Genomic DNA, 51,776 nt, shown 5'->3' with positions numbered 1-51,776 from the left:
GAAAATCCTTAAAGTCCTTTTTCTTCTTCCATTATCATTCCCAAATCAATAGTTTCTTAAAAAATCTCCACTAAGCTCTTTAGATGATTTGCATCAATTATCTAATAATATAATATAATAATTTATTGACATATTATTACAATTTAAAATATTTATATGCTATTATATTGAATTTTAATATAATCTTTGATTACAATTGTTTCCATATGGTAAAATGCTACATATTATTTAAGATTGATTTCAACAAATAAAAGACCTGAGACTCCAAAAACGATTTTCGAAGGATGGCTTCTCAACAATGGTTTTTTCTCCCTCTAAGATATTTTTTTTGTCCTCCCTGAAAAATTACATCTCATTTCTTTATTTTCTTTTCTTCAGTTTCCACCTCATCATACTTACTACCTAGAAATTCTCTTCTTTGTGACATAGGATTTTCGTTATTTGAAATTAATAATAATAAAAATAAAAATTCGTCTTAATTAATTAAAAATCCATAAAAAAAAACACTTGCTTGAAAAAAAATATAAATACTCTTACCAAGAGAAATAAAAGTTTCAAAATAAATAAAAGTTACACATAAATGTTAATGTAGTGTAGAAGTGTAGATTCCATAGCGGTGAGCTTGAAATTGTTGAGCTGAGTCTAGATCGAGAATGGAAAAGAAGTGAGTGACAAGGGTGAGTTTATAAGGAAAGGGGTACTATTAGAAAATTTTCTGTCCATCTCTTTCTTTAAGTAAAAGAAAATAGAACTTTCATCTCCTTTCTTTTTCTTTAATCTTTTCTAGAGAATTCAAGCTCCTTTCTCTGATTTTCTTATTCATTAAATAATTACGAGTATGAAGTCCTTTCATTTTCTAAAGTAAACTTATTTCTTCTCTTTAATCTGCTTCTTGTTTCACTTCACAGATGGTTATTGCTTTTGCACCTCTGTAATTACTGTTTGCACCCCAGAAAAATAATGAAAAAAGACTAAAACATTTTTCGCTACTGCACTACACGACCTAACTGTCACTTCCATCGTCAGCGTTGCTGCAAAAGAAGAAGAGAGAAAATACGAAAAAAAAAACTTATTTTGGAAAGCTTTTTCCGAAATATATTTCATGTAGAAGTGTCCGAAAAACTTAACCTACAAGAAATTATATGTTCCAAAAAGTCTGTTTAGAAAATACTATTATAAAAAACTTATTCCAAAATATATTTCTATGTATTTTGGAAATTCTGTTCAAAAATCTCATTGTGAAAATCTTGTTATGAAAATTCTGAAAAATTATTCTAAAAATTGTTGGGAACATGAAATCTGGAAGTCAATTTCATAGAAGATAAAATAGTCATTTCGTAAATTTGGATCCGTGGGGCTGCAGAAAATGAAAGCGTCCTCAGATTTGGCCGCAATGGGTTTTTTGGGTGAGTAATTCTTTCTACACCTCCATAATTTCTTCCTACATCTTAATTTGAAGAAGAAAGTAAGGAGGTGCTCGAGAAAATACCTTTTTGGGTTTGGGACAAATTGTAATATTTGAATTCTAGTTCTCGAGAGAGTTTGATGTTTAGGATTGGATTTTGACTATGGGGCTTCCATGATATTTTCCTTAAATCTTTCCTTTTAATTCAAGTGATTATCCCAACCACATAAATAAAAGATATGAATAATTTATATTAAAACATTATTTAAATAATACTATATTTCCTATACATAAGTGTACCACACTTAACGGGACAAACTAATACATTTTTATATAATTGTTTCATTGTATACAATTATATAATCATACTTATAAAAGAAATAAAAAATTAGTTAAATAAATTAGTCTATAAGTTTCTAAAAGTTTTAACGTGAAATTAAAATTTGTCTATGGATTTATTTTTAAACTTTAAAAATAAATAAATATAGTTTCTTAAATATAATTATATTAATTTTTTTAGGTTTAATATATCATTTGATCCCTACTTTTAGGGATTTGATTCAAAATAATCCTACCTTTTAAAAAAGTTCAGTAAGACCCCATATTTCGTTAAAAAATGTTCAATCTGGTCCTTTCCGCTCACGCCGTTAAAATCATAACGGTACAAATGACACCGTGGCATCTCATAATCACGTGACACATGTTAATAGGTGGACTTAAATGATTTTTTAATTTAAAAAAAGTTTAAAAAAGTTCCTGCCACGTCATCATCACCATCTCCAGACAAACCCTAATTTCTCTCCAAGAAACCCTAGCCGCCGCACCATCCAACACCGTCACCGCCATCCTCGTCGGCAGCCGTCCTCTCCAACACATCACGCGCCACAACCAAAGCGTCTTCTTCCTTTTATTGCACCTCCATCACCTTCGCATCTCACCTTCGTTCTCGCGCCACCACCCAACGCGATCCCTTGCTATGCCGCGACCACCAATCTTCATCATTTTCACCCTCGCACCAGCCAAATCGTTGTCGTGCCAGCAGCACTGCCATCCAATCTCCACCACAGAATCGTCCACCACTAACCATCAGCCAAATCGCCAACTACTGCAGATCGCAAATCGCCACTCTTCTCCACCACTAACCGCGCCATTGCTTGCCTCCACCTGCAACCACAATCAGATCTACAAGAAAATCGTAGAGACCTAGGGTTTCTCGCGTTCTCGTCGCATAGCTTTGGTGGTGGCGCGTGATGCGTTGGAGAGGACGGTTGTCGGAGAGGATGGTGGTGACAGCGCTAGATGGTGCGGCGGCTATGGTTTCTTGGAGAGAAATTAGGGTTTGTCTGATGATGGTGATGATGACGTGGCAGGGACTTTTTTAAACTTTTTTTTAAATTAAAAAATCATTTAAGTTCACCTATTAATGTGTGCCACGTGCTTATGAGATGTCACGGTGGCATTTGCACCGTTATGTTTTTAACGGCGTGAGCGGAAAGAACCAGATTGAACATTTTTTAACGAAATATGGGGTCTTACTGAAATTTTTTAAAAGGTAGGATTACTTTGAACCAAACCTCTAAAAGTAGGGAGCAAATGATGTATTAAACCTTTTTTTTAAAATGTCAAATGATATTTGAAACTAATTTTTTAGTTGTTTATATCGTTTGATACTATTGAATATATTGAAAATTATGTATAAGATTAATCTAATACATAATTTTCATTATGTAGAGCCTAAGGTTCTTTTGAGAACAAATTGTGTTGCATCTGCCACTACACCAACCGCTACTAGCGGCGGTGCCATCTATCGCTGTCGGCGGGCCATCGTTTATCGTTGTCACTATCGGAAGAAAAGATTACCTCTTTATCCACTGGTGGCATTCCTCAACGGCGATTTGCAAGAAGAGATTTACATAGAGCAATCTCCCTGTTTTGTTGCTCAGGGGAGTCTTTTGGGTTGGTATTTCGTTCTCTATGTCGTCTTGCAAATCATTAGCAATTTGGTGTCACTTGAGTGCAGAAACAAATATTTTTACTAAGACTTGATTAATTATATTAGTAAGAAGCTTGATGCATACGTATGTACTAGCTTGAGGAGGAGTGTTAGATATATTATCTTTATTTTATATTTATCTTTTATCTTTAGTTAATTTGTTATTATTTCTTATTTGTATTTTGAGCTTAGTTCATATTTCTTCTATTATAAATAGAGGACCATATGTATATATTCAACACCAAAAAGATTAATCTAATACATAATTTTCATTATATTCAACAGATACGTTCCAACTCCAATGCTAATATAAAAACTCATTTAACATGTAAAATAATATTTAGTATAATTGGGTTAAGATTATATGTATTTATTTTTAAAACTTTGAGATAAAGCTTGAGAGAGCAACAAATTATAATTTCATGTCTAAGTTTAAAGATTACAAAAATATTTATCCGAAGAAATAAATATGTACAAATATTTTAAAAAACATAATTAAGCAATTAGGAAAATTGTATAAAAAATAAGTTGTGTTTCATATTTTAAATTGTACAATTCAATTATTTAATTTTATGAATTACACTACAATACTAGATGATACAATGAATGATACAGTAAAATAAAGTAAGTCTAGCTTACTTAATACATTTCACATCTTAGTATTCAAAATTAGTAAAATAATAATATGTCAATTATTAAAAAATAATTGAATTTAACTCAAAAAAGAATAATGTGTATTTGTCTATAAAATCTCTTTTAACTTTTCTATTTTTATTTTGTTGATCATGTTATCATATGAATGATCATTGTTTTGTGTTTTTATCTTTTGTATCAAGATTCACTTTATTCATATTTATGATTATTATCATGTTTTTCATTAAAAGTTCCCTTCATTCATAATATTTTTTTCTAAACCCCTACATGAAAAATAATGTTTCTACATTTTTTTTTCTGAGTTTCTATCTTTTCTATTTTCATTTTGTTGACCTAATGTTGTCACATTGAATGATAATTGCATTGTGCTTTTATCTTTTACATCAAAATCTACTTCATTCACATGAATGATCATTAAATATGTTTTTTATTAAAACTTTCCTTCATTCATATGGATAATATATGTATCTTTTGAAAAAGTTTTACACTTGACCATCATAGTTGAAAGACAGTTGAAAAAGAAAAATGAGACCCAAACGAGTAACTCATCTATCACTACTACATTATCTATCACTACTACATTAGTAGTTGGAAGGGTAAAGAAAGAAAACATGATAAGAATCTTTTAAAGCTCCCAAGACCCATCTATTATGACCAATATGCCTAAATCTTTCCAAGACACTTCTAATTCTTCTTAAGGTTCTAGATCAAGTTCTATAAAATGTTTTAAGTGTTTAGGTTATAGACACATATAGCTTCCAATTATCCTACTTGAAGTATCTGAAAAATAGTAAAAGGAGAACGAGGTGTTGAATAGTGTTATTGGAAAAAAAATTTCGCAACCCTTTTGATATAACACGTTTTTCGAGCATGCGATTTATCAAGTAATTATTAAAATTTTGACTTTACAAATAATTATGAACAATAATTTATTTTATGTGCTATTCAGAAAAGACACTACAATGTTTGTAAAAACTTCCTTCGTTATGGAACAATCGTTTAGTATGGGAAGTTTCTTGTATGTAAAACTAAAGTGTAACTATAAGTTTTATAAGAGAAGCGTTTAGGCAGAAGAGAACAATAAATGCACAAATATTTTTATACTGGTTCACTCCAACTAAGCTACGTCCAGTCTCTTCTATCACAGACGGTTCCACTATAATCTTCAACAAGATTACAACTGAGTATTCTCACCACTCTTGGTATCCCTAGGCACTCTTGGTACGTTGTCTAGTTGAGTTTCACCCACGCCTGATTGTGCAATATTCTTCACCACTCCTAGTATCCCTTGTCAACGAATAAACTTCTATTCCCTAGACTAGTTGAGTATTCGCACTACTCCTAGTACTAGACAATCCTAGTATCCTCTAATACGCTACCTAGATTTCATTAACTCCTTAGATTTTCAACAATAAGTTTAAATTCTCCTTAGAGTTGCAATTGACGATTGCTTACAAGTCATTTAGACTATACAGTCTAGAGACTTGCTAGGTGTTTCTCTCTTCTTACAATAAGAAAATATTAAAATGAAGTTCGAGAGTATTGCTTGGCTTTTCTTTTTGTCTGCTCACATATTTTCTTTTTTTTTTTAGCTTTTTCTATGCTTCTCTTCTAAACGCTTTCCGTAGGATGAATATTTTCATTGTAAGCTTTTCTCTTGTGTTGTCCTCTTGATTCTTTCATTAAGTGATACTCTATTTAAAGGCTCTTTCAAAAGATATTAGTTAGATTGAGCTCTTGTGTTTGAATCTTGTGTCTTCTCTCTTTTTTTTGTGTCTGAGGCAGCCGTTGGTTAAAGTCAACTTATCAGAGTAGACTTGCTTTTTTAGTACTTTGTTTGAAGTATGTTGTACTTTCTTTCAAACACTTCTTCTTATGAAGAGAACACTCCGTGAATGTCTCTTTTGTCTCTATTGTCCACTTCTGATATGTTTCAAATAAAGTAGTAGATGTGTGTAGTAGGCTATTTGCATAAAATAGAGTAGAATGTGCATGCAACAAATATGTCTTATCTCTTATTATTTTTGTTATTTTTGAATGTTAAGCATTTAATGACATTTAATGCTTGTTCAGAACAACAAAGTGCTTTTTCAATTTTCTACTGTTGAGGTATTGTTTATCAATTAAGCTTTTTCTAAGATACCAAGCTCTAAGAAAAGAAAGACCTTATATCTCAAGCTAATAGGGGGGGGGGGTTGAATTGGATTAACCATTTTTTAAAGTCTTTTTAAAAGCTTTATGATTTCTTGGCTTCTTGAAATCAATAAACAAAGAATTTTTAATCAACAAAGATAAAGAGAAAGAGAAAAACATCAACACACAAACAAACTATATTGGTTCGACTATTACAAGCGTACATCCAGTCCTCCTTCAACAACCTTAGTTGAAGAGAATTCACTGTAATGATTGAGTATACAAGAGTATAGAAACAACCCTCTCAATGCATTCCTTTCACCACTCAAAATAAAAATAGTTACTCAAGAGATGAACAACCTCAATCTTTTACAAATACAAAGAGAAATCATAGCTCTTAACCCCTAGCTATCCCCGCACAGGTACATAATAAAATTGTTTGAAGAACCTGATCTTGAATAGACTCTTCAAAGTGTAGAATTAATCAGAACCTATATAGTCCAATTGTCTTGAATGAATCCTTGTTGATTGATCATAAGGAAAGCTTTGATTCCTTTAAGAATATGTCTTTGAGAGGACCTATACACAAACTAAGAAGATTTATCAGTATTTGAAAATGTTAACGTTATGGAAACATGTTTCAAGACACATATATATATAGATTTTCAAATCTTGTTGCAGTATAATCGATTATGTTATTTATGTAATATGTTATGCCTTTCTTTCTGTTTTAACAGATTATCTCAAGTGTATAATCGATTATTTAAACAGTTAAGCCTATTATTGATTCATTTAACAGTCTTAACAGATTAGGCTATTTTTGTAATGGATTAGACTAAGTTCTCCGTTTTAATCGATTATCAAACTTATGTAATCGATTATTTAAACACTTAACCATATTAGTTCCATTTGCCATTCATAACATATTACCTCACTTATGTAATAGATTATGGCTTTCTCTTTATTTTAATCAGTTATGTACCCTGTATAATTGATTATAACAAAGCAATTTGCCTTTGTTAGCTTATTAAGTGATCTAGCAAAATCTAACAGATCATATAACTGTTTAAAGCTTGATTCATTCAACATTATTGAAATTACATATTTAGCACAAACATGATAAAAAAAAACGATCTGTTATGCCATTTGTTGTGCAAGAAACCATTAACCATTCATTTAACATTCATCATAAAAAACAAAGATATAAAGAGGTTAAGCTTTGGTGCCAATTGTATGAAAAGAAAGGCCTTAATCTTAAGCCAAGAGAGGGGAGGGATCCTTTTTAAAAGTCTTTTTGAAATCTTTATGAGTTCTTGGCTTCTTGAAATCAATAAACAAAGAATTTTGAATCAACAAAGATAAAGAAAAAGAGATAAAGATCAACACACAAACAATCTATACTGGTTCGGCTATCACAAGCCTACATCTAGTCCTCCTTCAACAACCTTAGTTGAAGGGAATCCACTATAATGATTGAGTATACAAGAATATAGAGACAAACCTCTCAATGCACTCCTCTCACCACTCAAAATCAAAATAGCAACACAAGAGATGAACACACTTAATCTCTTACAAATACCAAGAGCAATCCCAAATCTTAAACCTGGTTGTACTCACACAGGTATACAATACAGATTGTTTGAAGAACCTAATCTTTAACACACTCTTCAAAGTGAAAATTTAATGAGAACCAACGTAGTCCAATTGTCTTGAATGAATCCTTGTTGTTTGATCAATTTTGGAACCATAAAGGGCTGCCACATCATTTATTATTTTCCACATCAACATTTGTTTTTAATTTCCGTTTGTAATTTAATTGGGCCCATTTAGGGGAAGCCCATATGAATGGAAAAATTGTAAAAGAGACTTTTAATACCCTAAAATTAGATTTGGAATCTCCTCCTCTCTTCATTTTTTATTTTCTTCTTCTTAGGTTTAGAGATCTTGGACGTTTTCCACCCCCTTGTGGGGGAGGGGGGTTTAGGTTCTTTCTTTCATTTTCTTTATGTATTGAATTTTTTATGTTTTTAATTGCAATTTTGTTTTTGTGTCTTGCTTCAAATTTCGCTTCCAGTTTCGTTTCTTGCTTCTAATTTTGTTTCAAGCTTTTGCATTTTCGTTCCAAGTTACCGTTGACATTTCTGAATTTACTTTGCTTTGTTGTTTCGTTTTCCCTATTTCTGAATCTGTTTGCATTGCATTTTTGTATTCTACATTTTGTTTCAGGGTTGATGATGTTAATTAGTTCGTTTTGCTATTTGAATTCTGTTTTAATGATAACTTAAATTTACTTGCTTGGTCATTAGTGAAATTGCATCGTTTCCATGAGATTATTGGTCTATCATTGGGATTTTGTTGTTCTGACCTTATGTTTTATGCTTGCAATTGGGTACACGCTTAGTTGCCTAATTGTATTTAATCTTCGCTTAGTCGATTAAACCACATTTGCTTAATCTATGGCAGTGTGAACATGATTAAATGGGAGCATTGCGTTTGCTTAATTCGCTTTTACGAAAGCATGATTAGTCTTCGCTTAGTTGGTTAATTCATGTTAGAGTAGTGTGTAATTGTTGTTAATCTGTGATTGAAAGCATTGTAATTGAGCTAGTGACCTACCATTTTTAATTAGTGTTTGAATTCATGCTTTAATTAGTTTATTTCAGTTCACAAAAATTTGTTCACAAAATCAGCCCCACCAAGTGTTTGATCTAATGACCTAGGAGTCACTTCCTAGTTTATACTTCACTTTAATTGCATATTAATTTGATCCGGATACGACCTCGATCACTAAGAAAGCCTTGATTCCTTCAAGAACGTGCCTTTGAGAACATATGTACACAAACTCAGAAGATTTGTTAGTATTTGAAAATGTTAACATTATGGAAACAGGTCTCAAGTCACATATATATAGTAGGATTTTCAAATTCTATCGCATTATAATTGATTATGTTATTTATGTAATCTGTTATGTTTTCCTTTCTGTTTTAATAGATTATTCTATGTTTGTAATCAATTATTTAAACATTTAAGTCTATTATTGCTTCATTAAATAGTCTTAACATATTAGGCTACTTATGTTGTTGATAGCTATAGTCACACAAGTCATTGGGAGGCCAGAAAATAGAGAGCATGTAGAAACAGTGAAAAGGAAATGGTTTCTTGCCTTAGGGGGCCGACGTCATACCTCATTAGACTTCAGACAAGTTGGGGAACCGCCGCCTAATGAATACTGAAAATTGACTTTCGGGCCCCTTGAGCATCCGACGTCTAATGCAATATGATGTTGGCCCTTGAAGTTTCCAACTTCATTTGTGCACTACAAAAGTTCTTTTCAGTTTAGTTTTTAATGATTTAAACAGTATTAGACGTTGACTCTTTTGACCGTCCGACATCTAATGCGATATGATCTCGGTCTGTTGACTCTCCAATGTCATATATATGAGTATAAGAAAAGTCTTTTTAGAAAGAGTTTTATAATAATTTAAAAACTATTAGACATGAGTCACTTGATTATTCAATATCAAACTCTTCGAGAACATTCCTTTTTCAGTTAATATTTTTAAATGTTTAGAAAAAATTAGATGTTAAACGTCTAAAGCTAATATGATGTTGGCTATATTACTAATATTTTAAACGTTGACTTTTTTTTAGATTTTGAACGCTAGACATTAAAATTTCATCTCACAACATTATTTAGTTTTACCGAAACTTCAATGGAGAAGTAAAATTGTTGATTGATGATTGTTGATTGATGACTATTGGAAATTTAGAAATTAAAATAATATGTTATGCTATTTTTTAGGAAAATAAAAGTCATGTTGACTGGTAGGATTTATTTGCTATTTTCTAGGCACTAAGAGCACTAATTTGTTAGTGGTTATAGATGCTAACATTTACGTGCATTTACGTTCAGTTATTTGCTTTATAAAAGCAATAACACTCCTCAATAAAATATAAATGCAGTTTTATATTCCTGTGTTCCTCTCTCTCAACTTTTCCTTCAATAAAATAACCTACAAATTGGTATCATAGCTACTTCTTACGGGACCTATGGATGCTGAAACAAGTTTCTCTCAAGTTGCTCCTCCTATCTTTGATGGAGATAACTATGATGTCTGAGCCATAAAAATGCAGAACTTCCTAGAGGCTTTGGATCTTTGGGAAGCGGTGGAGGAGGATTACGATATTGCTTTGCTGCCCGACAATCCCACTGTAGCCCAGATGAAAACCTACAAGGAGAAAAAAATCAGGAAAGCAAAGGCAAATGCATGTCTATTTTCTGGTGTTTCAAAACTAATTTTCACCAGAATCATGTCTCACAACACACCAAAAGCAATTTGGGATTACTTGAAGGAAGAATATGCAGGAGATGAGAGAATTAGAAGCATGCAAGTATTGAATTTAATGAGAGAATTTGAACTGCAAAGAATGAAAGAATCAGACACCATTAAAGAGTACTCAAATACGTTGCTTAGCATTGCCAACAAAGTAAGATTGTTGGGCACTATTTTTTCTGATTCAAGAATTGTTGAAAAATTCTTGTATCAGTACCAGAAAGATATGAAGCTTCTATAGCTACCTTGGAGAACACAAAGGATCTATCTAAGATCACTTTGGCAGAGGTGCTGCATGCTTTACAGGCCCAAGAGCAAAGAAGACTTATGAGGCAAGAAGGATCTGTGGATGATGCTTTTCAAGTCAAATTCCAGAGCAATGACAACAAATAGAGGAAGAAGCAGAACAATGATACCAGACCTGGAAGATTAAACAAGATCAACAATAAGAGTAATAATACTCAGGTTTTTCCACCTTGTCCTCACTGTAAGAAAACCAATCATCCACAAAAAAGGTGCTGGTGGAGACCGAATGTAAAGTGTCATAAGTGTGGGCAACTCGGGCACATGGAAAAGATTTGCAAATCTCATCAACAACAAGGAGAAGTTAAAGTTGCTGAGGATCAACCACAAGAGGAACAATTGTTTGCTGTTACATGCTTTGCTACCAATAGCTCCACAGAAAGTTGGCTCATAGACAGTGGTTGCACAAATCACATGAGTTATGATCGAGAACTCTTTAAAGAACTTGACAAAACTGCACTTTCTAAAGTCAGAGTAGGTAATGGAGCATATATTGCAGTAAAAGGCAAAGGAATAGTGGCAATTGAATGTCAAATAGGTTTGAAACTGATTTCAGATGTTTTATATGTTCCAGAAATTAACCAAAACCTGTTGAGTGTTCCTCAATTGCTTGAAAAAGGTTATAAGGTGTTGTTTGAAGACAAAAACTGCATGATTAAAGATTCAGAGGCAAGGAAGTATTTAAAGTTAGAATGAAAGGAAAAAGCTTTGCTTTGGACTTCATGAGTGAAGAATAGGCTGCAGTGCACAAAGAGGTCAACAGTACAATACTTTGGCATAAAAGATTGGGCCATTTTCACCACAATGCTCTAATATTCATGAAGAAGAATGACATGGTCAGAAGCTTACCTGATATAGAAGAAGTATTTCCTACATGCATTGCTTGTCAATATGGAAAGCAAACAAGACTCCCATTTCCACAAAAAAGACTTGGAGGGCTATACAAAATCTACAATTGATACATACAGATGTTGGAGGTCCTATGAGCACACCATCATTGAATGGCAGTAGGTATTATATTATTTTCATTGATGACATGACAAGAATGTGTTGGATATATTTTATGAAGTTTAAATATGAAGTTGTTGGCATTCTTTGGAAGTTTAAAACTTTGGTGGAAAATCAAAGCAAGTGCAAAATGCAGATGATCACATCCGACAATGGAACTGAATATACTTCCAAAAAATTTAACAAGTTTTGTGAAGATACAGGTGTAGAACACCAACTTACAACCCCTTATTCACCTCAGCAAAATGGCACTGCAGAAAGGAAAAATCGGACGATTATGGAGATGGCTAGGTGCTTACTTCATGAAAAAGAGTTGCCTAAAAAATTCTAGGCAGAGGCTGTAAATACAGTAGCATTTTTACTTAATAGACTGCCAACAAAAGCTTTACAACAAAGAACGCCTTTTGAAGCATGGTACGGTTGCAAACCTGAGCTCTTTAATTTAAAGATATTTGGTTGCTTGTGTTTCTCTTATATTCCTCATATTAAGAGAGACAAATTGGACAAGAAAGCAAAACCTGGAATTTTTGTAGGCTATAGCTTGATTTCAAAGGCCTACAGGATCTATCTTCCACATAACAACAAAGTCATTGTTAGTAGGGATGTGAAATTCTTGGAGGTTGATTGTTGGAGCTGGAAAGACAACAAATTCCTTGAACAATTTGATTATTTGAACTGGAAAGGCAACAATGAGCTTGGATTGCAGGAGGAGAATGAAGATGTGGATGATGAACCTGTCAGAGGAACAAGATTGCTTTCTGACATCTATCAAAGGTGTAATGTTGCGGTCATGGAACCTAGCGGATATGAAGAGGCTGCGACTGACAAGAGGTGGATAAATGCTATGGAAGAGGAGCTTAAAATGATTGAAAAAAATCATACGTGGGAGTTGGTGGATAGACCTAGTCATAAAAAGGCCATTGGAGTAAAGTGAGTTTATAGAACCAAGTTCAATCTTGATGGTTCTGTGAACAAATACAAGGCAAGACTTGTTGTCAAGGGATATGCTCAGATGTTTGGGGTGGATTTCTCTAAAACATTTGCCCCAGTTGCCAGGCTAGACACAATAAGGTTGCTGCTAGCACTAGCTGCACAAAAAGGCTGGCTTATACATCAATTGGATGTAAAATCAACATTTTTGAATAGATATTTGGAGGAAGAAATTTTTGTGGAACAGCCAAAAGGTTTTGCTCTTCAAGGACAAGAAGACAAGGTTTATCTACTGAAAAAGGCATTATATGGTTTGAAACAAGCACCAAGGTCTTGGTATAGCAGAATTGATGCACATTTAATGAGCTTAGGCTTTGTGAAAAGTCTAAGTGAGTACACCTTATATATTAAAAAGGTGAATGAAGATATACTTATGATATCTCTGTATGTTGATGACTTATTTGTTACAGGAAATTGTAAGGAGATGATTGACAAGTTTAAAGAAGAAATGGAAAATATCTTTGAAATGATAGACCTTGGAAAGATGACATTTTATCTTGGTATGCAAGTACAGCAAAAGAAAAATGAAATATTTGTGTGCCAAGAAAAGTATGCAAAGGAAGTCCTTATGAAGTTCAACATGGAAGGGTGTAAGTCAGCTGCAACTCCAACGAACCAAAAAGAAAAGTTTTGCAGAGAAGATGGTGCTGAAAAGGTTGATGAAAAGTTGTTTAGATCCTTAATAGGATGCTTAATGTATTTAACTGCCACCAGACCAGATATCATTCATTCAGTGAGTTTGTTATCAAGGTACATGCATTGTGCTAGTGAAATTCATTTTCAAGTAGCAAAAAGAATTCTTAGATATGTTAAAGGCACATTTGATTATGGTATATGATTCAACAAAGTTGAAAGCTTAAGTTTTCATGGATATTCAGATAGTGATTAGGCAGGATGTGTTGATGATATGAGAAGCACTTCTGGTTACTGTTTCTCTCTTGGTTCTGGAGTTTTTTCATGGAGTTCCAAAAAGCAAGAAATTATAGCCCAATCAACAGCAGAAGCAGAGTATGTTGCTGCTGCAGCTGCTGTCAATCAAACTGTTTGGATAAGAAAGATCATGGATGATTTACATATAGAACAAGAAGATAGCACAAAGATTTTTGTGGATAATCAAGCTGCAATTTCAATTGCAAATAATCCAGTTTTTCATGGCAAAACAAAGCATTTTAAGATAAAGCTTTTCTTTTTAAGAGAAGTTCAAAGAGAAGGACAAGTGAAACTAGTTTACTGCAAAACAGAAAATCAAGTGGCTGATATCCTAACCAAGGCACTTCCAAAATCTAGATTTGAGTTCTTGAGACAAAAGCTTGGAGTTTGCAGTTCCAAAGTCAAGGAGGAGTGTTGATTGATGACTATTGGAAATTTAGAAATTAAAATAATATGTTATACTATTTTTTAGGAAAATAAAAGTCATGTTGATTGGTAGAATTTATTTGCTATTTTCTAGGCACTAAGAGCACTAATTTGTTAGTGGTTATAGATGCCAACATTTACGTGGATTTATTTTCAGTTATTTGTTTTATAAAAGTAATAGCACTCCTCGATAAAATATAAATGCAGTTTTATATTTCTGTGTTCCTCTCTCTCAACTTTTCTTTCAATAAAATAACCCACAAAAATATTAAAATAAAACATAAAAAAGAGGATGAAGATTAACGTCATGTTTTGAAGACAAAATCATAACTTATAATTCAGAACGGAGAGATCAATGGGAAGATAAAAATAAAAAGAATAATAAATATATATGGGAGGTTTAGTGATTATGAGAAAAGGAGTCAAGAAGAAATAAATTACAAGGATTATTTTAGATATCAGACTTAGGTGCTCTTATTTCATGTCCAAATACTTGACAGCACAGAGGTCAGAAAAAAAATTATATATATCAAAGAGTAGCATTAAAAAACAGATCATGATTAGATTCTGCTTTGCAGTTACAATAACTTCTATGGCGTCTAACTTTAAAGAATTAAAATGTAATGATGTGAACTTTTTCATTCTACTGTTACCAGTCACGAAATGCTACAAATTTAAAACACCTTTCATTAGAAGCATACACATCCCCTGCAACTAAATTCAAGAAATGTCGACATTTGTACAGCAAAACATTTTTTTATAGCAGTTCCTTTGTAAAAGTTGATAGATAACCATTGTTCATGATTTGAGTTAATTTCTATGAACAAGAGAATATATCCTCTCTTATCATGACCTTTTTCTAGACAATTAAAAAAAAACAATTAAAGTTGACGAAAGAATAACATAATTTTGTAAAATTAACTTTATTAGTGCTATTATTAACTTTTTATAGTTTTATTGCTCACCCTTAATATTATTAAAGATGTAAATAAAAAAATAATTTGTTTGTTAACTCCTCTGAAATGTCTAAATATTTTCAAAAGAGAAAGAAATTTTGTCGTCAAATGTCAAAAAAGCATCATAATCCATACTAGCACTAACATATCATATAGCATAGGGTGAGATTTCACCATTTCACGCATACAAATTATTTCATTGCTTTCAATAATTTATATTTTAAAAGAATAATAAAAAAAGGCCCCCATTTGATGTGTATAATTGTTTCCTATTTAATATTTTAATTATGTTTTAAAGTCATGTAAAAATCTTGTTAATAAAAACAAAAATAAATTAAAATATAATAGAGAAAAAAAGGAAAACTAAATATTTAAAGAAAACTATTGATAAAAGGCTCTTATTTAAATTAAAGAAAAAGCATCAGTCACATGGATCTGTAAGATTTAAAATATTTTATCTGTACAATTTTTTATTACGATATAACTTTAATACAATATATGATAAACAATATATTTAATTATTTTATTTTTATATAATAATAAATCGTCAAAACAGAATAATAAATATATATTTAGAAAAAAAAGTTATGAAATAGAATAATACAAAATACAACACAGCGCGAAAACTACTCGTTTCCATTCTTATCAATAATTTATTTTTTTTCAATAAATGAATTTACTTACATTACTCATATTGTTTAGTACCTTTATATATATATATTTCTAATCCAAATACATTTCGTGAATAAATTATATTTGTAAGATGAAGTTATAAAATGTAACAAAGAAATACAAAAGTAAGAAACAAATTAATAATGAAATAAGGTTAAAATTTTAGTATTATAAGAAGTACTCTATTATATAAATAATATATAATTCTTATTAGTGGGTTTGCCTTGTGTACCGAACCATTTAATGATTCAAAGATAGATTAAAAATAAACTTTACCAATAAAAAGACCTCAAAAAACGAGAGTATTTTAGTATATCTATGCCATGCATGCCTGACGCCATTATGTTCATGTTGGGCACAAAGTTCATCGATTAGTTTGCTACTTATTAAATCACTAAGTTAATTAATTAATATTTATTTATATATAAACACTTTTTAAATGATAAATATAATCTGCATAGTTATGTATATATATATAATTTTGTCAAAAGTTACAATTTGTTTATAGCTGTATTTGATTTTTCTTTTTAATTTGAGATGAGAATTATTAAAATATACATGTTAGTGACGTTGTTTTATGATAAGAAGTAGTGTTAAGTTAAAGTAGTAAACTAAAATATTTTTAGTTTAAAAATCTTTTAAAAATAGTGCATAATCTCTAACATTCGATTTCTCTTTCTAAGATTGATTTGTTCTTTCCTTTCCAGAGCTTCCATTCGTTTTTAATTTGGTTTCTTACGTCTCCACCTCATCATATCTACCCTCTAGTACTTCTCTTCTTTGTTAATTCATTTGGAACTAGTTTTTCCACCAAATCAATAGTCACAAGTCACTGTGCCACCATTAACTTCTTTAGATCTTGCATAGATAATAGTAATAATACATACTATCTTTGTATTGTACATTTCGTTGCAATGTTCCTCATTTTAATATATCTAATTTTCTTTCATCACAGTTGTCTAGAACGTTTCTCGTGGTATGAGTAGGTGTGCCAGAAATTATATATTAGTTGATTTAGCTACTTACAGAAAAGTGTGCTTAAAAATATAAAGCATCTTTGTCTGTGTTACATCGCAGTTAGTACACAGAAAACATAAAATATTGATTTTGTTATATCAATATCCATGAAAGCCCATTTAATTAATTTAATCAAATTTCCCCACACAATTTGAGGGTGTAAAGATAAGTCCCACTAACGATAGTGCAGAAGGAATATGACCTTGTAGACTTACCAAGAATCATACACAGTACGTTTTGCGTTTCTTTTAAAACTTTGTTTTTGTGTATACATGTCTGGCGCTAGCTACTTTAAGAAATTGCATTGATATACTCTTTCATCAAACTATGAAATTAATATATTATTAAGTTTCTGTTTGCTGACTCCATTTTCCAAAGAAAAAGCACAAGGAAAAGAGTAGAACTATGTAGGTCCACTCATACTATAGCTGCTCTTTCTTTTCTTTGAAATTGTATTCTCCTACTTAAAAGTAAACCCTAATTAATGAATTAATGGTGCACCGTACATGCTTATGCTTTTTCAATTGTAAGATTCCACCAATCAACAAAATTAGTGGTCACTCAAATGTATTTGGTCAGATTCCCAAATTCACCAACATAATTCTAATTTTTATACAAATGGCCTTGCGCAATTCAGAAATTATTAAGGAATCATTTGGGTTATTTTAGATCAACAATTATATATCATGTATGTGCATTAAACTTTTAAATATGGATTTTTTTAGTCAGGTTGGGTTTGGCTAAAGCTATTCGTCAAAGGTGAGACTCATTGTCCTATTTTATTAGTCTTGCTTCTCCTTTCCATTATTCTGGGGTTTTAAACGAAGTTTCTATCTGATTTCTTGATGGTGTTCTATCTGTTTTGAAAATGTTTGCTTTTTTGTATTTTATTGCCATTATTTTTCTCATGACTCCTTTTATCAAGTGTACAAGTTGCAAATATAATCTTGTTATTGAAGAATAAGTATGATCAAATTATATAGTTGGGTATTTTCAGCAAGTTAAAAAAATGATAACTTAAGAAAATTGAATTTAAGAGAACAAGCTAGTTGAAGCATATTATTGTAATAGTGGTAGAGCTATCAATTTTTCATATTTAGATATTCGTTTGCTTTCCTCTAATTTTCAATAAATAAGTTTTAAGAAAAATAAATTAATTAATTCAATGCTAATTACTTTTTAAAATTAACAAAGTAGCTCAATGTATGTACAGCTCTAAAGTATATGTAGTCGGATTTAAATAATAATACAGTGAAGCACCTACTAGAAGAGTAATGGAGTTGTCATTGAAACGTTGAGTTGGGTATGTATGCTAAGATATTAATTTGTGACCTTACTATATGTTTCGAAGAAAATATTAAACCGATTAATAAAACTTAAGAAAATAAATAAAATATTTTTTTCTAAACGTATTTTTATTAGATTGGAAATCAAACACAGTTTACAATTTAAATATACTAAAGTATATTAACGATAAATATTTTTATGAAGCAAATTGGTTCCAATAATAAGCTAATCTAAATTTTTACACGTATAATAATATAAATTCCATTCCCTATTTAATATAAACACATTTTAAAACATTTTAATATTTTAGAATAAACATGATACTAGGGTAACTTCAATATATATATATATATATATATATATATATATATATATATATATATATATATATGGAAAAGAAAATTCGAAAAGGAAAGATTGTAAAATGTATGAAAACTTTTGTAACAAAATAATCTTCCAGTAAACTAAACAAATAAAATAAAAGAGCGTTTTGGAAGAAAAATTAATACAAAGAAAAGTAAATAGTAAAATAAAATGTAAATATAAGAACAAATAAGACTCAATCAATGCAAATGCGAGAGTAAATAAAGAAACCCAAGTGAACAATTACCAAGAGCAAAATAAAAAAATCTGCACAAGAAATATAAATGGTGATGATCTCAAATACACTAGTAGTGATTTTCTCATTGTCGGTTTTAAGTTTCAACATTACAAAGTTTAAGAAAAATAAAGTTTTTGAGGTCTTCGTTTTTTATTTACAAATAAAAAACTATTTTATACAGACAAATATTTGAGGAGTTGTTCTTCTGTTACATTTATTTTGCATAAAAAATTAAATATGTTTGAAAGCACACTTGTCATATTTTTAATATCAAGCCTTACATATATAAATACATCTTGATATAATTATGTTATTGTATAAGTATCAAAACTCCTAACTCCAAACACTTATAATTTCGTTAGGGTACACTTATAATTTCATAGGGAGTAGTCCTCTTTAAAGAGTATTTGTTAACTTTAGTATGAATGGTAGTTTAGACTTTAGAAGATATTTTGATGGTTAGCTAAGTGTGTTAAATGGTAATAAATGTAATAATTATTGAGTGCAATTAATGTTCTTTATACGATGTACTATTTATACTACTGTTCACGAGTCCTTACTTGGATGGGTTTATGCCACCTGAACTAATCACTTGTTAATCTTAGAATAATCCTTTCTTCCTTATCTTATATTGTGGATTATCATACCTTGTGCTTTAGACCTTGTTTTCTATGACATAATAAAATAATTGTTATGATATAAAATTGTGAATGATGAATTGAATGATTTTACCTACACTTACCTGCCACGATTCAGATGTACGAAGTTGTACAAGTTGACGCCAAATTTCTTCGTCAATTGTCGTATATTTGAAACATGGAGTTTCATTTTTGTTGATAGGGGGAGCAATGTGATAGCTGAACCCAATCTCTGTTATGTTGTTTTTGATGATGACAACACATTAATAGCAACAACACATGAATGTTGTAATGTCACAACAGAAAAATGTTTTTGTGTTATGTTATACATATGTGTATTTGTACATGCTTACTGTTATAAATGCATATACTGTGACAAATGCATATGTTGGACATACTGTGTGATTTATGCATACTATTATGATTATGACGTGATTATATCTGTGTATGCACACTGTATGTTTATGTGTATTGAAAACCATAAGCACAAAAGCATATCTGCATGACATAATCGATTATAGTGTTGTAGTAATCAATTAAGGTCATCAGACAACTTATGTTTTGAACTGTGGCAAAACAACTAGTTTGAATCGATTACATTAGTTGTTGAATTGATTAAAACTCGTGTGTTTGCAAATATCTTTTCAAATGTGTTGTGATGAGTTTTAGGAAGCAAAAGTTTTCAAAATATGTTTAAGTGTTAAGCTTAATCGATTACATGTATTGTGCATTCAATTAAGTCTGTTAAGCTTTGAAAACTGATTTCATGCTTGTCATAATTGCTATAACGGTCATATTTTTAAATATGTTTGACCAACATTTAATACAAATCGATTACATTAATTGTATATTCAATTAAGTGCTGAGTTAGTTGTAATACTGTTACAATAGTTTTTATGTAACCGATTACACTACTAACCTAATCGATTACTTTGCGTCTGATATGACAATAAATATAAATTGACGCACTGGTTGTGTTTCTATAACATTTGATCATTCTAACATTTTCATACTTGATTAATTTGATATTAGAAAGTTTATAGATTACTCAATATGCTCCAAGAATCAAGAATGCAAAGAGTTTGAAGGATCTTGAAGAATTCTTGTGAGGCATCTTTGTGAATTACATTGGCTGATCACATTAGCATGACTGAAGGTGTATCTGTATTGATTAGGAGAGAAGACTTGCAATCTTTGACTTGTTGTTTCCCTGGACGTGAGCATCAGGAAGAAGAGTGGTGTGCTCTTGACTTTGAGAGGGGATTCACAAAGGGTTTCTGCAACAAGACCGTGGGGTGCTGTGTTTGCAGGTGTTGTTGTTTTTATATTTGATTGTTTGAGTGGAAAAGGTGTTTACTTTGTGAGGGTGTATTCATAGTAAAACCTTTGGTGTAATTCTCCAATCATTATAGTGAAATATCCTTCAATCAGTGGTTGATTGGAAGAGTGACTGGATGTAGGCATTGAGGCTGAACTAGGATAAAAATTGTGTTTGATTTTCTATCCTTTATCTCTTTACATTTGCATTTACTGTTTCATTGCACACATATTTGCTTATTGCACAAGAAAGGTTTCAAGAACTTTATACTTTGCGAAAAGGATTTAAAAAGTGCAAGTTTTTATAAAACACCAATTCACCACCCCCTTGGTGTTGAGAAGCAAGCCTCATTATTTCTAACAATTTCTTTTTGCCTTAAGACCCCGAAATCTTTCGGTAATTGTAGATAAACACCTACTCCTTAGGCTCGCAACATTTAGATAATCAAATGTCGTCTGCAATAAAAAAAAATAACCTTATATATTACAAATTTATCGATATAATGAAACTAGAATTTTTCGTTGTATTGATTAACTTACCAATAGATCTTACTAGTATATTAGATTCTGATCAACCTCAGATACATGGTCAAATGATGGAGTAAGGATAAAAATACGATCATGTGCTAGTACTATAAGGTAAGGCCTAAACACATCTGCATTTGGTCCATATGCTACTCCGATAACGACGTCAGTAATGACAGGTGTCCTCTCACCTACACTTCTTCTAAGTATAAGTTGTCTCAACCTCGTAGCTCCTTTGGTGGATCTAGAAATGAGGACTTCATTCCCTGATGAGTGTGGTGCCTCAGCCATATATCTGTCACAATAAATAAGATGAAAGATTAATAAAAGACTTATAAAACAACATATATTATTTAACAAAAACAATAAATTTTTACACAAATATGAAATTCGTACATAATCATATGGATTGATCATATGTATATTCCCTCATTGTGATATTCTCGAATTGCATGTACATCATCAACAATGGATAATGTCGCCGTTTTAGAAGCTATAAAATCTCACCACAAAAATACAATATCTGGACAAAAACAAACAACACATTAATGAGTAACATTAAAACAAATTCTAGAACATATTTCTAACACTAAATCCATCACACATGTACCTTTCTTGGTTTAATAATAATAACAACTACAATTATACTCAGTTTATTATTTTAGCTTCATTCCCACACCCAACTTAATTCATCTTGTCACTGGCCAAACCTAACATCATTCCAAATTTAACTCCCATGACATAAAACTTAATCATTCTCGTTTTAAATGTTCTAGGTAGTTCAAATGCCAAATAACCATTTCAATCATGATATATCTTACTTCATACTCTAACATCATACTCCAACAATAAAACATAATCACCACTTTCATTTACGGTGAAATATTAACAGAGAAACCTCAACTTTTCTCCAACCTTATGACAACCCAAACACCATTTTTCATACAAAACATAATCAATCCACCCATAACTTATTCTTAGTCATATAATAATAAAATTTTTCAGATTATAACATAACAACAACACAAATAGCCTAATATCTTAAGATTGTTAAAAGAAGCAGTAATGAGCTTAAGAGTTTAAATAATTGATTACACACATGAGATTTGAAAATCCTATATATATGTGACTTGAGTCTTGTTTCTATAACGTTACAATTTTCAATACTAACAATTTTGTTGAGCTTTGATTACAGGTGATCTCAAGAAATGTTCTTGGAGAGTCTAAGCTTCATTTGGTGATTGTACATCAAGATCTCATTCAAGACTTTAACTTCATTGGTTTTGATTCAACCTATACTTTGGAGAGTGTGTTAAAGATCAGGTTCATCAACAATTTGTGCATTGTATACCTGTGTGAGGATAGTCAGGTTTAAGAGTTGGGTTTGCTCTTGTATTTGTAAGATATTGAGTGTGTTCATCTCTTGTATTGCTATTTTGATTTTGAGTGGTGATTAGATGTAGGCTTGTGATAGCCGAACCAGTATAGATTGTGTGTCTTGATCTTTCTCTTTTCCCTCTCTACTTAGTCGATTTATAATTCTTTGATTATTGATTTCAAGATCCAAGAACTCATAAAGATTTGAAAAAGATTTTTGAAAAGGGTAAAATTTAATTCACCCCCACTCTTGGATTGAAATATAAGGCCTCTCATTTCTAACACACTAGAACCCTCTAAGAGGTCTTGGAGGAGAACTGCACGTAGCTCGATGCAGTGAAATAATATAAAATCACCTATGTGTTTATTATTTCAATTATTCTAAACTCTTTTCACACCCACCCTAAAGTTTTGTATTATCTTAACCGTTATAAAAGCTTTTGTCACCAAACGCCATTTTTATCAAGAGTTAGCTTTATTAAAGTGCTACAACAAATTTGATTAAACGATTGAAACATATTTGTTTGAGAACTTATAGTTTGAACAGAACTTTCAAATCAAGCGTTTAACAACTTATATAAATCTTTTAATGCTTGACAAGGTTTTTAAACTATCTCCTTTGTGAAAAGCTTTCCTATAACACTATTCAACCTCCCCCCCCCCCCCCCCCCCCCCCCCCTTTCTATTGTTTTCCAAGTACTTCAAAGCTCTCATGGAGAGGATTAATACAATGTAAACAATCTGTGAACTCATGAGATTCCTTCTCTTGTCTTGAAGAGTATTAGACGTATAAGCTCATGAAGTTCTTTCTCTCATTTTTGTTTTTCTTTTCTTCTTATCTTTTTATCCTCTTATATATCTTCTTTCTCATCTCTTCATTTTCTTCCTTTCCTCTTGGAAGCATCAAATGTTGAAAACTTGAAGATATAGTAGAAGAATAGATGTGATGATAGCATTTTCTTCACATTTTATCTTACTTGAGCTTGTTTTATCATATATGTTGTGTTGAAGAGTATAAGACGATATAAGCTTTTAGATGAGGCAAAGTTGACAATGATCTTTCTTGTGCATACTTTCTCTCCTTTTATTATCTTCTTCCATTTTTCGCCTCTTCTATTTTTCTTTGCAACCCCCAACCCCTTATCTTCAGTTGATCTTCTTTATATATGTTATCTTGTAAGATGACCTTAGATATTGAGTTAATTTTAGGGTAGTAGGTAGCCTTTAGGTGGAAAGTCAAACTTTAGTCTTTTTTTGCAAAGGTATAGTGCTTTATCAGACTTTATATTGAAGAGCAACTTGTAAGGCTTGTCAAAGCATAAGTCTTCAAGAGAAATATTCCCAGAATGTTCTTCACTACTCTCAACTTCTTTATCTAATATGTGCGGATGTTTTGATAAATCATTTGTGTATTTATGTTATGCACAGATAACACGAAAAAAATATACAAGGATAATAGTACTTTATAGTAGATGCATTAAATGATATTAAAAGTTTTGAATGTTTATAGAAGTTAATTTACATTGCTTGTTCAAAACATTTTGTCACATGTCTTGTCAGTAATTAATGCATCGTTCAAGTATAACGTTCAAGAATTGTTAGACAATGTATAGCAAATTGATAGTAAACAATGTGAAGCGTTAGACACTTATGAATGAAAAATTGTTTTAGATGTAGAATTTGATAAGCTTTTCATTAGAATATATTCTTTATAAGACGCTTTCGCTTATAACATTGTTTTTAGATGTAAGACATTAAGCTTTAGTGTTTTTATGACTCTTAAAGAATAAATGTCTCATTCGCTTGAGAACACATCTTATTGCACATATCCCTTAGATGGTATCTTCGTAAAATGTTTTTCTTTTCAAGACTTCATAAATAAAAAATTTTAAACATATTGTCACAACAGGTTTATCTAGGCTTCTTTTATTGAAAAGACTTTCTATTAGCACTTGGACGATTTGCATAACTTTTCGTATAAAGCCTTAGGTTTTCATTTTGATTGAGGAAACGCTTAGACGTTGTTTGTAAAATATTGTGTTACATGTATTGTCTATAAGGTGATATGATTGAGAGATATTTTCTTTCCTCAGACACTTTTTTCTATAAGCAAATATTTCTCTTAGTTTTATTTGATAAGCTTCAAAATTGGGTTGTTAGTCATTTTGATTTTGTCTCAAGAATCAATATTTGTTATAAAACTTATTTACCTTAATCCTTTAGGATGCAATCTTAGTCTTCAATAAATAATTTAACATTTACAAAGTATTCAATAATTGACAAATAACCCTAATAATCATAAAATATCTTATATGAAATATCAAATTTATGTTAGTTAATTAATCATCTTATATGTCATAATTGATAATTGATAGGTTGAAGGATCTTCAACCATTGATACTTATTATTAAAATCATACTTCACAATGGATTTAATACGTTTTAGACATTTCTATTTCTAAAACTTAATAATTAGTTTTTGTATAAGTGAAAAATAAAAATTCAGATAAAATATAAATGAAAGCTAATGCACATTCATGCGCAGAGTGACGGAGTTAACAGTCAGCCAAAAACGAAATACATCAAATCAGAAACACATAAAAGTTTATATATTCTTTTCCTAGTTAAGTAGATTTACAAATAAATGTTTAATTAATATTTTTTAGAAAACAATACAGGCAAAAACAAGAAACTAATCTCCTGTCAATATTTTACTTTTATTCATAATATTTAAACCAAATATCTAAAAGAGTGTAACACCAATAACTTAAATAAGTTTGAACATTATATTGTGAAGGAATAAAAAAGTACAGGTAAAATACCCTATCTAAAAATTCCACACGTGACTTAATGACAAACCAATAACTTCTGAAACGAAAAAAATAAAAAATTATAAGATAAGCACGAATTGAAAATTTCATTAATCTAACCTTGTTTTTGGTTTCCTTTTCTAATCTTCCACGCCAACCGTTTCCTAAGACAGAGACCGAGCCGCCCATGTCCCTTTCTTCTTCATGACATTATTTTTTTCATTCTTTATTCTTTCACATTGGACTGCTGTAGTCAGTCACTGTGCACACCACAGTCACTTCTCTCTCTCTTTCTTCCTCTTCTCCTTTTCCAAATGGGGAATTTAAAAATCCGATGGTGATGGTGCAACACTGCCATTTAAATACTTATATTATGGTTTTTGGGTTTGTTTCTTATCCCACAAAAAAAATATAAAAACCATATACTAAATTAAGCTTATGTTTCCAGCAAATTGGTGTGTCTCTCTATGTTGGATCTCTCTCTTCTTTCTCCTCTGCTTCTTTTTCATCTTAAGTTTCTCCTTCAACATTCCTATTCACTGTTCCCTTCTCCTTCACTCTCAGATGGGTTATCTCATGATGTTGTGTTGTTAGCTTGAACTCACTCCGAAAGTCTCTTTTCTCTTTGTTTTCATTGCATGTTGTGTAACGCTCGCACTCCATTTATTGCTTCCTTTGACTTTTCTTCTCCTTTGCCACTGTTTTTGTTTCTTCTCTCTCTTTCCGTGTCATATCTTACATTTAACCAATGTTGTGTCATGGAGCGTTACTCTTCTTAATGGCTAAATAAACAGGCACAAACAAACCCATGTCTCAAAATATTCACCTTTTTCCACTTCCAAATCAATCTCTGCTCCTTGTTTGTTATTCTCTATGAAAGCAGGTGTATTGGCCAGCTTCTCATGATGTGAAGTCTTTTGGTTTTTGTGTGGGGGCGTCTTTCATTAGGGTAAGTATCTCTTAATCCATTGAGAAATCAATCTGTTCTGATTATATTCCTCTATACGCATTAGTTACTCTGGCGGAAAATTTCACATAAATAAATTTTCAATTGCTTGAACTTTTGTTAATCAACATCGAAATGCCTAAACCAGTGTCTTACACATATCATATATGTCACAAGATTTATTTGTATTTTCCTGGAGTTCATATACTTTTGATCAGTAAAGAAAACTTGAAAACTCAATCTGTTTTTTAACGTCTTATTTGTTTTTATTTTCCTCTTTACTGTATCTGGATTTCCATTCATAATCGTAACGTCTCGTATGTCTACAAGGGTTTCTGTTCCTGATATTCTGTATGGATATTCTGTCTGCAGTAACGGGGAATTTTATTGGCTAAGAGGGTAGAAGTTTTCCCTGATCAACATTTAGCAGAGGGCGTATTGAAGGAGTATTTGCCTGCAAATGACCTATTATGACCAACAAAAAAGCATTATCTGTCTCAACCGTTGTTAGTGGCTTTTGTTTGGGTCATAGGGCGCAAAAGATGAGAGTTATGGAGTTACCACCCTCAGGTGACAACGGTTCTTCTACTAACGAAGATGAACCTGTACCTCAGGATGCAGATTATAGTATAAGTGACGAGCTGGAGACTTCAATCTTAGCAAGATTTCCAAGGTCACAGCTTTGGAAATTGTGCTTTATAAACAAGCGGTTCTTGGCGCTAGCGAGGAGTGGCGAGATCTACAAAATCAGGAGGCACTTGGGACTGAAAGAACCATCTGTGTTTATGTTAGCTAGTGGGGAGAGCAATTGGTGGGGAATGGAGTGGCCTTTCATGTCAAGCAAGAAGCTCCCTCCTATTCAATCAGATTATAATTTTGAGTGTGGAGACAAGGAGTCATTTTGTGCAGGATCCCACCTGCTTGTCTTTGGCAAGGAGATTGATGGGGCTGTAACTTGGAGGTTTGATTCAACCAATAATGAATGGCTCAAAGGGCCTTCTATGATCAACCCAAGGGGTCTTTTTGCATCAGCCACATCTGGTGCAATTGCTTTTGTTGCTGGGGGCTATGATGCAACAACTTACACCCAAATTTTGGATTCTGCTGAGATGTACAACTCTGAAAGCCAGAGTTGGAAACCTCTCCCAAGGATGAACAAAAGGAGGAAGTTTTGCTCAGGTTGCTTCATGGATAACAAGTTCTATGTCCTTGGAGGGAAAGATGAGGATGGGAGGGTCCTCACTTGCGGCGAATTCTTTGATGGGAAGACATGGAACTTGATTCCTGACATGTGGAAGGATATTCCTCTTATTGCTCATGATCAACCCTCTCCACCACTCCTTGCTGTTGTCAACAATGAGCTGTACACACTGGATGCTTCTTCAAATGAGCTGAAGGTCTATATGAAGGGAAGCAATTCATGGAAGACTTTGGGAGTGGTTCCTGTGAGAGCTGATGAACAAAGAGGTTGGGGTGTGGCTTTTAAATCTCTTGGTGACGAGTTGCTTGTGATTGGTGCACCTTCTGTGTCACAGGCAGAGCGAGTCTTGTGTATGTACACTGGTTGTCCTGATCCTGCTGATGACAAATTCAGGTGGAGGCAAATTGGATGTAGCACCATTCAGCTCAATCACTTTATCCGCAATTGTGCTGTGATGTGGACCTGAAATTCTTATTTCAACAACAGCTCCAAAACAATCTAAATAAAACTTGGAGGCCAAGATGGAGTTTTCATTAGAACAAGCTTCTGTCTTCTGATGATTGATCTTTGTTTCTATTTTGCTACATGTTGGGGTGACTTTTTAAAACAACTTATTATTAGGAACCTTGTTCACGTACGTATCTTCTATCTTTAACCTTTGAGTGAAAATGGCAAGGAGTATCCTATTATTGTTGGTGATGAAAATGCTACTTTTTCTCTTTTTCTGCTGATTATGCTAGATTTCATATATCATGTTACTGGATATCATCAAATTTGAATCCTTTTGCTTCATTGCTTGAGTTGCCATGTTGAAAATGCTTTTCAGTTCTGCCACCGGTTGCCACTACTGATATCAAGTTATTTAGTTACTTCTGAACTCTGAACGGCAATATTTCCCACCGGTTGTGTTTTCGTTCAAAGAAAAAACAATACGAGAACCAGAGGAGAAATATGACGAATATTTGGAGGGCAATATTTTTCCATTAATTGCATGATTTTCTTTCCTCCGATCCCCCTCAATTTAAAATATTTTGTATCTGAAATAATTATTTAATTTTGAATCATATAAATTACATATTTTCATAAATCTTTATTCCAAGTTTAAAGGGCGCCAAAGCTTAGCTTTTGATATTTGATCCTCGAGATGCCAAATTGACATTGTGATTGTGTAATTAAAGTTTGCCGCATGAATACCAAGTACAACTGTGAATGACAAACTTATCCTCTGCACAGCATTTGCGTGTAAGTTTATATAATCAATAAATATTCCTTCAGATCTCGACGGGTAGGTTAACAACAGCCAAAACTTTCTCTTTTGCTCCAATTTTGTTGCATGGTTGATAATACTTATGGCTATGAATTTGATTTTCAGAATCCAATTTCCAAGAAAAGAATCCAAAACGAACATATTCTCAATTTATTTACGATATGTCCTTTGGAAATCGGTTCCTAACGATTGATCTAATCAGATTAATATTACTAAACTATAACACTCTATAATGTATAAATAATATGAAGACTAAATAAAAGAAGAAAAAGAACATGAGAGAAGAGAGATAGAAAGAGTTCCTAAGTTTTCCTAAGTTTTTTGATATAGAAATTTGATTTGACTTTTGTTTCAGGATTTTGTTTCAGGCTTTTCTATTGTTGTAATCTTCTGTATGAAAATGTAATTTCTTTAAATTATCTTCTAAATAATCCAATCATATCTTCAAAATATATTTGATTATTGTAGAGATCTAAAAATATTTGAGAAGATATTTATTAGATTAAAAAAAATATTTTGCAAATATTATCTTTTGATATTTATTGATATAGTTAAATAATGTAATTATTTAACAATATCAAATAAAATATCTTAAGATATATTTTCTCCAAATTATCTTTAATCATAAACATTTATCAATTATCAAAGCACTTTTAGTAGAAAAAATAGAGAAAATCGCAAGATCCAATTTTTGTTACTTGTTCACTTTTTCATGCTATGCTTTGATTGACTTTTTGAGGTCTTGATTATTTGTTATTCTTGGATTTATCTTTAAGGAGTCATGAAACTTTTACCAATTTATTTCTACATCTTAATAAGCTCAACTTAACTGTAGTTGTACTAATACATCGCAAAATATCCAAAGAATACTTATGCAACTAAAAAGCTATTTTAAATATGTTTTTGTATTGCATGCTAAATAAACCCAATTATAACAAATCCAAATAAAATATTCTATTAAAATACAAAATTCGATTAAGAATCCAATTTTAAAGGCTAAATGAGGACTTAAATGTGCATTCATCACGCTGCACAAAAGACATAAAGACATTGAGAGATAAGAAGACATTCTAACAATATTTCCTCAAGTTTTTGCACTAAAAGGTCGTACAAGCTACAATTGAAAGAAAGCACTGATAAAGTACTATTACACTGCAATGTAGACCAAAGTCTGACCAGCTGCCTAAAAGAGCTATGAAGCCTATCTAGAAGCCAACTCTGTATCCAACGGTCATTTCTCAAGAAGGCTATATAAAGAAGATTTACTAAAGAGAAGAAGTTGTTGAAGTTGAAAAAGGTGAAAATAGAAGAGAGTAAAAGAGAGAGAGAAAGGGAACATGCACAAGAAAATTAAGCATTATCTTTACTCTACCTCAAAGCATATATCACCTGATGCTCTTTAACCTAAGAGGAAGTATCTCACATGTTCATAGATTGTATTGTATTGAATTGAATTAAAAAACATATATTATGGGTGTTATGTTTTAAGTGTTTACCAGAGGTGTAGTTGAATTGCTTGAATATTAACATGTATGAACTATTGTAAAGTATCAGGTTTGTTTTATATTAATGAAAAATACTATGAACATATATGTTGGTTCTTATTATCAAGTCGTGAATTTCGTTTGCAAAAGTATATTTCTAGGGTCCAATTGCTCGACTAGTTTGGTTCATTACTTTCATACTACACCCATGCATACATACACAGATCTCTTAGAATTGTCATAATGTTAGTATTATAGGGGTCAATTGCATTACAAAGTTCTTTTGACCAAATCATAGTATAATTGGTTTTGGTTGATGATGTCAAACTTGTAGGACATAGTTTATGTGCTAAGTAAGTCTTATGAAAAATATATAATTTGGGAAGCACCATTAAAGATTATATGTTGCAAGTGGTGGTTGTAGATATTAAAGATTCTTCTGCTCACGTTCTTGTGCCTAGTGGGAGGTTTAAAGAGTGGGACAAGCTCTAGGAAATTTTATTGTTTGGTCAGCTAGATTGGCAAAGCTAATTTTAATAAGTATTGTTCTTCATGCTTGCCTTAATTACTTATGTATTTGTTGTATTTGGATGTATATATTATTATACTTATTTTCTTTAAAAGGAGGACGTTTATAAGATGACAAACACTGTTACATCTCCACAACCACAACCACTTATTATGACATACTTTTTCGCTATGTCATAAAAAAACACCTATTATGACTACCAAAACTATGATGTCAATCCACCTATTATAATAGATCAATTTTACCTATAATAAAAAGTCATTTTTGTACTCCTTTAATGTTGTAGTATGAAAACAAAAGGAAACTAGAAATAAGTTAGGAAAAGAAGAGAAAAGAACTCGTAACAATCCTAAACAATATTTTTGCAAATTTAGTTTCCTTGAACTCTGTACTCAGACTTTTACTCTTTTTATTAAATGAACCCTTCTATTAACTTGGGATTAAGTTACTAATGATAAACAAAACTAAAGCTTTTAATTTTATTTTATCAGCGAAAACAGTATAAAATGATCCTAAATTTTATGCCTTCCAAATAGACTTGGGATTTCGCAGTTTATCTCGAATAGATGTTTTTAATATATATATATATATATAACAGTTTTTAAACTATTATTTTTAAGTTAATAATAGGAGTTTAAGGCTTAATTGGGATGAAATGAAATTTGAGTATATCCTTCTGTAAAAGGCAGATATTTTCCTGCCTCTTCCTTTTATTGTATTTGTATTGTATATCTTTATCTATATAAATTATTTAAAGTTTTCTCCCCAATTTATGATATATTATTGCTAATATTTGTTATGTTGTCTCGTTTAGGTGACTCATGCCGACTTTAAGAAGGCCAAAGATAAAGTGATGTTTAAGAAGAAAGAAGGGGTGCCTGAAGGGCTGTATATGTGAAATAGTTCCATATATTATCCCCAGTCCTCTCGTTCTTTTTTTAATGTACTAGTCACGAGAACAACTATCAATTCATTTGTATTATGCGAACAAATATCATTTGTATTTTGGGGCCTTTGAATCTCAAACTACCAATATATAGTTTTCTACCAATTTCATTGAAGCAGGATTTGCTTATGAGAAATTTGACAAGGACCATGAGGAAAACATATATTGAGCGCTATGGAAGAACCGAATTCTTTTTATTCACATTAAGTTATCAAAAATTAATTAAATAATTTTGACTAAATGTTGACATTTTGATCCCATCTTGTGGAATTAACCATGTCGATGAACTGAAACCATTTACTGAAAAACGAAATTGTAGAGAAAGAAAAAAGGTAAATACAGCATAAAGAAAACTGTTAATTACTGAAAGGATGAAACGATAAATAATCGGTCTTGATACTTGGGACATCCAAATCCTTGGTCTTCAACCAAGCTCAGTTGTCAACAATCAAACCACTCGTTGGAGCATAGTTCAGCAAACCAACACACACGTCGTACATGCGACCACTGACTAAGTACAACATGACTTTGCTTCCATCCCCTCACACACACTTCCACCCTAGAAGTCATATGTACGTGCCGTTGTTTACAATCTATTCCAAAAACGCAAAGTAGAACACGACGTTGCTTCCCTTTCCTTATTATGCAAATTTTATTTTGGTTCTCTTTCTTGGGATAAATTAAATTTTGAGAATTACTTAGTATTTTTATTTCAGTCTTATTTTATTAGATTGAGTTTAGTAATATTTGTTAAGAGAAGATTCTCTATAAGATTGAATTGTCTAAATCTTTTCATATGTTTTGAAGTTTAACAAACACATATAAACAAAAAAAATAATATAATTAAAAAATAAGCGTTTTGAGAAAAAAGTTTTTGTAAATGTACCAATTCATGAGTAGACCCATACTATCAAACGATTTCCTCATAAAATACATCAATGTACTGTATGAAAGTCTTGCTAAACACACTCGTGCTATTTCTAAACAATGCTAAATAAGCTCTCACTACAAGATACAAAACAATGTTTTTGGTAACAATGCTATAAGATATAAACCTTGTTCGAAAAATATATGTTGAAAGATATCTTGCTAAACGCGCTCTTTGAATAATGAAAACCACAAGCACAAAAGCTCTAGTTTTGAACTGTTGCAAAAACAAGTTAGAATCGATTACATTAATTGGTGAATCGATTAAAACTCGTGTCTTTGCATATATCATTTTCAAATGTTCTGTGATGAGTTTTTGAAGAGAGAAAGTTTTCAAAATTTGTTTAAGTGTTAAACTTAATCGATTACATATGTTATGTAATCAATTAAGTCTATTATCTTTTGAAATTTGTTTTCAGCTGAGTCAAATTGCTCTAACGATCATATTTTTTAAATATGTTTGACTTGCATTAAATGAGAATCGATTACATTTATTGTGCATTCAATTATGGGTTGAGTTAGTTGTATTTCTGTTACATCTGATTTTCTATTATGTAACCGATTACACTACTAACATAATCGATTACTTTGTGTTTGTTATGACAGAAACCATAAATTGACGCATTGCTTGTATATCTGTAGAACACTTGATCAATTACATTTTCATATCTGACAATTTTCATCTGAGATAGTTTTACAGATTGCATTGACGCTCCAAGAATCAAGAAGCAAAGATCTTGAAGAAACTTGAAGGATTCTTGAGAGAAATTTTGAGAACTTGACAGACTGATCGTATATGCACTGTTGAGGTGTATTTGTTGTGATCATAAAACAATTCCGCACTAGTGGATTATGTTGTGTCCCTGTTCGTGTGCAATAGGAAGGAGAGCGAGGAGCTCTTAGACTTTGAGAGGGGATTCTCAAAGGGATTCTGCAGCAAGAATGTGTGGTTCTGTGTGTGCAGGTGTATTCGTTTCTATATTTGATTGTTTGAGTGGGAAAGGTGTTTACATTGTGAGGGTGCGTTCACTGTGAAACCTTTGGTGTAATTCTCCAATCATTATAGTGAAATATCCTTCAATCAGTGGTTGATTGGAAGAGTGACTAGATGTAAGCATTGAGGCTGAACCAAGATAAAAACTGTGTTTGATCTTCTTTCTCTATCTCTTTACATTTCATTGCATACGTACTTTACTTACAGCGCAAGAAAGTTTTAAAGATCATTCTATTTCTGCAAAAAGATTTGAAAAGTGCACATTTTTATAAATCACCAATTCACCCCTCTTGGTGTTGAGAAACAAGCTTCTTTATTTCTAACATCATCCAACGATGAAACCTTCATAAACTGCTTGGTATCTCTACTAGAATGCTAAACGATGTTTTCATCCAACAATGAAACTTTCATGAACTATTTAGTATCCCTACTAGAATGCTTAAACGATCAAATTCTGCTTGAGCAATAAATTTTTTGAAAAACTTATAGTTGTTCTGAATGTGCATTAAAGAGTATTAAATGCATAATGTTTCAAAACAACAAAAGTGATAAGAAATGACATATTTTCTTGCATGTATATCTACCCTACTTTGTGCAGATTACCTATGTCAAGCATCCACCTACTTTGTAATATATAAGTTCGAAGTGGACGTTAGAGACAAAGAAGACATTCACGGAATGTTCTCTCTACCAAAAGTTGTTCCAAAAAGATCGCACTACCTACTTTAAATAAAATACTAAAAATCACCTAAATTATATCTCCTATCATTTCTCCATTGTTTATCCAAACAAAACCACCCAATTTTCTAAGATTTACGTAATCTTCTTTTACTAAATTTCCATATTATTTAATTTTCATGTTTTTCCTTCATACACCTTCCTATTTTAATTTCTACACCAAATTAATAAAGGCTAAAATACCTTTTTGTCCTTAAGAAAAAATCTAAGTTTTTCTTAAACCTTCCCCTAGGAATTGAACCCACGACCATTCAATCTTAGACAACATCTCTACCAACAAACCAATACATAACATTTGTAATAACACACATTTATCACAATCCAACAAACATACCAAAATATGTGTTGCACTTTATTAAAATAAAATCAAAGAAATAACATAACAATTATATTCTAACAAAGAGGTACACACAAAACACCAATTACCAAAGAAAAACATCGAAGTCTCAAGACTACTTTATTTCTAATTTCTATATTTTTTCTCGAGTTTTACATTTATCTTTTGTGCAGTGATTCTAATCAAGTCTTTGTACTTTCATGATATGCACAAATATAAAAAACAAGGTATACAAGCATCAAAGCACTTTATCGTGCATATAGTGTCATTAAATGTTTTGAACATTGATAAATGTTAAGTTGTATTGCGAGTTCAAAACATTCTATCATTTGTTAACTCATTAATAAATGCATCGTTTAACAAAGCATTCGACATATAATTATCAGATGGTGTAAAACATTGGATGCTTATATTCAAAAGTTGTTTTTTTAGGACAAAATTGTTTAGAGAATAAATCATCTAAGCAACCCAAGTTTTGAAGTTTAACAAAAAGCACTAAACGAAATATTGTTGTAGGAAAATTATAACAACGTACGAAAGAAAGTGTCTCTCATTGAATTCTCTCAATGGACTATATGAACAAAATTAGCTAGCTTCTTACGAAAACAAAAGTCTATCTATTATATAACATGAACGTTAAAAAGAGATCTTTATTTAATACAATGTTATATCAAGTAAAGCTTTCTAGAGAAAACAACGTTTGACGAACGAACTCTAAATGTTTTAGCCTTAAAAAAAGCATCTCATGTGTATATCATCTAATGAATATACATGTTATTTGTCTTACCAGACGATGCATTTATGAATAAAATGACAAATGATGAAATGTTTTGAACACGCTATATTGCTTAACACTTATTAACATTCAAAACATTTAATGCATGTACGAAAAAAGTACTTCAATGTTTGTATACTGTCACCGCAAGAAAAATGCTATAACCTACGACCAAAATCTGTATGTAAAGTCAAAAATTTGTAGGTAATGCAGTGTTACCTACAGATTACATATGGACAAACATCCATAGGTAAAATGCTCGTAGGTAATGTTACATATAGGTTTTAAAAACACATACAACATTCATTTTATTCCAGACACACTTATTCCACTGTCAAACACTGATAGCCAACCATTGTAGCCTTAATTCCCTTTAACGTTATTTATACTAAGGTCTACAAACCAAAATGCTTACAACTTACTAAAACAATTATTTCCTCATATTAAAAAACATTTAATCAATCATCTACACATTCAGACCTTTGTTTAATTCTTTATTGGTCTAAAAACTTCTTTGCACTCTAGCTAGTTTTATCAACCATGAAATGATCAAATCATACTCATAATATAATTTACTAAATAACCCTTAATGCAGCAACAAGATAACAACTCTTAAGATTCAGGCTAGAAACAATTATTATCTTATTATGCACATATTTTGTACTACAACCACAAAATCCCAAAAGAAAATTGACCTTTTAATCCAATCAAAGGTTTCTCATTATTCCCTAAATCAATAATCAAGATTAACCTATAAATATGGCAAACATAACAAAATAAAATATTGCATCAAGAGATTTAAAAGTTTCTCAACGAAAGGAAAATTCTACGCAGTTACAATTAAGGTTCATGTATTCAATGTCATGCCTAAGACAAACAAAAATACACAATTTGAACTTAATCATTATCGTAGGTCTAGCCAAAATAGCATGAAATGTAACACATAAAGAAAACCAAGAACATCATAAAGAATATAAACATCATAGCCCTATGAACACGTTGATTCCCTCATCTATTTCACACACCAAAACCACATAAACCATAAACAAGGGTCGATTCCCCTTACACTTAAAACCTGATGATTTGGCCATCTAATTGCTACAACCAAGTGCATCTTACACTACTTGAGCAAGTCAAGACATCAAGATAGACACTACAAATATTCGTATTTCTGCACTATTCACTCATCATTCTCTAACTTTATATTAAACATAAACTTGTATTAACTACATCCAAAAACCAACCCCTACTACACAGACAAGGGCCTGTTACTACCCTACACCCAAAACTCACCTCAATTCTCTTTATCCAACACTTAACACAATAAACACAAACAAGGAAACATACCTTAAAATTATATTCTCAAATAGAAAACACACATAAGGAAACATATCTTGAAAGGCCTCTGAATATTGACTAAACGCAACACTGACAACTCAATCAAATTGTCCAAACAATGTTTGTGCCCACCACAAAAAAAACAAAGGTAGTACGGTTTTGGACTTCACAAATTTAGGTATTTAGGAATGAACCAACATTTTTACCAAATGAGTCTCCAATTGACAAACTCTACACCACGAACACTTATAGATGGCTAGAAGAACGAGGGTGCGGGTGTGAGGGTTTGATTACTAGAGAACGAGGGTTCGAGTGAGAGAGAATGAGGGTTTGAGTGAGGGAGAACGATCGTTCGAGTGAGGAAAAAAAGAGGGTTCGAATGAGGCAAAAGGAGGGATCGACTAAGGGAAAAGGAGTGTGAGTCCAAGGTTCCAATGAGGGAGAACGATGGTTCAAGTGAGAGAGAAATAGGTTTTCTTCTAGTGACGGAGAATAAGGATTCGAGTGAAGGACAAGCAGGTCTCGATGGAGAAGTAGGATGCTAGGAAGAAGGAGTGAAAGAACTTCTGCAAAGTCACCTTACAAAACTTTTTATTTTATTTTTTAATTAGTAATTATTTCAAAATCCATCTGTAATCAGTATTTTTCTCCCGTTACATACGGAAAAATCCGTATGTAATGCAATTTCATACATCCATAGGTAAGATCTGTATGTAACAAGTCATTTACGTACTGATCCAGATTCGTATGTAATAATTTGTAGGTAAATTGTATTTTCCTTGTACTGTGTTTCTTGATATCTATGTAGATCAATTAAGCAGAAAGATATGATCAAAATCATGACACCCAAGAAAAAGACATTGTGAGTAAAAAAGAACATTCTGGGAATGTTTTCCTTGAAGCCATGTGCTCTATCACATTGTACAATCTTAAGTTTTTGCTTAAGGCTATAAGAAAAAGCTATGGACCCTACAAAATAGAATAAAGTCATAGTTCACATGTAAAGGCTACCAACTCTTCAGAAGTCAACTTGTCTGTCTAATGGTCATGTTTTAAGACACTACTGGAAAAGCGGGAATTACAGACGGCATTTTACCGAAGGCCTTGAAGCCCTCGGTATTGAGACGATTACCGAAGGCTGTCAAGCCGTCGGTAAGGAGCTGACTAACTTAAGTCTGAAATCGGGTTCTTCGATCCCCAATTTCATTTTCTTCAGCCTCGTCGTTTTTGCCCATCTCCTCCCTTTCTTCACACAGTTCCCTCCCTTTCTTCACGCTCGGTCATTTTGTTCGTTAGTCACCGGTGGTGGTCCGTCACGGTGGTGAGTGGTGCGTTGATCGGTCTTGGTTCACGGTGCGTGGTGTTTTTGGGGAGTCGGGGGCTAGGGTTCGTCCTGGGTTGGTTGGTTTGTTGAGGGCTGGTGGTGTAGAGGTTGAGGGACTCTGTCGGAGGGGCCGTTGTGGGCATCTGTTGCTGTCGTGCTCGTGAAGTGGTATCTTGGTAGAGGTAAGTTCCACAGAACTTCATTCACACTGTCATGTTCATTTTGCTGAAGTCCAGACATTGTTGCTGCCTTCATCTAGTTTTCATTCACTTGTTAGTATATGATTGAAGGAACTTGGTTGAGGGACTTCGTTGGAGTGGTCGTTGTGGGGCGTGGCCGTCGTGGTGTACAAAGGCTGCCATCGTCAAGGGCTATCTTAGTTGAGGTAAGTTGTGCGTTTAAAATTCATTCTCAATTACTCTTGGACATGCTTTATTGCAGTTGTATCAAATTAGTGGATGTCATTGACTGTGGTTTGATTAACTAAGGTCATTAATTGGACAATGGACTATTTGTTTAGGTGTTTTAAGCATGAAGGGGGCATTTTGTTGCGCGATAAAACCTCATATCCTAATTGAGGTTCTAACTGTGCACATTGGTTACTGATATAATTGGAAATGATTATTATTGTCTTTCAGTGAACTCTTAATAGTTTTGACTGGTTTGTTTGGACAATCTAGAACTATTATATAGTGTTATTAATAGGAGGGATTGATGCATATGCTTTGTGTTGAAAAGAAAAAAAAATTTATGCATAAAACAACTTCATATAGTCTGACCGTATTAGTGTTTCCTGGTGGCTATGATTATTGCTTCTAAAGAGTATATAATTTAATTATGTGGTTTTAAGTCTGTGTCTGATGTTTCGGTATTCGGTGGAATTAGTTTGCTTATAATCTGTGTAGAACCTAGTAAAGTTTACATGGAAGTTAAGTGTAGTTTTACTTAGATACCTGCTGAATTGAAAAGAGAAAATTGGGATCTGGTATGATTGATTTATTGTACTAAATGTGGTGGCTATAATATCTCAGTTAGTTCTATTGAATGCTAGCAGTTTTGCAATTTTCTTTGATCTATTATATTCTAATTGGGGTTTCAATTGGGGTTCAATTGAGTAGTTGTTAATGAATGCATGCCTACGTAGTAGAATAGAATGGGATTCTAAATCTGGTGTGATTAAAAGGGTACTTGTATAAAAACTACTTTTAGCTTTTGAGTTTGTTTTCGATGGTTGAGTTGATGTTGCTAAATTCTGGAAATTATGTTGTGTGATTGATATTGGATAAATTATGGTATGATTGTAATTATTCTGCTGAGTGAGAGTAACTTTGTTTTGCTTCAACTTGAACTCAGGGGATTCATTTTTGGTTCCTCAATTGCGTTAGGCATTGTTGCCATGTTTTTTCCTTTATGCAAACCTGGAAAGCTACCAGGTATATATGTGTTGTGTTTAATGTAATTGAGCACTACTATTAATCTTAATTAATCTGTTTTAATTTAAAACTAGAATGTACCAAACATAGGCTAAAAGAAATGAAGAGCATTTTAGGTGGATGACAGGGTCTATTCTGACTGGAAAGGCCTTGTCATAGTCATATATAGTTTGACCATTCATTATTTCTTTGGGTCTGTTTTATTGTCAAATAACTATCTAGATAACTTGCCATGGCCGTGAGCTACTCTTCTTTCCAGCCAATGAACCACTTGATTTTTCTTCAGCCGTGAGCTCCCTATTTTATTCCAAAACATGTGCTGGATGCATACGTTGTTGTCCACCTCTCTCCCTCTTGCTGGACCGTGTGATTTGCTTCTCATGTGGGCGTGGTGCTTTCTTCATTTCAACTCCGAAGCTTGCTTCTTTACGTATTGAATGTGGCTTCTCCATCTCCATTTGCTGCTTTCTTTAAATCACGTTTCCAGCCAAAAATAAAATGTGGTGGCCCTTTCTCCATCCAACTTTACGATTTTACTTTTCTTAGGCCAAAGAAAAATTATCTAATGCTAGGTGGTAGCTCTTTTCTATGTAGGCCATGTCAACACTTTCACTAATTTGGAATTCCTGTCATGGACGTTAGCTTTGCCAAACTAAGTGGTGGCCCTTGTGTTGTCCAACTTGCAAAATTCTTCACTTTGAAAGTAATGAGTTGCAGCTGGAGCTTTGCCAACCATGAGTGGTGGCTGGACTTTCCTTCCCTATTCCTCTTCTTTCACACGTCCAACTCCATTCAGCCCTGAACTCATCTCCTTTTCTCTCTTAGCTCTTCCACTCCATAGAAGCCTTTCTTTTGAACGTGAGCTGCTGCCATGCTTCTCAAAGAAACCGTGAGCTTCCTTCTTCTTCCCAACTGGATGTGATGGTAGCTACAGCTGCTGGACATGTTTCCCCTCCTTCAAAGGCCGTGAGTGAAGCTTCTCTACGTGGCTAGACTGCTGCAAACTAGACCATGTAGGTAGCTGCAGCTGCTGGTGGAATTATCTTCACTTCATTCACGCTGCAAGTGGCTTCTCTTCACCTAAAACTCAAAGTTTGAGTATTTAGTACCTAAAAAGTGTACTTATAAGGTGACAAATTGTCATTTCACCTAATGTAGACTCATTCTAAGGTATGTGAACATCCTAACATGTCTAAACTAGTGGAATGAAGCTAGGAAACTTGTCAAAAGCAAAGAATTACCTAGCCAGCAAAGGTCAAAGTTGACAACATGTTATCTCACCCAAGTTGCTCATCTCATAAACATTGTTTCTTTCCTCCATCATGGGGTGCCAAAACATCACTTTCCTCCACTAAAACACCAGAACCAGCCTAAGACAAGATCAAAAGTGCTTAAAACTCACTTCTTTTAACAATGGTGACCCCTGTTCACCTGACTGAGTACCTGTGTTGGACTTTCTGTACAAAATCCAATTTTCTCTCGGGTAATCGTTTACAGTGTCCTTGTAATCGATTACAGTGTCAAAGAAGGTGTAAATTTGATTTCTAAAGCATAATTTGAAAGGTCTTTGAGTATAGATTCCAACAAAACAAGAATCAACTCATTTGGAGTTCGGTGGAGAAAGTTATGAGCAAAAGAACAAGCAAAGGTCAGAGTTGGCAAAAATATATGAAACGCTAACTTGAAACAATAAACTGTACCAACTCAAATGTCCAAAAATTACATATTAGTAGTCATTGGAAAGATTTTTGAGTCTAGTTTCTAATAAAAAAAGAATCACATCATTTCGAGGTCGGTGGGAAAAGTTATCAGTAAAATAGCCAGCAAAGGTCAAAGTTGACAGCATGTTATCTCACTCAAGTTGCTCATCTCATAAACATTGTTTCTTTCCTCCATCATGGGGTGCCAAAACATCACTTTCCTCCATCATTGGGACATAATCACATCACTAACCTCCCTCTCCCACCACTGAAACACAAGGAATAGCCTAAGACAAGTGTAAAAGTGCCTAAAAGTCACTTTTTTTTCAATGGTGACCCATGTTCACCTGACTGAGTACCTGTGTTGGACTTTCTGTACAAATTCCAATTTTCTCTCGGGTAATCGTTTACAGGGTTGGTGTAAACGATTACCAGACCCTTGACTGAGTACCCTCCATTATACTTTTTTTTTCAGCTATTTGGTAATTACCGAAGGCTTTTGGCCCTCGGTAATTACCGAAGGTCAAAAGCCCTCGGTAAATGTTAGCGACAAGCGATTTACCGAGGGCTCTTTGGCCGTCGATAAGCCTTCGGTAATTACCTTTTACCGACGGTTTTGGGCTATTTCCGAGGGCTTCTGGCCTTCGGTAATGCCCTTCTTTTTTGTAGTGAGAGAAACTATATATAGAAGAAAGCTTGAAGAGAAGATGTTATTGATGAAAAACACAAGAAAGATAACATAAGAAGAATAACAACGTAAAGAAAGAGAAATGATTAAAGTGTTCTTATATCGTCTGAAGTTCAATATCTCTTAAGAAAAAAATCTTTGTAAAAAAGAGAAACACATTAAAGTGTCACAGATTGTATTATATTAAAACACATATCCTCTTGTTGAGAGTTAACCGTCTATACCTTGTAGAAAATCCATTTATGGATTTGTTGTAAGTTCTGAAGAGAACTAAAATACTTCGTTGTTCAACTCGGGTTGAGTTGAATGTCTAGACAGTTACCTAGGGTTAGATCTTGGAGAGGCTAAACTTAGTCTAGTCATGTTGACTAGGAAACCGTGAGTGGTGTTAATACTTGTTGTAACCAAGAGTGGTGAGAATACTCGATGAGATCATAGAGAGGCAAAACTCGTGTAATCTTGAAAAGATTAGTGAAACCCCTCAAGAGTTATTAACGAAGAACCAAACATAGCTTAGGTTAAGTGAACCAGTGTAAAATTTGTGGTTTACTACTTTCCTATCCAAAACGCTTTCCATTTACTTATCTCATTAAAAACTAGCGTATAATAATTTTACAATTCATAATTATCTTTACAAGTCATTAGACACTACTTTGCGAAAAGAATTTGAAAAACACCATTCACCCTTCCCTTAATGTTTTTCTTGTGTATTTCATGTTTGTGATTTATAGCGTTTAGCGAAATTTTCTTTAGACACGATACATTTCATAAGACGTTTTGCTTTATTAACACTATTTGAATAAAACATATTTTAAGCTTTAGTGTGTATATGAGCATTGAGATAAATGCTTCCTTTCTCCAAATGTTGTTTGCAAAACAAAGTTCATTTAAACGATGTGTTTGAAAGCCTTCTTTTATGATTCATTATATGATTCAATTTGATAGACATTTCCTGTTGTCAGACGTTGTTTTAAAAACAAATTCTATTGGACAATATAATCTAGAAAAAGTTATTACAAGCTTGTTTTCGTTCAGAAAAGATGTTCCAAAATATATTTCTTCTAATCGCTTTTCTTTTGAAACAATATTTCTTTTAGACTCTTTTCTTTTAAAACAATATTTCTTTGAAAGTGATATTTTGTTTAATGTTGTTGGTTAAATTTCAAAACTTAAGTTGCTAAACAGTTTGGTCTCTAATAAACATCTTGTCTTATTAACGTAAAGGATGAAAAATTTAAGGGTTAATTAGTAATTTTGTTTGAGTCTTATGTTATTAGTTTAATCTAGTAATATTTAGTTTAATTTTTATAAAGATGGGTAGTTTTGATTTTCCATTTATTTAGTTAGGTTCAATATTATTTTATTTGGTTGATATAAGATAGAGATAGATTAAGTAGTTTTTTTAAATTGAGTTTTTTTCCAGTTTTTATTATAGTTAGGAAGCGTTCTTATATGGTGCTCTATTTTCTCATTTCTACCCACTGTGAAACTTTCATCTTAACGGCCTAAAACCCTTGGCAGGAAGACTTTTGATGCAAGACCACTAATGAGCCTGAACTCAACTACATAAGTAATTGACACTACTCTCAACCCAAAATTTTAAAGCAATGAGTTAATTGGTTTTCATTCTTACATGGTACTCTCCTTTCTCATTTTTATCCAATGTAAGATTTAGACTCACTTGTCTTCCCAACACTCGTGATGCTCTCCTTCTCGTCTAAAGCTCTTTGATTGAATAATAAACATTCTAGGAAGCCAGAAAAAGATCCAAATAGGAACAACTTTAATTGATTTGCTAACAAAATACCTTGACTAGCTATGTTGAATCTTCTGAAATATTAGTGTTTGACGTGTTGAAGTCTTTCCATTGACTGCCAGTGTCAACGTCGGAGACTATTTCCTGTTTTTGGTCAGGTCTCATGGATTGCATACTGGGTTGGTTGTTGCTTCTTCTTCTGTGTGATACATCTTACCTTCTATATATATCAACCAATTCTTTGGCTTCCCTAAGAAACATCTTTCATTTGGTTACCCTTTCTAATAATAATGGAGGTGAAGGCAACTCCAACATTAGAGGATCACACAATAACAACACTCTACGAAGCATCACTAAAGGGTTGTGTAAGTACCCTACAAACCCTGATCCATAGGAACCCTCTAATTCTGAATAGAGTTTCACTCTCTCCCTTCAGTGACACCCCATTACACATAGCCTCTTTGCTTGGACATTTCGAATTCTGTGAGGCTCTTGTCAAAATAAAACCCAGTTTAGTTAGTGAAGCTGACTCCGAAGGACGTTTCCCTCTTCATCTGGCTTGTGCCGAAGGGCACAGTGAGGTTGTGAAATTACTTTTGCTCACAAACCCCGATGTTTGCTATGCTGTAGACAAAGATGACATGCTTCCTCTCCACTTGGCTGCAATGAGGGGACGCGTAGGAGCTATTCAAGAGTTGATCAAAACAAGACCAGACTCCATTCATCGTATCACTGACAATGGATCTGTTTTGCACTTTTGTGTTAGGTATAATCATTTGGAGGCCTTGAAATTCTTTATGCAATCAGCAACAATGAACCAAGAGTTTCTGCTTGCCGAAGACAAAGAGGGTAACACAGTTCTGCATCTAGCAGTGAAGCTCAAACAAATTAAGGTACCATTTAGTATCTAAAGTGTCTTAGATAAATATTAATTAATCACATATTCGTTGTTAACTCATGAATTAGACCCAAAAGCTCATTAAAATAAGTTTAAAAAGTCAACAGATTCTACAGTGAAAAGTGACGCACAAACCTCTATTTTTCTCTCTCTATCTCACTTATTATGTTATATGTTCATGCATCATTTTCATTTCATAATAAAGACTCTTCCAAATTGTTATCTCATTAGGGTTTAACAACTTTGTAAGATTTTAGACTTCTCGTATGATCAACAAATGCATGAGCTTAGGTAAGTCAAGTGAAATATTTTCTGTTGGTGACAGTGCATGTCAGTATGCTGATAAAACAAATTAAACAAGAAATAATTCGTTTATCCATAATTTTTGCAGACCATAAAATACTTACTCACGCTACCAGAAATGAGAACAGCAGCTAGAGCTTTAAACGAAGCAGGCTTAACAAATTTTGAGGTGATGGAGAGTGGTCCAAGAGATTTCATAACCCTAAAAATCGAACACATGCTAACTGAAGCTGGAGTTCAAATGATCACTGAAAAACAACAAGGATCATCGTCAGCATCACCATCACCAAGCATCATCCCTACTCAACCACCACAAGAAGCCAAGAGAATGAAACTCTGGGAGACCCTATGGTTAAAATACCTGCAATACCGACCAAATTGGATAGAAGAGAAACGTGGGAGTTTGATGGTAGTGGCCACTGTGATAGCCTCCATGACTTTTCAGTCAGTAATTAGTCCACCAGGTGGGGTTTGGCAAGAAGACACTTTCTCTGGTGGACTCAATTGCAGTTCTTATGGCATATGTAAAGGAGGCACTGCAGTTTTGGCTTATGATTTGGCACATGAAGGGTTCCTAAGATTCGCGACATTCAACACTGTCTCATTCTTTTCTTCTCTTTGCGTGGTGATGGTGCTCATTAGCGGACTTCGGGTTGACAACAAGCCCATGATGTCGATGTTGACCATTGTGTTGTTCTTGGCACTCTCTTCAATAAGTCTGGCTTACGTTTCTGCACAGCGATTGGTGACACCAAATCACCTTGCCCACAGAATTGATACCGTGAACGCGCCTCTCCGTACGGTTTGGAAAATCATAATTGCAGTTGTGGTTTTGTTTCACTTTCTTCACTTGTTCATCTTATGTGCGAAGAAGTTCCAGGTCAAAATGCTATCTAACTCAAATCCTTTACCACTGTTCACTGGATCAGATTGATGAAAAGATTTCATGCAACATTTCTGATCAGATCATATCCAAAGCTTTTCTTTCTATTGTTTTCATTTAAAATAAAATAAAATTGCATTTTCAACAGTTCTAAAACATAATTTATCTATTACTTTCTCTTATGGTTTCCTTTATTTAAATGTTTTCCATTTGGATGTCAGAAAAACTGGTACTTATTTTATGTAAAGATTTATCATATCCAATTAAACTGTGAGAAAATTATGTAAATATTAAATTGTATTTACTAATTAATAATTAACTCTAATGTACATAGATCTTCATAAATATGCAAAGTAAAATCAGGCACCTGAAAACAGTTTTTGTTAATTTAAAATTTATTTATTTCTGTAAATACATTAAAAGAATGGTATGTATACTTACAAGTCAATAGTGTTATAAAATTGATTTTTTTTATCAAAGACTTATTTTAAACAACTTAAAATTAGACAAAGAAATAAATACAGAAACATAAAACTACAATCCACAACACAAATTAATCTCATGTTATTCTTTAACAACGTACTTATACTCATTCATACAATATGTAATTTTTACGACAAAGCTAATATAATATGATCTATCATAAATTATGCATTCCGTGCTCTTTTATTGCTAGGTTACTTTGATTAGCAAAAATATCTCATTCACACCTAAATAAGTGTTTCAGGGAGCCCAGCATAATTGATTAAGTGATTGACGTAATTAATTATACTCAACAAATGTAGATTATGTGGCACTTTCACCACAACTAATTATCTACCCACATAATAGACTATGTGGCACTTTGACCATAATTAACCAATTATCTTACCCACATAGATTATATCTTATCTCTACCTTTTAGTTGAACACACGTCTATATTTCCACGTATTCATTTTCATCCAAATTACACTACAAGAAATTTATAAATAATAATAATTAATTTAGATATCAATTTATAAATTGAAAATTATTGATAATTAAAATAGTTTCTATTATAAATAAAAAAATTATAATTGGCCACTAAATTGATAACTAATTTTTTTTTATTATGAATTGATTTTTAAATTGGTAATTGAAGTTAGCTATCAAAATTTTGAGTACCAAATAAATTACTCACTAATTAAGAAATTAGTCTCTAAACATATTTTTTGTAACTAAAATTTGTCATTATTTAAAAATTTTCTTATAGTGTTAACAACTTTCATTCGATGTAAACATGCTCATGTCTCACAATATTAACATATTATTTCCACAATATTAATAAAATTTTGATTATAGTTAGGAACAATTTTATTTTTATAATTATAATCATGATAATTATAATTATATTTAGGAACATTTTTAATTTTATTACCATTATTATAATAGTAGTAATTATAATTATTTTTAGGAACATGTTTAACAACTTTTTTGTTTTTTAAATTATTATTACTTTCAGCGTTGATTGTTTTATCAAGAGGCTTCTTTTTATTTGAACATAAAATACATTCTTCACTTTTATTATATTTACCTTTCTCATAATATAAAATTTTATTTTTCAATTCTTTATTTTCTTCAAGAATATTTTCGTAATTTGATTTTAATTCTTTAAATTCCTTTTTTAATTTCTTATGAGCATTATTTAATTTCTCTTATTCAAATAATAATTCTTTATATGTATTAAGCAATTCACTCTCGCTATAATTTAAATTTTCAGAATCGCTAGAAATACTTACTTGATTTTCTGAGATGTCATCATCAGTCATCAAACATATGTTGGTTTGCTCATCAGAGTCGCTTGAGCTTGTTGTAGATTCATTATCTTCCTCCCAAGCAATATATGTCTTCTTTATCTTGAAGAACTTCTTTTGGCCTCTTTCTTCACCTTTATTTGGGTTTGGACAATCTGCCTTCACGTGTCCTTTTTCTCTGCAACCATAACAACGATAGTTTGATGGTGATTCCTTGTTTTCCTTCTTCCCATTTTTAAATCTTCTTTTGCCCTTGGACTTCATGAACTTGTTAAATTTCTTAATGAAGAGACCCATATTTTCTTCATCTTCTTTAGAGTCTTCTTCTTCATTAAGATGATTGCTTTTATCAATATCAGATTTGAAAGCCAGAGTGTTTTTCTTTCCTTTCTCTTTATCCTCGTTCAATCTCTCGAGATTCAGTTCATGTTCTCTCAACTTACCAAACAATGCAGTCATTGACATGGTGTTGAGATTTTGTGACTTACTAATGGCAGTCACCTTTGGTTGCAAAGTCCTCTCCAAAGATTTAAGAATTTTTATATTAAATTCATCATTATCAAAGGACTTACCTAACCCAATGAGATTATTCATTATATGTGTGAAGTGCTTCTGAACATCTACAATAGTTTCTCCCTACTTCATGCAAAACATATCATACTCTTGGATTAAAGTATTTCTTCTGGCTCTCCTAAAATCATCAATTCCTTCATGGGTGACTCTCAACATCTCACACATCTCTTGAGCAGTTTTACAAGTTGAGATCTTGTAAAATTCATGAACAGTTAAAGCAGATGATATTATGTTACAAGCTCTTACGTCTTATTAGGATCTTCTTCTGCCATCAACATTCCATTGTTCTCGCGGTTTGAATTCCTGCAAATTGTTAACAAACACAATAGGAACAAAATGACCATTTGTGATAGTTTCCCAAATCTCACTATCAATAGATTCCATAAAAATTGGCATTCTCACTTTCCAAAAAACATAGCTTTCTCCAGTAAACAATGGAGGTCTATTGATAGAGGCACCCTCAACAAAGGTTTGATATTGCCCTATCATTTTAAATTACTATCAAAGCAAGCTCTGATACCAATTGTCAAAGCGGAGCAACAAAATAATTAGCATGTACAACAAACCAAGAGGGGGGAGGGAGTGAATTGGTTTCTTAACGCAAATAATACCTTTAATAATTTTCTCGTAAAATATAAATTATTTTACAACAATTTAAACAAATTAAAGAGTAAGGAAGAGAGAAAATTGCATAAGTGATTTTTATACTGGTTTGAATCACACAGATCCTACGTCTAGTTATTAATCTCAAACGAGAATTAACGCTTCAAACTGTTACAATCACAAAGAAAATAAAACAGTTTAAGGTTATAACACATCTCTTGTTACCCGAAGAGATGAAACTCACTTCCCCAAGAGAGGTGTTATAACCTATGTAACTCAGCAACAATAACAACACTCAATCACAACTCCCGTGAAAGTTTTCGCTCTATATCAAGTTCTCAAAGCCAACACACAAGGGTTACACAAACCCTAGAACACACTTATCACACAGCTAAAAAGATAAGATTTTCGAAATAAATGTATTTCGTATTTTAGAATTAGAGTTTCAATCTAATTTATAAAGATCTCACCTAAGGGTACCTCCAAAAATCCATTGCCAACTAATTAACGTGTGATAATCGATTATCCACTTATGGTAATCGATTATGCATTTAATGAATGCACAACAGTAACAAATTTGCTTAAAAATTCTCATAATTACTCGTGATAATCGATTATGGCAAGTCATAATTAATTACTCATAATCGATTATCATAAGTTGATAATCAAGTCATAAATGAGGTTTTCTTTTTCAACGCAACCTAAGGTAAACAATATATAGAATCAAAGATAAACCAGGTCCTATACATAAATCTACTAAATTACAAAAGTTTTAATACAAAATAAGTCTTCATGAAAATCTTCTTGCAACAAGAACACTTGAGACTTGACTTTGACTTGACTTTGACTTTGAGAAATCATTGAAACTTTTTCTCTTCAACTTTATGCTAACAAGGTTAATAATAAACATGTAGCCTGACAGTTTGTGACATGTTAGCATATATATATATATATATATATATATATATATATATATATATTGCCACATAGTATTTTTCTTTCTATCTCTAGGAAAGTTGAACCAAATTTTCTTTCAATTTTTTTAAAATTACTTTATGTGAAACATGTCAAACTTTTTGTATTTGTGCTTTCTCTTTTGTTATATTTATTAAAATAATGACACATATCAACCATATAATAATACACATAGTCTAGCGAGTGTGCAATATGTTAACAAATATATTGTGTCATATAGTCATTTTTGTTTATAATTTTTTACAAAAATTGAACCAATTTTTCTTTCATTTTTTTAAATGACCATATGTGACATATGTGAAGTTTTTGCTATTTGTGCTATTTCTTTTTGTTATATTTATAGATAGATCTATAGATATGATAAAAAATTACATTAAAGTTTCTAACTCTTAAATTATACTAGTAAATATTTACATTAACATATAGATAATGTACAAAATTGTATAAAAAAACAATATAGGAAAAAACTAACTTTTTAAATAAATATTTAAATAATCTGTGAATGAAATTATGCGCAGAAATATATTAAAATCTCCCACTATATAGTTATCTAAACAGACAACTTCAGAAAAAAAAAAGTTAATTGTAAAGCAATACATACAAATTTTAAATGATTTAAGAGATTTCGATTAATTAAAACTTATTTCTTTCCTCTTAAACATATTTTTATTTTATATATTTATATCCTCAATTAAATTTAAGATATTAACAAATTTCAGAAGACAGTGGAAATTAATTTTAATTTTTTACTAAATTGCATATTTTATCATTTGATTATTATTAATTTTATACTAATAATTTAATTACAAAGTAATAGGATATATCTCTTTAAAGATTGTTCATGATCAAAAAATAATAAAAAAAAATAGAAATTATCAAATTTCTGTAACCGTATTATCATTAAAATTTTCAATCTTTATTCATTTCGTTGAATTGTTAAAAGTTTTAACAAAAATTATGAGTATTGCATAAAAAGATATATAGAGCAATGTTATTATAACTTTTCTTTTTATAACAAGTTATTCTTTTTTGCAAGTATAATGGATTGATAAAATATTCAAGAGTTTTGATAATAAAATACGTAAAAAAAAAACTTCAACGATAAACTTTACCGGATAATACTAACAGTTAAATGGAAAATATACTATACTAACAGTTAAATGGAAAATATACTATTAAATAGGTTTAATACGTATTTTGGTCCCTCTTTTCGTAGGGTCTGTTCAAATTGGTCCTACTTTTTTTCAAAAGTTCACTAAGATCCCACTTTTCGCAAAAACGATGCACGTTAGTCCTTTTTTAGGTTTAATACGTATTTTGGTCCCTCTTTTCGTAGGGTCTGTTCAAATTAGTCCTACTTTTTTTCAAAAGTTCCCTATTTTGATCCCTATTTTGATCCCTCTTAGTGAACTTTTCGTATTTTGGTGAGCTGTACATTTTGATCCCTCAAAAGTTCACCTCAACGAAAAATGTACAGCTCACCAAAATACGAAAAGTTCACTAAGAGGGATCAAAATAGGGATCAAAATAGGGAACTTTTGAAAAAAAGTAGGACCAATTTGAACAGACCCTACGAAAAGAGGGACCAAAATACGTATTAAACCTAAAAAAGGACTAACGTGCATCGTTTTTGCGAAAAGTGGGATCTTAGTGAACTTTTGAAAAAAAGTAGGACCAATTTGAACAGACCTTACGAAAAGAGGGAACAAAATACGTATTAAACCTATTAAATATTAGTTAACAAGCTCTTCATCCCTCAGTAAAGTATAGCAGACGTCCCTGCTGATGCCGTTGAGCTGAAACCTTGGAGTTTGTTTGGAAAGTCGTGGTTACGATTCTCCACAAACGTGAAAAGTTGTAAATCATGATTGTCGTTGAATGCAGTTTGTAAATTCTAACCTCCCTTTCCAAACACAGTACTAACGAACAGTGATCTTTGGCTGCTCCATTTTCCTAACCCTAGGCACCACTTCGCGGAAACTCGAAGCTCAATCTTCTCGGTTTCTTCAA

General features: G+C 32.1%; 3 protein-coding genes across 3 annotated transcripts in view; all 3 read left to right on the top strand.

Annotated features, from left to right (window-relative positions):
* The first annotated feature begins 25,766 nt into the window (after window positions 1-25,766).
* On the top strand, window positions 25,767-28,311 carry LOC108328061 (F-box/kelch-repeat protein At3g27150). The gene is made up of 2 exons (XM_017561845.2): window positions 25,767-26,324; window positions 26,694-28,311. Exon 2 carries the CDS (start codon window positions 26,792-26,794, stop codon window positions 27,986-27,988), a length of 1,197 nt encoding a protein of 398 aa, XP_017417334.1. The 5' UTR covers window positions 25,767-26,324; window positions 26,694-26,791; the 3' UTR covers window positions 27,989-28,311.
* Window positions 28,312-44,048: 15,737 nt separating this feature from the next.
* On the top strand, window positions 44,049-45,893 carry LOC108327498 (ankyrin repeat-containing protein BDA1). Its single transcript, XM_017561194.1, has 2 exons — window positions 44,049-44,651; window positions 45,048-45,893. The coding sequence occupies exons 1-2, from the start codon at window positions 44,049-44,051 to the stop codon at window positions 45,891-45,893; spliced, it is 1,449 nt and encodes a 482-aa protein (XP_017416683.1).
* Window positions 45,894-51,526: 5,633 nt separating this feature from the next.
* The window catches only part of LOC108326794 (SWI/SNF complex component SNF12 homolog), a 2,469-nt gene continuing 2,219 nt past the window's right edge, over window positions 51,527-51,776 (top strand). Inside the window, exon 1 of the mRNA XM_017560358.2 lies at window positions 51,527-51,776. This exon is cut by the window's right edge and continues 1,450 nt beyond it. The gene's annotated coding sequence lies outside the window, so the exon portion shown is untranslated.

The sequence above is a fragment of the Vigna angularis genome, chromosome 2, assembly GCF_016808095.1.
Source record: "Vigna angularis cultivar LongXiaoDou No.4 chromosome 2, ASM1680809v1, whole genome shotgun sequence".
In the NCBI taxonomy this organism is placed as follows: domain Eukaryota; kingdom Viridiplantae; phylum Streptophyta; class Magnoliopsida; order Fabales; family Fabaceae; genus Vigna; species Vigna angularis.
This window is presented reverse-complemented; position numbering and strand designations above follow the sequence as displayed.

What these genes read in the sequence shown, in the direction of transcription:
- LOC108328061 (XM_017561845.2), top strand. Translation starts at nt 26,792, where the DNA reads ATGACCAACAAAAAAGCATTATCTGTCTCAACCGTTGTTAGTGGCTTT.
- LOC108327498 (XM_017561194.1), top strand. Translation starts at nt 44,049, where the DNA reads ATGGAGGTGAAGGCAACTCCAACATTAGAGGATCACACAATAACAACA. An exon ending in TGAAGCTCAAACAAATTAAG is followed by an intron (nt 44,652 to 45,047) that starts GTACCATTTAGT and finishes TAATTTTTGCAG; the next exon opens with ACCATAAAATACTTACTCAC.